We start from the raw sequence: 72,089 nt of genomic DNA on the forward strand, positions 1-72,089 counted from the left end.
GTTGGTTGTAGAGATTCTGTTCTATTTCATTGGTCAACATATCTATTTTTCACAAGTACTAGGCTGTTTTTATAATTGCTCTGTAGTATGTCTTAAAATCTGATATTGTTTTGCCTCAGGCTTTTTAAAAAGATTTATTTATTTGTGTATTTGAGAGGTAGATTACAGGCCAAGAGAGGGAGAGACAAAGAGAAAGGTCTTCTATCCACAGGTTTACTCTACAAATGGCTGCAACAACTGATGCTAGGCTGATCCAAAGCCAGGAGCCAGGAACTTCTTCCAGGGCTCCCAAGCAATTGGCCATCTTCACTGCTTTCCTAGGCCATAGAAAAGAGCTGGACTGTAAAAGGAACAGTCAGAACACAAACAAGTACCCATATGGATTGCTGGCACCACAGGTAGAGGCTTAACCTTCTACAACACAGAGCCAGTTGCCTGGTGGCCTGGTTTTGTGTTTGTTGTTCAGTGTTTCTTATCTATTTGGAGTCTCTTGAGTTTACATATGAATTTTAGCATTTTTTTCTAGATCTGAGAAGAAAGTCTTTGGTTTTTATTGGAATCACATTGAATATGTGAATTGCTTTTGGTAGTTTAGACATTTAGATGACATTAATTCTTCTACTCATAAACATGGAAGACTTTTCCATTTTTTTGTGTGTCATCTTTGATTTCTTTCTTTAATGTTTTATTATTTTCATCCAAGAGATTTTTCACCTCCTAGGTTAAATTTATTCCAAAATACTGAAAATTTTTGCAGCTATTTTATGGGAGACTGATCTTAGAAGTTCTTTTTCAGCCATGGTATTGCTGTGTATGTAAAGGATATTGATTTTTGGGTGTTAATTTATGTCCTGCTACTTTACCAAACTCCCTTATGAATTCCAAAAGTTTCATAGTAGAGCCTTCTGATTCCCCTATGTATATAATCATGTCATCTGCAAACAGGGATAATTTGACATCCTTCTTTCCAATTTGTGTCCCTTTGCTTTCTTCTTCTTGCATAATCTCTCTAAAACTTTCAGAACCATATTAAATAGCAGTGATGGAAGTGGGTATCATTGTCTGGCTTCAGATCTTAGTGGAAATGCTTCCAACTTTTCCCCATTCAATAAGATGCTTTCTGCGGTGTTTCTCCTACACTGCCATGGTTGTGTTGAGGAATGTTCCTTCTATATTTAATTTGCTTAAGGTTTTATCATGAAAGGATAGTGTATTTTTCAAATGTATTATCTTCATCTATTGAGATAATTGTGTGGTTTTGATTATTCACTTGACTCTTTAGTGTTAATGTGATGTATCACATTGATTGATTTGTATAGGTTGTACTATCCCTTCCTAACAGATATATCCCATTTACTCTGGGTGTATGATCTTTCTGATGTGTTGCTGGATTCTACCAGCTAGTATTTTGTTGAGGAATTTTGCATTTATGTTTGTCAGTCATATTGGTCTATAATTCTCTTTTTTTTTTTTTTAGTTTCATAGCAATTGGCAGACTTTAATATTCAAGAATTAAATCCATCATACACATTAGAAATACAGGAAATTTCATGCAGACATGAAGCTTCCAATTCAGCCCTTGTGGCAACTTTTTGAATTAGTTACATATAAATACAGTACACTTTACAGTTCCCAAACTTCATAATTTTTATCCTGTGATTTGTAGGACTTCTCTTTATGTTGTGTATGTGTATATATATATATATGTATATATATATATACCATCTTGTCCACTTGATTAGCGTATTTAAATATGCATCATTTCAGAATAAAGAAAATGTTTTAAAAAAGCAAGCACAATAACCTATCTCCTCCCACTTTATGAAAATTGAAGCTTTTGTGTGTAAAGTTAATTTAAGGAAAAAAAACTTTTAAGGCTCACACACTTTAGTAGCTAGGATTAAACATAAGAAATGAAAATTTAAATAAATCCTCCAGTGACACTTCTAATATTGACTGATTCTACCTTTTCAAGTTTAGAATATATAAACTGAAAAAGCTGTAAGAAAAAGAGATGCAAATTTATGTAGAATATTTTAAAAATATTCATGTGAGAAATGAAAAGCAAATCAATGATTTCAGAATTAACTAAAATATTATATAATTTAGAAGTGTAAGTAACATTGTTAAAAAAATCACCTGAGAGCAAAACAATTTTAATTAATAAAACCAACCCACCAGTGCCAACTTGTTTTTCCTATGTGAGAAAAACAAAGATCATCTGTTTTGATACAGTTGTAAAAAACAAATAGTAGCCAATGAATAAAAAGCACTTCTAAATCACTCAAAAACAGCGTGCAATCCTTTAGATTCAATGGATGTTTTTTTAAAACTTTGTTTCTTTTATGATTTAAGAGAAAAAGATTTTCCCTTAATTTCAAGTTCATTCATACAGGTAATGAGAATTCACACCGAACGAACATCTGCCACGTACTGAGGGACACATAAATGAGAAATAGATTTTAAAATTCCTAGTACGACAAGTCATATGGAACCCTGTTGTGCATGGTAGGAGTGAGGATCATAAGACTTCCCTCACTGTATGCAGACACAGGTCCCCACCCCCACTAGTAAGATGCCACCTCCAATAGTAACTCCCTATCCTAAGTGACAACAAAGCTCTAAAGATTTACAAGTAAGTGTTCTTATTAAAACATGACAATTATGCTACAAGCACATTATTAAGTCCATCTAATCCAAATTGCCACAGAGGTCCTTTAAAGCAATCACAATAATCTGTGAAAATATTCAAGAAAAATTATTCCTTTCCTCCAAGAAAAGGTTAAAACATGAGTCATCTCTACTTTTCAAGCTACTGGAAATGGAATAATGAACATTTAAAAATAATAATAAAAAGGAAAACTCCCTCCAATAAAGATCTGCTAGAGGTAGAAATTTAAAGCAGCATACACTGTTTAAGCTCCATCAATCAGGGAACAAAATGGTGTTAATCTAAAATTACCTAATGTCTGCTGTTTACAATATTGAAGACACAGACCATGGATTGTAATTTATCCCTGAATTTCATATTCAAAATTTCCTTACATTAATACCATTATGATAGTTTTTACTAGTATATAATTGTTTTGACAAAAAAGTGCTAGTTTTCATAATCCAGATAATCTAAAGACATTATTGTAAACATCACACTGACAAACTCTGTATTCATTTAGTTTGAAACTGTATATTTCAAATGGGCAGATTTTATTCTTATTTTCTCAGCTTCCTAACACTACCTTTAAAAAAGCTTCTGTGCCTCATTTATAATATTGAGCTCTCGTACATTTCAAAGTGATCCATGATGAGTATGTGTTCATCAAGTGTTCAGTTTAGTGTGGCTAAAGACTTAATTTCTCAGTTACCTGAATGCAGTTTACTGACTTGTGATGCTATTAAATTTAGCATCTCATGAAAATGAAATTTTTATGCTTCTCTAAGTTCAACTAAGCTAGCAAAAATAATGTGAATGATAAAAGAATCATATCTTTTATGTATAGATTGTTTAGGTCCAAATGAATAGAAGTCCCAATAACAGATGCAGAATGTGACAGAAAGATCTTTAAGACTCTGCCAAAATAACTCCAATGCAAACACACACACACACCAAAGAGAGAGAGAGAGAGAGAGAGAGAGAGAGAGATTATGTAGACTTCAATACGATTAGTCAACAAGATGGCAGACTTGCAATGGATATAGCTTCAAGAAGACACTGGAGATTAGAATTTTTCCACTCAAAGACCTGAGCTTCAAGGAAAGTATACTTGAAGACATTTCCTCCATATTACTTATGTAGTACAAATCTGTATGGCATAGTATATTTCTGAAAAAGCAATAGACATATTAAGAAAATAGACACTATTTCTAGGTCTAGGAATAAGAAGGCACCACTGATTTAAGGTTTTGTCCTGTCATCATTGATAGTTGATTTTGAGTTGTTTATTTCTGCCTTTTCTTATTAGACTTTTTTCTGAGTAATGTAACTTAAGACCATTAGTGCGGCTTACGGACCACAAACAAGACACATTCATAGTAGTATTTCATCATAGATAGATCATTCACAGTATACGTTAACAAGACAGATTCTTTTTCCACCTCTACTTAGAATCCATATTGCAGAACGACATTCTTTATACCCTCATAGCTCAATTCTATGGAAAGTTCATTTGCCAAATTTTCAAAGTGGTACAAAAGAGGCCCTAGATTTATCCAAATTCCACCTGGTTTGAGTATTTTCCATATTGTATCAATATAATCAATTACATTGTGAGCTGTATCTATGAAGAAACAGGTAGCAGTACAGTCCCAGGTATTGCATTCTGAATAAATCTCCTACAGTCATAGAAAAGTTAGAACCAGGAGGAAGACTGTGGGGGTCAACATCAGGGAAAAAGATGGGTCGAATCTGATCAGCTGATCTCTGGTTATTGCTAAACTGATGGATCCAGGGATAAGGATTGTGTTTATTAATTTCAGAGCATCTGTTGAGTACAAAGTTGGAAGAAAAGAGCATAAAAAAACTCCATTCATTTCCTTGACAAGCATAACCTAGCGTAGCTATTTCCCAGGCTAGTCTTCCTAGTCCAGCACCAGGTACCAGAATAGTTACTTTAGACGGATCCCATCTCTCTTTGGGAAAATGTTTTAAAATGTCTTTAATGATTGGCTGGTAGCAGGCATCCCTTTCTGCTTTCCCAGTTTCACTCCAGTCTCTCACAAACTGTTTCAATGTGGATTTTAACTTATCCATGTCAAACGTAGATGCTGGCATAATCTTTCCATTCCCATCTTCTCCATATTCTTTATTTTCAAGCATACGTATGCAATCATTCACAATGGTCAGTAGTATTTCTTGATTATGATCAATGCATTTTCGGATCTTGTCCAAATGTAGAACAAATTGAGGCAGTAGTTTCTGTTGATTAGGTGGAAGAGATCGAAACTGTCTTCCTGTTCGGTGTACTCGCTCATGCATACTGGTGCCGTATTAAAGATCTTCCAGAAGTGCTCGCGCTCGAGCCTCTCCTCCTCTTCCTCCGTGCTGCGCGGCCGTCGACGAAACCGCCGCGGCCGAGCCCAAACGCCCGGAGGAGAACTGCACTTCCACCTCCTCGCTGCCACCGTGGCCGCCGCCGCCGCTTCCCCCGCAGCCTTCGGGCAGGGCAGCTGCGAGGCAGGAGGCAGGGGGGGGGGGGGGGGGGGGGGGGCGCCTCGGTGGCTGCATCGCAGCCCCGGCCCTCGGCCTGCCCGCTTGCGTCTCACCGCGAGTGAAAGCGTGGTGGCGGCTGCTTGGCCTTCCTCTAGAGGGCGCCTGACGCGGACATGCCCCCAGCTCGCGGTGGGCTCCGCCCCCCGCCGCCCTCAGGCCTCCATTCGCACAGGGCTCCGGGAACAAACGCGCGTGCGCGTGCGAGGGTACCACAGCGGGCCGCGGCTGCCAGCGCTCATTTCGGTCTATAATTCTCTTTTTCCTGGAATCTTTTCCAGTTTTGGAATTAAGGTGATGCTGCCTTCATAAAGAGTATGGCCAATAGCATTGATTACCTCTGGCCTGTTGGCTAAGATCAAGTGCATAGTGTTGATTAGCTCTGTTGCTTCTTGATTTTCTTTCTAGGTGATCTATTGATGAAAGTGAGTATTAAAGTACACCATTACTATTTTTTTTTTTTTTGACAGGCAGAGTGGACAGTGAGAGAGAGAGACAGAGAAAGGTCTTCCTTTTCCATTGGTTCACCCTCCAATGGCTGCTGCGGCCGGCTGCTTCGGTCAGTGCACCGCGCTGATCCAATGGCAGGAGCCAGGTGCTTCTCCTGGTCTCCCATGGGGTGCAGGACCCAAGCACTTGGGCCATCCTCCACTACACTCCCAGGCCATAGCAGAGAGCTGGACAGGAAGAGGAGCAACCGGGACAGAATCTGGCGCCCCGACCAGGACTAAAACCGGGGGTGCTGGCACCGCAGGCAGAGGATTAGCCTATTGAGCTGCAGGACCGGTCCCACCATTACTATTGTATTGGAGTCTATGTCTCCCTTTCGATCCTTTAATATTTGTTTTAAATAACCAGGCACCCTGGCGTTGGATGCATGTAAAATTATTATAGTTACATCTTCCTGATGAATTGATCTCTTAATCATTATGTAATGCTCTTCTTTGTCTCTTTTAAAAGTTTCTGTTTTAAAGTCTATTTTGTCTGGTACTTGGATGGCTATCCCTACTTGTTTTTGCTTTCTATTAGCATGGAATATATTTTTTAATCCTTTCTTTTTCAGTCTGCATGTCACTTTGTTGATGAGATATGTTTCTTATAGGCAGCAAATACATGTATCCTTTTTTTTTTTTTTTTGACAGGCAGAGTGGATAGTGAGAGAGAGAGACAGAGAGAAAGGTCTTCCTTTTGCCGTTGGTTCACCCTCCAATGGCTGCTGCGGCCGGCTGCTTCGGTCAGTGCACCGCGCTGATCCAATGGCAGGAGCCAGGTGCTTCTCCTGGTCTCCCATGGGGTGCAGGACCCAAGCACTTGGGCCATCCTCCACTACACTCCCAGGCCATAGCAGAGAGCTGGACAGGAAGAGGAGCAACCGGGACAGAATCTGGCGCCCCGACCAGGACTAAAACCGGGGGTGCTGGCACCGCAGGCAGAGGATTAGCCTATTGAGCTGCAGGACCGGTCCCACCATTACTATTGTATTGGAGTCTATGTCTCCCTTTCGATCCTTTAATATTTGTTTTAAATAACCAGGCACCCTGGCGTTGGATGCATGTAAAATTATTATAGTTACATCTTCCTGATGAATTGATCTCTTAATCATTATGTAATGCTCTTCTTTGTCTCTTTTAAAAGTTTCTGTTTTAAAGTCTATTTTGTCTGGTACTTGGATGGCTATCCCTACTTGTTTTTGCTTTCTATTAGCATGGAATATATTTTTTAATCCTTTCTTTTTCAGTCTGCATGTCACTTTGTTGATGAGATATGTTTCTTATAGGCAGCAAATACATGTATCCTTTTTTTTTTTTTTTGACAGGCAGAGTGGATAGTGAGAGAGAGAGACAGAGAGAAAGGTCTTCCTTTTGCCGTTGGTTCACCCTCCAATGGCCGCCGCGGCCGGCTGCTTCGGTTGGCGCACCGCGCTGATGCGATGGCAGGAGCCAGGTGCTTCTTCTGGTCTCCCATGGGGTGCAGGGCCAAGCACTTGGGCCATGCTCCACTGCACTCCCTGGCCACAGCAGAGAGCTGGCCTGGAAGAGGGGCAACCAGGACAGAATCTGGTGCCCCGACCAGGACTAGAACCTGGTGTGCCTGCGCCGCAAGGCGGAGGAATAGCCTAGTGAGCCGCGGCGCTGGCCAGTGTATCCTATTTTTCAATCCACTCAGCCAGTCTGTGTCTTCTAATTGGAGAATTTAGGCCATTTACAAGGTACTATTGATAAGTAAAGACTTGCTCCTGTCATTGCAAAATATAGGCTACTAATATGTTCCAAAAAGCAGTCCTCAATATGAGCATGGAATCTTCTAAAGTGGCCCACTAAGGCAGACATGGAGCTCTGAGCCTTTAACGCTAGACACGGTGATTACCCAAAGACCCAGCTACACTCTATGCCCTATTGTGTAGTCACAGAATTCCCCCAGTCACAATGTGCAAGGTTCCCATTGTCATGGGGTCCTAGAGGATCCAGTATCATCCCTGTGAGCCTTCCCCATGCAGGGAGAGAGTAGAGATGATCTCAGAGCTACCTGCCTGTTGGTGCTCTGCCTTGGGGGTTTGAACCTTGGAGCCTATGTTCAGTTGAGAAGAAGGGAGCAACTCACAATCCTAAGTGGGTACCAGCCCTCTGTCAACCCTCCCAACCACATCAAAGTCAGTGAGAAATACAGATTTTTCTCTGTGGTAAAATCCCCTGGTCACATGCAAGAAAGCCACAGCAGCCTCTACTTTTTTCAAGATGCCACCTTCTTGCTGCCAGTTGCCGGGTGCCCACACTGGGGGAAATGGACAAAGAAAGGTGCTTTTCCTTCACCCGCTTAGGTATGTACGCTGGCCCCTGCTAGGGCTCTAGGCTGGACTCAAAAGTCAGTGTGGTCCACAAGGTTCTCCCTCATTCAGTATCACCAGTGCCACGGCTGCCGGAGTCTGCTCTCGCCTCGCTCTCAGAAGCTGGCAGGTCCTCCAGCTTCTGGCCGCAGGAGTCATGTGTGGCGTCCCTGCTTGTTTCTGCCCAGTTGCTCTTTCCACGCAGCTCCACAGAATTCCTCTTCTTTCTGTAAAATTTCTACCTTAAAATTATTTCAACTCCCCCCTGAATTACACCACCTCTGTTTTTCTTCTGCTATCTTCCCCTGGTCAAAATCAGCACATCAGTCATCATGGACTCCCCCATAATTATATTTTTCTACTTGTACTAAGTGTTATTTCAAAACATAGAAGTTTTAGCACTTGAAATTTTCAGAATAAATATTGACAATTTTATTATCCCCTGCAATGTTTTATTAGAGTTAAATACAGATAAGTATTCCATTATGATGTACAAAGTTTTCTATTATTCTAGATAAACATTTAAAATTTTGTAATTTCTGAATTCACAAAAAATATACATTTGAACACATATAAATTATTTATTCACTACATATTCATTTGTCATGTATATGAAAATTACTTCTTTTTAAATTTATTTATATATTTATATAAAGGGAACAGATTTCATATATTTTATATATACAGTTTTAAGAACTTAATGATACTTGACAGGCTTCCTTCCTTCATTCTTCTACCTTCCTTCCTACTCTTTTCTTATTTTTGTTTTAATTTCTGTGATGACAAACTTTCAATTTACTTTATATCACAAGCTTAATCCTCCACTAAAGAATTCAAGCAGTAATTAGAAAGACCACTGTTAGAAGCATAGGCAAGGGCTATAAATAACAATCAAATTTCAAGATGTTAATTTCACTCATATACATACATTTTTGTACTCCACTGAATTTTATTAAATCTTATTTTAAAGTCTGTATATTCTTGTACAGATGAGATAGGTTCATGAAATGTTGGTATGTAAAAAAAAAATTTCATTAGGGATTACATTTAAATTTTGTTTGTTTTTGTTTTTATCATTAAAGATGTATTTATTTATTTGAAAGTCAGTTATACAGAGACAGAGAGGCAGAAAGAGAGAGAGAGAGAGACAGAGAGAGAGATCTTCCATCCACTGGTTCACTCCCCAGTTGGCCTCAACAACCCTAGCTGAGCTGATCCAAAGCCAGGAGCTTCTTCTGGGTCTTCCACGTGGGTGCAGGGACCTAAGGACTTGGACCATCTTCTTCTGCTTTCTCGGGCCATAGCAGAGAGCTGGATAAGAAGTGGAGCAGCCAGAACTCTTAACTGGCACCCATATGGGATGCCGGCACTGCAGGTGGCGGCTTTACCTGCTACACCACAGCGCCAGCCCCAACATTTAAATTTTTAATATGCTGGTGTAAAGATAGGTAGAATATCCAACAGCTGAGGACTGTCTCATGCAAATAAAAGGAAGAAATAACAGGAAATTATTAGTAAGATTATCTTCAATATTTCAGTTACTATTTCAATATTCTTTAGAAATTTGGATCCATATTGAATAAAACATGAAAAATCAGGAAAAAATTGACAAGTGATTCAGCAGTCACTAAATGTATTACTGCCTCAGCTAGAGGTAGGTATAAAGAGAGATCCAGGATGTAACAGTCAAATGATTTTTTTCAATAACCAAATTCTTCTAACAGGGTTATATAAATTTAGATGTTATTCTTTCTATTTGTTTATGAATAAATTGTATGAATATGTGTACATTACCTATTTTGATGATAAAGAAGCAATAAGCCAGAGGTCACCAATACACCATTATTTCTTTATAATTGACTTGTGAAGTACAAATACAAATTAAAAGTAATATACTTTATTCTCCCTATTGAAAATAAGGGAAGAGAGTCTCCTCTCTCCTTTTTTCTTAGGGCACTTGCTTTAGAAAATCTGCAGTTGTATGTTCCTATTCCTTTCTTTGAAATGTGTGTAAATCCTTTTAAAAACTACATAGACATTTTATCATCTTTATGGTGGTTCCAAACACCTGGGAACCATTTGCTTGAAATAGAAAAATCAAGAAGAGAGCACCTTTGTATCTGTGTTTAAGAGTACAGAATCCTAAATTCAGTGAGCACTCTGCTCCCTGTTGCTAACTACTTCCTGTCATAAGTATATGAGAAGTTTGTCTTTCCTCTGGAATAAGACGATGAGGTAAAACAGATGGTCATTCCATTTACTATGTGAATCTAGGATAAAATATGTGTAACAAATAATACTGTCAAGTCTTCTCACTTGCACACTAATTTTTGTTTTTCTTGGGAACATGTATGTGATGAGTTTTATCTGTCAAGCTGCACAAAAGGATGAGATTTCCTTTTGTATTTTCAGCATCCTGTACTTTGTAATGATCACTACATCCTTGTCTAACACTTATTCAGTAATGAAATATTCCATTATTCATATCTTTGTGGAGAGGCTCCCATTTGAGAAAGTATTTTGTTTTGAATTTTTCTTTTCCAACAACTTCCTGTAAGATTTACATTAGTAAATGCACATCTAAGTTTCTTAAATTAATACCCTAATTAAAGCTCCTATGTTTCAAATATATGGCACCTTTGATAAACTGTCATGGCATAAATCAGTGATCATTTTATCTTATCATGTTGTATAAATAATGCAAAAGCAAACATCTCTTCCCCTGGCATGAATTGTCAGCCAGACACCATTGTATGTTTCACAAACACCTGAAATGCAACATGTCCAAATGCAAACACAGTTTCCCATAAATCCTAACCTGCTTCTGGTGTCATATAATACAGTCATCCATGGCCCAACTATTCAAGAAACACCATACTTAATCATTTTGTTTCAACCTATTCTCCAATGAGTCATGGAGGAATGTGAATCTGTACCTTCTAAACAGCTGCAAAATTAATCAGATTTTCTCCATTGCTTCAGTCATAAGGTTAATCCAACATATCATCGTGTCACACTGGGTTATCAGAATAGCTATGTAAGTGATCTTCCTAAATCCATTCTTGCCCTTGTTCATTTTCTGCATTTTGGCCTAATTGGCTTTTCTTCCCCTCAAATAAAGATCTGGCTTTGTCAGCCTCCTATGTAAAACAATTCTTTTTTTTTTTTTTTTTTAATTTTTTGACAGGCAGAGTGAACAGTGAGAGAGAGAGAGAGAAAGGTCTTCCTTTCCCATTAGTTCAACCTCCAATGGCCGCTGCTGCTGGCGCACAGCGCTGATCCGAAACTGGGAGCCAGGTGCTTCTCCTGGCCTCCCATGGGGTGCAGGGCCCAAGCACTTGGGCCATCCTCCACTGCACTCCCGGGCCACAGTAGAGAGCTGGACTGGAAGAGGGGCAACCGGGACAGAATCCAGTGCCCCGACCAGGACTAGAACCCGGTGTGCCAGCGCCACAAGGTGGAGGATTAGCCTATTGAGCCGTGGCGCGGGCATAAAACAATTCTTAATATGTGTTGCATGAAAATACAAAAAATTTAAACCAATTTTTAAAAATTATTTCTTGTTCTGCTTATATATGCAGCCATAACTTTCTTCCATCCCAACCCTAAAATTCAGCAATTTGGTTCTATTGAATTGCTTTCCATATCTTACATTTTGTGTTCTCTTCACTTTTTCATGGCATAGCATCATAACTCTTTAATTCTTAGATAAAAAGACAGTTTTACTCTCCGTGGTTGTTATCTACCCCACTGGCTGTCATTACCTCTGCTTCCACTCTAAATGCACTGATTGACTGTGTTTTAGGAGTTCACCGTCTACATAAGAATGACCCATTTGTCTCTAAATTTCATAACTGAAAGACTCTATTCAGTCTATTTTTTATTGGGCAAGAAACTCCTTCAGCCCCAATGATAGATGGGTCAAAAGGCTCAAAATGTTCTTAATCCCACAGAATCCATATGCTATTAGAAAAAAATGCATAAAAAATTTAAAAAATTAAAATTTCTAATAATGAGTTCTTTTTTTTTTTGAAAGATTTATTTTATTTGAGAGTTAGAGTTACAGACAGTGAGAGGGAGAAACAGAGAGAGAAGTCTTCCTTCCGCTGGTTCACTCCCCAGATGGCCACAACGGCCAGAGCTGCGCCAATCCAAAGCCAGGAGCCAGGAGCTTCCTCTGGGTCTCCCATGTGGGTGCAGGGGCCCAGGGATTTGGGCCATCCTCTACTGCTTTCCCAGGCCATAGCAGAGAACGGGATTGGAAGAAGAGCACCCTGGACCAGTGCCCATGATTAACCTGCTGCTCCACGGCACCGGCCCCTAATGGTAAGTTCTAAGAAGGCAATATCATCTTTACTGTATATGTTTTTGAAGGAAAAAATATCTACTTTATTATGATCAGAGAAAAACCTCTCCTATTTGTCCACTGTCACACAATTCATGGTACCCAGCATACAAGCAACATATCTTTCCTAGATATTTCAGTGCATAAATAATAGAAAATACTTTCCACTCAAACCATTTATGAGGCGATAAATGAATACTAAATTAATATAAATGACCAGGCATGAAACTTGTAGCCAGAATTTAACTAACAATAATTAATATACAGAACTTCCAGATTAAGTATTTACTCCAAGTCAATAATAGAGTAAATTACAAGTGTCTCATTCACTTCTCTGGACTTACTGTAATTAACTTTTGTGCAGATGTATAAGAGTTGTATCCTGTGTGGAAAAACAACAACAACAAAAAAATGAAAACAAAAAACACATGAGATTAGAATCATGCATGCGATTTGAAGAAATTCAGTGAAGCAGAGGCTAATTTCCTAGATCTGTTTATCCTTTGTGGTTACAAAACAGTCATACTCGGGTCAAAATTTTCAAGAGCCACCAATCAGAGCTCTCTGTTAAGCTTCCTGTTTGTTAAGTGAAAGGTGAGGTATCAGTAGTGGTAGCTTCTTGATTCTCATTTTTCATCCCTTGAATTTAATCTTCAGGTGCTGTATACTGAGAATCATGGCTATGATTCTAAATGGTACTGAAAGAGTGCTGTATTGTCAGGTAGTTATTCCTTATTAATTAAGAACCTGCTCCTTTAATAATTACAATTTGTGAAAGCATTTGTTTCAAACTACCTGTGTAGAGTGATTTTTGTTTCCTATACTTGAGTTGGCTGATAACAGTAGACGCATAGAACAGATTTTCAAATATGGGAACCTATATATTGTTACCTGATACGTTTGATTTTAAGTTACATCTGCAGTATGATAATTTTATAGTCAGTTAAAAGCAGTGGCAAAAACACTCTAAGGAAGCCTTTGCATCATTGAATAGAGTATCTGCTACATTTTACTGTGAGGGTGAAGATGTGAAATACAAAACACTTGATGGTAGACTGACTGTTTCTGAAAATACCAGAAAGCTCAAACAAGAAAGCAATTTCAAGCACCAGACTTTCGATTCATATTTCAAGGCAGCTTTTCTTTAATGTAGTAAAGTCAGAGCTAATAAAGCCAGTAATCAGATGCATTTTTATCTAGTGGGTTATTGAATTAAAGTGTAATTCAATTCATAAATATGTTGGTATCCTGCCTAGACAAGATCATTGATTGGAAATGAGTGGGGCTTGAGAACTGGACTGGGGTCATTTAGATGGATTTATCTGGATAGGAGTTCTCTGTATCCCAAATCCCCAAGTGTCCCATGATACTTATTCATGCCTTGGTGGAGATGTTTTAATCATTTGCCTGAGATAATTGCTTAAGAAGGGAATGCCAGTTTTCCTTACTGCCTTGCTCCTACAGCCTTATAGCCTCTAGGCAAACAGATTCTGATAATAGTTTGTCCTACAGGACAAGTAGAAATAAGATCAAAATAAAATATAGATACCAAATATTACCTTATTTTCACTATTATATTGCCAAAAAAACCTTAGCAATTTATATGACAATGTGTTGTAGATATGTTAGAAAATGGAAGAATTAAGATTCTGGGCAATTTAGTCAATGTGGCAATATGCAGTTAAAATGCTTAATCTAATGTACTGCCCAGAATAACCAGAAGTGGTTCTTAGAAGTTGGTTCATTTTTTTTTTTTTAACTAAAATCCAGTCTTAGCATTAAGTGTGGTCCACACTAAGTGAGGTGATACATTAGACGTTTCTCAGTGTAAGTTGAAGGTGTAACTGGTTACTTTTATGAGCTCATGGCTTTTCTTTGAGCATCCATAATGCCACTGTTTTTCTACCAGAGGTAGAACTTATAGTCAAGTCAAGTGCTAAGAGTTTTTATGTCACAGAGTGGTTTCAGTGGTTATCAGGATCCAAGAAATAGCCCTTGGAAAGTGACCTTCCTTAGGAAAAGATAAAAAAAACAAATAAACAAACAAACAAAAACAAAACACTGCGTTCCTGGGGAAAATGGGGAGACTTAGGGTAGTTATTCCTATCACAACTGCTTTTGATATATCATTTGGCCTGTGCAGATGAAGCATGCCAGGAATAGGAAACAAATCACATCAAATCTGATGAGGACTTCAATTGCTGTTCCAGATGCAGTCTCTTTATAGGAGCAATTAGCATCACCCGGACACCTATCATGCAGCTATCAAACTGCCAAAAGATTTTACCCTCTACAAATAAGCAGAAAAGACCAGCAGCAGTTGGCTTTCAATGTGTAATAACAGTACTAAACATCCATTTTCTCTTTTCCCTCTACAATTGTTTCTCATGATTTAATTTTCAGGATTCTGGACTAGCTCAATACTGAAAAGGTGTTATGCCAGTCCAGGACACGGATGTATACCTGCTGATAGGACAATCAGAAGCAGACATAGTTGATCCTCTTTAACATTTGATTAAGAGTGCTTACTCAAGGGAAATAAAACCTATCAAATTTCAGAAGTTTTCCACTTCAGTCATGATTATTGAATTTTCTGCTTTGGATTCCTACGATGATTTAGTGTTTAAAGTAATAAAGAGGTAAAGTTGATTCCCATTGTTCTCTCCCTGTGTAAGAAAGAGGCATTCAGCTTATTTGGCTTTTCTTGTTCTTTTGCTAATGAACATTTAAGGCTATAAGATTTCGAACTAGGGACCCAGACCTCATTGGCCCAACCTGGTGTGAATATAGCTCTGCCAATGCAGAGCCAATGACATTCAGAATTCCTGTAGCATGTTAGGATTCACATAGCAGCCGTTGCAAGTCCTCAAAGAAAATTATAACAGGAGTCCTTAGGTTTGAGAAAATCCCTTCTGGGTTCTAGGGATGACTCAGAACATTGGTCTGCAAGTGAGCATGCAAATTGAGTTATGGAATGAAAGACTATTATGCATTACATTATTATTATTATTATTATTATTATTATTATTTCAGAGGTGAGAGCAAGAGACTATTTTCTGTTGGTTTACTCCCCCAAATGCTCACAGTAAGACTCTTCCCCCGTGTGGGTGAAGAGGCAGAGACCCAACTACTTGAGCCATCAGTAATGCTTCCTGAACTGCATAAATGGGAAGCTATAGTTGGGAGCAGAGCTGGGACTCAAACCCAAGCACTTTGATATGGGATGCAGGTATCCAAAGAGGTGTCTTAAATGCTAAGCCAAATGCCAGTCCCTAAATGAATATCATCTAATTATCTAATCCACTGAGGCATGAATGTGTAAGTAGCACTCATATACCATCAATTAGAACTACAAAAGAGCAATTTGGTCTTAATTCTGTCCTGGAAGCACAAGTAAATTGCCCAAGGTAGTTGATCACGCTTCCAGAGCACCTGTTTTGGCTCTATTGCCCTTCACTCACAGCCTCCAACCAAGGACTTATAGTGAGTTCAGTTATCTGAAGGAGACAATATTTTAGTTTCTTTTAAAGATGGTCTGACACCACCAAATAGAAACTGAAAAGTACAATGTTATTATCTGATTTATGAGAATAAAGTTCTTAATAATGAAATTGGACAAACAATGGGCTGATGATTTTGTATTTCACTGTTTTTACACTTTGTCCCAGCCACTAGTAGTATCTGGACTTCTCCAATGCTAGAATGACCTTTTGAAGAATGCAAACATTAACCCAGTCTTTTTTCACATCTGTAATTCACCCTTAAACCATTTTTATTTTTTTCTACAGAACATGGTTTTTTTATGGTCTAATAGTTTACGTTCTCTGGTGTTATGGACTGATTTGTGATTTGCTCTCATCCCAAAATTTATATGAGGGTACTTCAAAAAGTTTATGGGAAAACAGAATTAAAAGATACACTTATTCTGGTTCAAAAATTTTTTAAATCCATGCATAACTTTTTTATAATATGCATTTTTCATGAACTTTTTGAAGGCCATCCTTTACAAATACATGTATTTTGAATTTTTGTAGCAAAATAAATTAAATTTTTTATTTTATTTTCCAAGAATCTTTTAAAGTAGCCCCATATGTTGAATTCCAATGTATGGTTTTGGAGATAGGGGCCTATGGAAGTTAATTTGGTGCAGTCAGAAAACTTCATGATGGCATTAGTGTCCTACCAAGTAGAGACACCAGAACACTTCCTTGCTCTCTTTCCCCACCATATGGGGATACAGAGATGGCAACCAACCACAAGTTAGAAAGAGACCTCCCTGGAACCTGATAACTCAGTCTTAGACTGTAAGTCCCCATAAGCATGAGAAAATAACTTTCTGTGGTTTGGGTTACCCACTTTCCAGTACTTTGTTCTGTCTTTCTGAGAAGGCTAAGACACTATCCATTTTTTTCTCTCTTTCTGACACAATCTCTCTGTCTCTCTAGTACATGAATAATAAATTATAGAATTATTCTATATCATAAATGTATGATATATAAAGTATAGACTAGGTTATATATAAATCTTTTTACCTCCTCTTTTATATATATCAGTGGTAGTGTATATGAACATTCGAACACTGAGGTTCTTGGATAAAAGAAATAAAATTTGTACTAGAATGTGACACACATAGAAGATAAATGAACACCAAGCTACTGATAAAAATTTATATCCTCTTTCAGTGCATACCACTTTGGCAGCAGATAGGGCTTCCTCATTGCAACATTCTGTTTCTTTTCCCAAATGTGTGAAGCTGAGCACTGATGGCTCAGAAGTAGTCTGTCTCCTCATGGGTCAGTTTTCTGTTGCTTGGAGCAACATTCTTGAGATACCAGTCTATGATTTGTTTTTTCTGGTGCTGGAAAACCTTATGTGCTCAGGCAGTAATATATCATTTGTTTCTTGAAACTAGAATTTCTGCTTTTGGACTATGAGTAAAAAATTAAATACGTTCATTTTTCAGAATTTAAAAAATAAGCAAATAATTCACTCCAAGTCTTACTATCAAGAACCATCAAGAGATGATCAAATATTCTTACAAATATTTTTCATAAAGTCCAAATGATTTATGTTTACTAAAATATTTTCAATGAAAAATGCAAGTCTACTTCAAATGCTGGAAATTACCACTGTACTTCAAAAAGATTGGCTTTCCATGGATTCTCAGTTTCAGCTTTTAGGATAAGAACCCTGTAGAAAATATGGCATTTATAACATTTAAAACTTAAAGGTAATTATAAAAGTGTAACATGAAAAATTATCTTGATATTTTTTCTATTTTACCTCTTTATTCACTATTTACTAGTCAACAATTTAAATTTTTTTTCTGTCTCCCTCCTTTTGTTATAATACCAATATTGTTAACTTTCGTTTTTTCTTATTTTTATCAGTATAGAATTTTTAAGTGTTCATGTCTATATCTTTCTTTTTCACTGAGGTGATGTAGTTTATTTCTTTTCTCATAGATTTCAGTTTCTATGGAGTCATAAGAAACAGAGAAAGCTTCAGATCTTCAATACACAAATAGAATATTTAATGCTTTTTCTTGTAAATATGGCAATGTCAGAATTTTTATAGAACATCTTAAAATAATGTATTTAAATTTACCAATATTAAAGGAGTTCAAGACAATGAATAGAAAAAGCAAGGTATTCTGCCTTCTTCTCAGAATTTTATTTTGCATTAGTATTGAAAATCTACAATAGTAACATTAAATACACTATGGAATTAAGGAAACATGAATTATTTAAAATTTTTAAACAGTGTTTATAATATCTGCTGTCTCACCCATGTTCCAAATTTTGTCACAGTATTGATTTGGAATTTGATTGTGATAAGATAGATACAAAAAAACTTCTAGTTTCTTGAGGAAAGGATTTATTTGCAGTAAGTGGAATTATGCCAAGAAAATAATTCCATTCCAATTAAAAATATTTTAGGATTTAAGAAACTGGTATACATGTATTTCTCATATATAAGTAGAAACTTCAGATGCCTTATTTGTTATTTTCTTATGTAATTGTAACCATTTGTTTTCAAAACTTTTGTTCTTTTTAAAATATATTAAATATATAAAATTTTATCTTTCTTGATATATAAGCAATTTAGATTTATTTAGATATTAAATATATTAAAGATATACCAACTTATGCGAATGTTGATTTGTATCAACATTTTTGTCTATATGCATTCATAATTGTAGGCAAGCAAACTTTATCATAAACTGCTGCTTTGTTGTCTGAAATGAAAATAGCTGTTTATAGGAATAATGTGATTTAGGAGGTCATCTGGTACAGTTAGGTTTCACAAATTTAGTAATTTTATCACTAAAAAATAATGTCTTTCAACATAGTTTTATGTAGTATCATTTGTATTTCTGGAATCTATCAAAGTAGTTTTTCCAAAATAATACTTATAGAATATCATTATGACAGAGATCCTACATGAGGAGTAAGTGCACAGTGACTCCTGTTGTTGATTTTACCAATTGACACTCCTGTCTATGGCATCAGTAGTCTCCCTATGCTCCAGTCATGAGTTTCCAAGGCTATGGAAGCCCTCTGAGTTCTGAGATTTAATGCTATAACGAGTACTCAAACAATATATTTCACTTTGTGTTTCTATGGGGGTGCAAACTGTTGAAATCTTTACTTAATGCATACTAAACTGATCCTCTGTTAAAAAAAAAAAAAAAAAAAAGAAATTATCAACTCCCAACTTGACTCTCACTGGGATTAAACATGACAATAAGTCTGATCTGATTTCATCATCATTTAAAAAAAATCATCTATTATTTTTCACTTTATATTTCTGTGTGGGAGCAAACTGTTGAAATCCTTACTTAATGTATACTAAGCTGATCTTCTGTATATTAAGATAATCGAAAATGAATCTTGATGTGAATGGAAGGGGAGAGGGAGTGGGAAAGGGGAGGGTAGTGGGTGGGAGGGACGGTATGGGGGGGGAAGCCATTGTAATCCATAAGTCGTACTTTGGAAATTTATATTCATTAAATAAAAGTTAAAAAAAAAAGAATATCATTATGAATGAATGACTGTGTTAGAACTTAGACAACACAGTGCACATTAAGGTCTCCAGCAGAAATTTTGGCAGGACATTTAAAATTAGAGTAACAAAAACCAGATTAATTAAAATAATTTGTTTTCCTGATATCGTACTTAGTCCTGAAATCTTTACTTGGTAGGCAGATAACTTCACGGAAGGCCAGAATAAAGAATGGTTTATATTATGTTATTCCTAATAAAATATAAGACATACTATATCATGTCACTATATTAAACTCTTTAGTGGTCTTCCATTATTCTCTTATTAATGGAAATTAAATAAATTTTCATATGCCACCGTAATAATTACTTCTTGTTGAGTCTTTAGTACTAGACATTGTTCAAATTATTTTACACATTAAATCCTATTTAATCATCAAAATGTTTTCTGTGAGGTTGGCACAATTGTTGTCATTCTTTGATAAGAAAAAAAAAAAAAAAAGCAAAGAACAGAAGGGTGTTAGCCTTCAGGTCACACAAAAAAACGAACTGGGCATTGAGTCTAGAGTCCATACTATTAAACACTATGCTTTACTACAAGAAGCCTGTAGGCTATTGAGAACAGGAATTGTGTCCATCAATGGTTCCCTAAGTTTAGAAACCAAAGGGGATCTTAACTAACTACTTCTGACCTACATATTACGTGAGTCTGGAAATACACTTGCCCTCCTCCTAGAAGATAATCAAACCAGGCTATCTGAAAACACTACTGCTACACATCAAATCAGGGTTTTAGATTATTCTTGACATAAAAGTGCACTTCCAAACTATTCATATTATTATTGTCTTGAGAAATTTACTTACAGTGTCTTTTATCATTACTTTAAATATCAGGTTTTTTTCTCTTAAAAAAGAAACTATTACTTGTGTAACTTACCTAAACTCCTTCTTAAGATTGCAATTTCTGATCCAGTAATACATTCTTTTTTTTTTTTTTTAATTTTTTTTGACAGGCAGAGTTAGACAGTGAGAGAGAGACACAGTGAGAAAGGTCTTCCTTCCATTGGTTCAGCCCCCAAATGGCCGCATTGGCCGGTGCACTGATACGATCCGAAGCCAGGAGCCAGGTGTTTCCTCTTGGTCTCCCATGCGGGTGCAGGGTCCAAGCACTTGGGCCATCCTCGACTGCCTTCTCAGGCCACAGCAGAGAGCTGGACAGGAAGAGATGCAACCAGGACAGAATCCAGCGCCCCGACCGGGACTAGAACCCGGTGTGCCAGCGCTGCAAGGTGGAGGATTAGCCAAGAGAGCCGTGGCACTGGCCCCAGTAATACATTCTTCTTTATATTAAATATTTTACAGTATTGGTATCCAAATACAGGTTTTTATGCTGTCTATTGATATTAGAAAATATGTCTGTCTGGCAGAAGCTAAATATTTTTGTTTGTTTAGTTTCATTTAGTGAATTGTGGTGGAATGAGAAGGCCAGGCCAAGATGGCCGCTGGCAAGGGAGTGTCAGTTACTCAGGAATGGCTTCAGAATCCACCCGGCAAAGGAGCCTGCTTGGCAACAGGCAGTGATTGGTTAGGGCGTAAACCGCAAATGGCCGGATTGGCTACCTCAGCTATTTAAGCTGTTTTATCAACTGAAATAAAGGAGTCTGTGGGCTGCTCACCTCTGGCCCGCTTTCACCGACCCTGGTGTCTGTGTGGTGACTCTATGCCTCTTACTCCCACAGTACTCCTCCTCTCAGAATGAATCCACAGCAACAGTGAATCAGTTATTTATCCCTTCAATATTTTAAGGTATTTTAAAATACAATAACATCTTAGTTGAGGCCAACAGTCTTCTTGTTTGCTTCTTAATTTAGATATCTTAGACTTTTCTAAAATATGCTGAATTTTAAATATATGTTAATTGCTTTCGTACAGATTCAGAAGTTAGCTCTCTAATTAATCAATGAATATAATAAATAAGTAAAACTAAGTTTTCTTGGAAATCAGGGATTAGTTTGGGGCATAAGGAGAAACCAAAAATAAGTTCAGTAATAAAAGAGCACCTGGTTCCTAGCCGTTTCCAATTTGGGTACTTAATGTTTGTTTGTCAATTTCCTCTTCAAAACTATGTGGTTTTTAAACTAATCTGTAAAAGAATTTCTGCAAGGCCTAAGACATTAAAAATAAGTTTCAGAAAGGTCATGAGTAAAGATATTTGTACAATTGGATAAAATGATTTTATCTTCTTATGAAATATTTGGCCAAAACAGTTTAGAAATAAAATTCAGGGCACGCCAGGTTATAACAAAAACTCTTAAAATAACCAACATAAGAAAATTGGAGCACTTATTGGCAAGTGAGAACTTTAATGAAATTGACTCCCTAAAATATGGAAAATTAAAATGTAGAAATTAATTATAGTAAATAACAGGCAGATAAAACACAAGAAAATAAAACATCACATTATATTGAAATAATGTACACCTGCTGGGCACATACAGTTTTTAAGGTACCAAATAAAGAAGAAAGCAAACGTATTCTACTTTGAGTAATAAAATAACATGTAGAAGAAAATCCATAGCAAATGCTATGTTGTACTTAACCATGTGACAGACAAGATTATCTGTTTAACTATAAAATCCATACTTAATGTATACTAAGCTGATCTTCTGTATATTAAGATAATCGAAAATGAATCTTGATGTGAATGGAAGGGGAGAGGGAGTGGGAAAGGGGAGGGTTGTGGGTGGGAAGGACGGTATGGGGGGGAAGCCATTGTAATCCATAAGTCATACTTTGGAAATTTATATTCATTAAATAAAAGTTTTAAAAAAAAACATATCTAATCCTCACAACAGAATTTGATTGCCATACCCATTTTACACAGAATTAAACCAAACATAAAACAATAATTTGTCTAAGATCACACGTATCGTTAACGTGTAGATCCTGTTTTCTCTCTCTGTAGTCCTTGCTCTCCAGTGTTCTGTGATGCTGTCTATGTAATTTGAGAACGTGATGATTAATTATCTTTAACATTACTGGGGAGATGAAAGTTATTCAGACTTTCTCTGTATGATGCAGTATGAATAAAGGTAACTAATTTGCTTCTTTCTTTCATGCATATTATTTAATGTGACAAGGTATATGCTAGGTGCTCATGCTTGAAAGCTAGTAAGAAAAGGTTAAGTCTTTACTAGTGGAGCTTAATCCCTAAGTAGGAATACATGATCATATATAATGGAAAAATTAAGTTGTAAGATCTGAAAATAGTTACAATAAAATTGACAGTAATTATATAAATAGTAAAGTCCTGAAAATAATAACAATTTATTTAAATAATTTCTTCAAGACACTTTATTGGAATACAAAGCAAATCCATTTGACGAACTAAAAAGGGAAGTACATGTCAAAGACAAAAGAAAGAAAAATTCTTTAATGTTTAATAATCAAAGTTAAATTGTCACATATTGGGAAGTATATCTAAATATTTGAAGAGCAACCAATCAATAAATGGGAGGTAGACATGGAAACAATTAAGGGTCCTTAATATTTCAAGGAATATCATTTAAGAGGCTTCAAAGCAATTAATTGGTTTGGTACTTATACTGTAATAACTCCAATTTTCATAAATAGAGAAATTCTTGACAATTCAGTCGGTGAATGATATAGAGCAAGAGCAATAAGAGATGACGACTTCATAAATTGAAGCAAAAGTCATACAGATGTTTGACTAACAAAATCAGTGTTAACAGTTTAAAAAAATTGAGGAACAGCTTTTAACAAGTCCCTACTTCCTCAAAACATGCTCAATCAACATATTGACTTTTCCTCATTTTCTTCACATATAGACTGTGCAGTTTTGTGTTTCATTACCATTTCACTTTTAAATTTTATAGAAGTATTATTGACATAAAAATTCTCCTTTAGATTTTGTGTAAAATTTTGTTAAACTCCAATTTATCTAGCTGTACAGCTAATTCCGCATACCTATCACTGATTCGTAGTTTTCTTAATTTTAAAGATCTTAAAGCTCAAGATTCTAGTATTATAGTACCAATATCTTTATTTAGCTACAAATTTATAAAATAGAATATGATTCATCATATAATTTAAAAATTCTAAATACTTATTCATAGTTTATTTCTAAAAAGTAATTACAAAAATGCAATAAAATAAGAATAATTAAAACCAATGCACAGCTGTTTTCATTAGTAACTTTTTACTTATCAAGAGATTAAAATTTATTGAAATTATTTCTAGAGGAACTAATTATTCTGCAAAATCAATATCACTCTACAGGGTTTACATAATTTGTGCTGCTCCTATTGTTTTGAAAATGAAAAACTTTTCAACAAATGGGCAGAACAACAGTACAGAATATTTCTGAGGACCAAAAGGCCTGTTTCAGGATTATTCTGAGAATGTCAACTGTCTCCTTGGATTTAAAATGTTCAGTGTCATCCTAGCCTAGTTTGGTTTGGCACTAGGATCTTTCTCAAGGCTTGCTTATTTAAATCGACAGATTAATCTCCCCAAGGATTACAAGTCTTATTATCTGTAAATACATGTGATTTTTCCCATCCTGTGCTCATTCACATCAATACAGTATAATTCCAAAAGCTATTTTATTCCTGAGAGAACAGAAAACAACAAAAGGGCTATTTATTCCTGTGAAGAACCCGTTTCACCTTAATATGCGTGGTGACAGTATGAATCTGGAGATTTTTATAGCCTGAAATGGTTTACTAGTAATGCAATTATATTTTAATAACTAATTTAAACATAACCAGGTTTTATCCTCTTAGATATTAGAGCTACTATTATAAAGTTGACATTAAAATATTCTTCTTGAGCAGCTATAAACTTTGTCCTGAAACAGGGTATATAAAATATGATGAGAAATTTAGAATACAAGCCAGAGGCAAAGCTTATTAGAACAGAAGAAAATGGGAATAAATAACATTTTTTCTTTCAGTAAAACTTAAACAGCAAAGGCAAAAAATGAATCTGATCATGTCAGATGGAAGGAAACACTCTCACCTTTTACCGAACATTTTGAAATCAGACTGCATAACATATAAATCTATGTAGAATTAAGAAATGACAAAAAGGGCTATTTTAAGCCAGTAACTGAAATATAAAGTAGTTTTGATCCTATAATTTGAAGAAATTTTAAATAAGAATAGAGGATATATTAGCAATTTCTGAGGTCTATAAACAGAGTTTTGAGTCCTGTTAATCTCTTTTTTTCTTTATTACTGACGTTCATCCTTATTTCCATTTCCATTTCCAATTACTTCTGGCCTCATTTCATATGTTTTATACCTGCTTCATCGTTTGAAATGCTAGCCTTTGTTCTTCCCTCAACTCCCACTATTTTTGAATGTACTGACTTCCTTCTGATAAAAGTTTCCAGGTATCTGTTACACTTCACATGTAAACAAGAAAAAAATTAAATGTTTATTATTCTTGATTCATCCAAGTTTTCAGTTAATTTAAAGCTAAATTTAGTGACACTCCTATAATTGTACACTAAAGTAGTTAAAATTAATAAAAAAGTAATATATTCATTCATTTATTTGTATTAAAAATAAAATACCCTTTACAAACAACTGTAAATAGTGAAGAGAAATGGTGTTCTATAGATGTTTCTAATATAACAAAGATAAAGTAGTTAACATGCTATGGTACTTGAACCGTGGCAGCCATATAGAGTAATGAAGTACAACAGAATCCAAAAGTAAACTCTTGTGTGTATTGTAAGCTGATCTTCACCAAGAGTGCCAAAAATGCCTTTGGAGAGAAAATAGTCTCTTCAAGGAATGATGCTGCCAAAACTGGATATCCACATGCAAAATAGTGATTTTGCATCCCAATCTTTTCTACCACACACAAAAATCAACTCAAAATAGATCAAAGTCTAGAAACTGTAAAATGCCTAGAAGAAAACTAAAGGGAATCAGAAGGAGAAAACTTCTTGATGTTGGTCTTTACAATGATATTTTGGATATCACATCAAATCAGAGGTAACAAAAGAGAGTATGTATAAAGTAGGACTACATCAACCTATAAAGCTTCTGTGCGGAAAAGAAAAATGATCAACATAGCGAAATGGTGATCTATGGGATGGGATAATATATTTGAAAACATCTCAAACAGGAGTTAATTTCCAAAATATATAAGGAACTCCTTCGATTTAACTGCAAAATAATAAAAAAAGAAACTGATAAAAATGTGCATATTACTTTAATAGACTTTTCTCCAAAGAAAAAACACAAATGACCACCAGGTATATGAAAAAGTACAATATCACAAATTGTAACAAAAATGCAAATCAAAGCCTCAGTTATTTCCATTTTAATGCCTAATTTTGTATGCATATAATTTCTATTAAATGGCGAGCATAGGTATCATAATGAGTTGAAAATAATGCTCTGGGTGATGGTATCCCTTTCCTGATAAAACCTGTATTACTTATAGCAGTCAGTTTTTCCACAGGCAGAACTGAGTCAAAGCTGAGCTTCATTCTTTTTGAAAACTGTGTATTTTCCTTTCCTCCCATACTTCTAGGTATAGCATTTTCTGTCGTAAGTAGAGCCTCAGCTGTTTTTCAGAATCCTCATTCATGACATCCTGTGAACTTCATTGTTTCCCTCCAGCTGTTGTAAGCCCACTTGCCTGCAAGATTTGATAACAATACCTCTGCTTTAGAATTTATGATTGCTTCAAGGAGAACAGCAAATCCAGCTATTGAGATCAGCTCTCTTGCTTCATGTCATTCTAGCAAAGCTCCCTGCCTTCATGGCTCCCCAGTGCCATCAAACCAATGTGTGTGCTTTTCTCCCCTCGGGTTTTCTAGTTGTTCTCAGCAGAAGTAGCTTCGAACAACATATTCAGTCATTGTCTGAAGAAGAATCAACAATTATTTTTGATAACAAAAGCAGCAATGCAAGTTTATTGCAGACACTTTAAAAATTAGAGGTAAGTTTAAAAAATGGCACATAAAATTAATTACACAGATATAATCACTGTGGAAATATACCACCTTTGTATGAGGTAAAATTCATTTCAATGACATTTTTTCTTTATGTTCCCATTCAGTAATTCACATTAGGGACTGGCAATGTAATGCAAAGGGTTAAGCCACCACTACAATGGCCAGCATTTTATATGGATTTAAATCCATGCTGCTCCACGTCTAATTCATTTCCCTGCTAATATTCCTGAGAAAGCGTCAAAAGATGGCCCAGTATTTGGGCCCCTGCAACCCATGTGGGAAACCCGGATAAAGTTCCAATCTCCTGGCTTCAGCCTGGCCCAACCCTGGCCTTTGCAGTCATTTGGGGAATAAGCCAGCAGATGGAAGATTCTTTCTCTCTCTCCTCTCTCTCTCTCTCCCTCTCTTTCTCTCTCATCTCAGTGTGTGTGCCTTTGAAATACATATGTAAATCTTTTTAAAAAGCAGCTCATATTAATGATCAAATTAATAAAATATCCAGCATCACTAATTTGACTTTCCTCTTCCCTATTGTAAAAGTCTGACTTAATTAGTCTATCAGTTGATTGTCCTACTTCCAAAATCAAGCAAAGGAGAACTAAGTGTTTCATAATTCACATGTAAAAAAAACAATGACAAAAAAGAAATGAGGGCCGGCGCCGCAGCTCACTAGGCTAATCCTCTGCCTTGTGGCGCTGGCACACTGGGTTCTAGTTCTGGTCGGGGCGCCGGATTCTGTCCCGGTTGCCTCTCTTCCAGGCCAGATCTCTGCTATGGCCAGGGAGTGCAGTGGAGGATGGCCCAAGTGCTTGGGCCCTGCACCCCATGGGAGACCAGGAGAAGCACCTGGCTCCTGCCATCGGATCAGCGCAGTGCGCCGGCCGCAGCGCACAGGCCGCGGCAGCCATTGGAGGGTGAACCAACGGCAAAGGAAGACCTTTCTCTCTGTCTCTCTCTCTCACTGTCCACTCTGCCTGTCAAGAAAGAAAGAAAGAAAGAAAGAAAGAAAGAAAGAAAGGAAGGAAGGAAGGAAGGAAGGAAGGAAGGAAGGAAGGAAGGAAGGAAGGAAGGAAGGAAGGAACCAAAAGAACCCATGTGATTCAGGAAGTGTTCCACACAGTATTATGTTGAAATCATATTCTCAATCAGATTTTTTTTTCTCTTCTACAATGATTCTTCTGACCTACACTTTGTTTCTGAAGGCCTCAATTGCACCACAGTAGTGGACAGATGACTGACCGTCTTGACCATTCCTTCAGTCTAGAAAGGTTGCCTCATTTATTTTCCTGCTATACTTAAGCCATTTTTTTTCATTTGTTGTCTAGATCCTATTATTGGTCTTGTGTTAATAATACAGATTTTGCCTTTCCACAGACTCAGTGTCTAAGATCTTTTAGCAATAGAGCTCACTTACTAAAAAGACAGATTATCTTCTCTTACTAGGGGATTATTGCTTTAGTTTTCCATTTCTTTATAGTAGGTGCATTCAAATTTTTGCCAGTTTTCCAGTCTCTTTCCCAGTCATCATCCCTGTCTACCAAGTAAATCTATCAGAGATAATCTAAAATCACCTCACCTATACATATTATATTATATTTCCTTTATACAAATAACCAGTGTGATCTTTTCAAACTGCATATCCAAACATGTTCCCAGATCAGAGATTAGCATCATTTGTTGTCTTTCAATAATCTTTAACATAAAGCCAAGCCAATGACTGAGTAATAAGCCTTTACTTTAGTGTCTCATATCATTTCATAACAGGCCTCTTCCCAAGTTCTGCCCAAGGCCCTCAAGTATCTCTTACTTACCTGGCTTCCTTCACCAGCTTTGCATAAGTTTTCTTTTGTTTCTCTCTATTCTCCATCACTATTATCATCCTTCTTAACTGAAGGGTTTTTTGTTTGTTTGTTTGTTTTTTAGCAAAGGAATCTCCAGATTTCCCATCCTCAGATTCTATTTTTAGGTTAAGTTATTTCATTATTGGCTTCAACATATCAAGTATCTTCTACAAATACCATATCCATTGCTGTTCTCTTTCCTAGCAGGATGTACTTCTCCTGAGTGTGAAAATAATGTCTTTTTATTCAGTATTTTATTCAGGCACTTGAACAGTTTCTTGAACAAAATAAAGCTTAATAAAAATCTGTTGAATTGGAGTTTTTGAAACCATCTTGATGACATTTCCAAAATCCATTTATAAAGGGAAACCCTATCTTGAAGTTAAAACCACTAGAAAAAGAATCAGTATTTTCTTCTAATTTATTTATGGTTTCTCCATTATTTTAATTCTTTTTGCATTATGAATCTGAAAATAGGGTATGTGGGTGAGGGGACACAGCTATGAACAAGAGGTAACTTACCATACGCTCCTCCACAATGCTTACTTCTGTTCTCATAATGTTTCTATAAATGAAGTCAAGGAAATTAGATAGTGTTGTGTGGGGAGCAACTCGGACTATACTGTTACTGGAATTAAGACTTATTCTATGCATCTGCTCTCCCACAATGTGGCGCTGGGAGAGGAGCGAACAGCTTCTACCCAGCTGCCTCTCACCAACTTGACAAGCTGCAGGAGCCGCTCCTGATTGGAGGAGAGTGGCGCGCTCGGTGTGTGGGTAGCAGAGCACGGATTGGTGGAAGAGGACTATAAAGGAGGAGAGAGACAACATGCACCAGGAACATCTAAGGGGAACATCTATCTGAAGGAACACCTGTGCAGCCCCCGAGAGAGCCGGCCGGCGGTGTGCCGCTCCCCCGCGGAAGTAGGGAAAGCAGCAGGGGGAACCGCCCTTCCACGGAGGTGGAAGGGTCGGTAGCCAACCTGGGAAGAACCAGCAGCAAACCCGGGGAGGGCCGAGCAGACAAAAGAACAGCACAGGGTCCTGTGTCGTTCCTCCACGAAGAGGGGGAGCGACAGTGTTGGTGTTCAAAACAAGCAGTAGACTGCATAAAAGTTCAGTGGTAGAGAAAGAGCAACACAGTGAAGAGATTGAAGGGGCTGGCAATTGTCCTGTGATGATGCCCATATTCCACACTGGAGTTCATGGATTCAGCACCATCTCCTGGCTCCTGACTTCAGCTTCCTGCTAATATACAGCCTAGTAGTCAGCAGTGATGACCCAGGTGGTTCAGCCCCTGAACCACCCTTGAGGAAGACCCATATTACATTCCTGGCTCCCAGCTTCAGCTTGGCCAAGTCTTGGTCATTGTGGACATTTGGGGAGTGAAGCAGCCGATGAGAGCTTTGTCTTTCTGTCAAATTTAAAAGAAAAATAAAATATGAAAGAAAGATTGAAAAAGGGAGTAAGATGTGCCTGGAGAGGGAAGCAGAGGTAAATTATGAGGAGACTGCAATTCAGTATTAAAGTATTTGGGGAATGCTTTGAAGGGAATTGAAAAGCAGTGAAAATTTTTTTTGTGTGTAAAAGTTTTTAACTGTCTATGTAGAAAGTGGCATTTTGTTAACAAATAAAAGTGTGCATTTCTTACCTTAGAGAATAGCAGTTGCAATGATGTGAAATTTAGCCTAATTGAGGTAAGAGTTCCTTATATTGTGATAATGGCATTTAAGATTTAATGAGATTTAAAGAAGTAGAATCCTCTTTAAATAAATAAATAGGTGGCATTGGACAATACAATAAAGATCTTTTCTAATATTATGAATAAAGGGGGATGGTAGCAAGTTTGATATGATTTTCTGACTTTAGCAAGTGGGAGGATATTATTCCCAGTTACTGAGATAAAACAAAACAAAATTAAAAATCAAGCATGATTACTAGAGCATAGGATGAGGTGCCTGTGAGACAGCCAAAGGTTTTAAATAGGCATTTATTTAGTGTACAAAGCCTATGCTTTAGGAGATATGATTATATGGAAGGAATAGAAATGCAAATTTATTTTCATCTGCATTTCTCTGATTAAAACTACGATTGAAATATGTTAAAGTCCATTTCCTTTTCCAGTTCAGCAGCAGTTGTCTTGCCATATTCATGTCTACTATTTAATTCTGTTGTTCATTGTGATCTTATTGACTAATACACATTATTTACCTCATCTGAATAATAATCTTGGGTAATTGAACAATAAATTTGAAATAATGAATTGAAAAAGAGGGAATTTTTTTCATTCTCCAGCACTTCTATCTCTACTACCCTTTCAAATCGTCCACATGAGACTTCAGACAAATCTAAGGTAAATCCCAATGCCTATTTATACAACTCATGCCAGAAAATAAGGAAATGAATAATAAATTCGTTGGTCATTTTCTTCCCCTGATAGTCTTAGGCCATTTATTAATATATGTAGTTAGTTCCATTAAATATTTACAAAAATCTCTAATTTATTTAAAGATTTGATCCCCTCTAGCTTGGACTTGATCCAGGCCGTGCTTTTGCTTTTGTGCAGTATTTCTTGGACTAGCACTTTTATTCCTCTTCTCCACCTCTAGTCTGCTTCCAACCCTTAATGTGAAAATAAGGGATAGGCCAGCGCTGTGGCTCACTAGGCTAATCCTCCGCCTTGCGGCACCGGCATGCAGGGTTCTAGTCCTGGTCGGGGCGCCGGATTCTGTCCCAGTTGCCCCTCTTCCAGGCCAGCTCTCTGCTGTGGCCTGGGAGTGCAGTGCAGGATGGCCCAAGTCCTTGGTCCCTGCACCCCATGGGAGACCAGGAGAAGCACCTGGCTCCTGGCTTCGGATCAGCGCAGTGCAACGGCCGCAGCACACAGGCCGCGGCGGCCATTGGAGGGTGAACCAACTGCAAAGGAAGGCCTTTCTCTCTGTCTCTCTGTCTCACTGTTCCCAGTTTTATTTTCCCGCAACTGTTAGCCAAACTTCAAGTCTATTGTGTGCCTCAAACTACAGGAGCAAATTCTTAAAATCTTCACAGAATTCCCCATAGGCTCTGTATCCTAGTAGTCTACCTCTTCTCCTCTTCTGTGAGGGTTAGATTTCATAGAAAAAAAAAAATTGAAATAATGTCTGATTCTTCATATAATCAACAGTAAAGTGAGTCACAGTCCAGAGGTAATTTTATGTATGAAACCTGCAACTTCCTTTCTTCTAGTTTTTCATACAATCCCTACCTCATTATTATGACCTATAGTTATCCCACTGGGATATGGAACACTAAAATTTGGTATTTCTATCTATCTGTGGTTTTGTACCTATATCCTCTATCTACCCTTCTCCACCCTTTTGGTAATCACAAGAACTTAAATTTTACTGCAAATATCAGGCTGTCATTCATTTATATGGCTGAAAAATATTCTAGTATGTATATATGTACTTGGTCTGTCTTTATTTGTCCATCTTGGGCACCTATTAATTATTGTGAATATCTCTATAATAACATAGAATTGCATATATTTCTTTCATACCTTGAATTCATTCCTTCAACTATATTTCCAGAGGGTCATATGATAGATCAATTTTAAATTTTTAAATATTTCCATACTGTTTCCTATAATGGCTATAGTAATTTGCACTAATACCAAAACAGATAAGAATTTCCTTTTTCCACATATATGTTGGATTTGTTATTTTTTATGTTTTTGGTAATATTAATTCTCATTTGAGTAAGATGATTACTTGTGATTTGATTAGCACTTTCCTGATGTCTAGTGATGACTTTTTTTTCATAAATTTGTTGTCCATTTGTTTTTCTTCTTTGGAGAAATGTCTTTTCAGATCCTTTGCCCATTTCTTAATTTGACTGTGCATTGTATTGTTTTTGAATTGAATTTTTAGAGTTCCTAAACATCCTGGATATTAAATCTTTGAAATATTGTTTAATGAATCAATTATGATAAATAAAATGGAATTACCAAAATTATTCTTTTAGATTTCAATTTAAGTATAGTTAACTTTTGTATATGATATGAAATAAATATCTAATTCTGTTATTTTCAACACTGAATTATAATCATTCTTAGTTTTCTGTATTTTGTTTTTGAAATTAGAAAATAATGTCATTTCTGCGGTATAAAAATATACATATCCCTATTTTTCCTGTTTTTTTATACTATTTTTTACAAAGTTTTTATTACTATTTTTTTACCTTAAAAGTGCTGTGGTAATTATTCCTCCTTGTTCTTCTTTGTAAAATACTGCTTAGATGTTCTTGGATTTGTATAATGTTATATCAGTCTGGAATGATTTTTTTCAGAGTATACACAAAATTAATGTTTGATAACAATTTTTATTAATATTTTTTATTTTAAAATGTGTAAGTAGAGAATCCCCCTCTTCATGATAAGTTTTGATGTCTACTAACGCGATACATTATTCCAATTATATAAATCGGTTAGGTAATGCTTTTTCCCAAAACTATTTAATGAAACATTTTTTAAGTTGGTCTCTATATACTTTAGAATTTTTGTTATTAAGTATTATATTTTCTTTGAAAATCTTTATTTGTTTGAAAGAGAGAGACAAAGAGAAAGAGAGAGAAACATAGCCTGGGAGAGGAGAGCTCCTTCATCTGCTGGTTCATTCCCCAAATGCTCACAATAGCCAGGAGCAGGAAACCCATACAAGGCTCCCAGGTAGGTGACGGGGTGCAAGTGGATGAGCCAAAATCAAAATATACTGCCTCCCAGGGTGTGAGTGAGGCTTTCCTTCAGCAAAATTATGTTACATACTCTCCATATTTCCTCGTATCCAGAAGCAGTTGATGTGGAGTGGGTCACACTCCATGGACCATTGTTTATTCCCTTGTTTTGTGTTTTCAAGCCTGCTATAGTGACATATTAGAAGGACTCAATTCACATGTTAATGGGTATTAAGAAATGAGGCAACTCAGCAGTGGCATGGTCATAGCTTTGTTCACATTAAATCCAGGACAGGTTAGAGAGGGGGCAGCAACCATGCCAGTTTGTGGAGAGATTTCTGGATTCTTAACCTAGAAACCATTCCTCCAGCCATTCAACACATGGGTAAGCATGCACTTTCATTGATGAATAAACTGTATTTTGTTATAAAACTCATATTGTTTTATTTCTTCTACACTAATTCATAACTTTTTTGGCATTTGGTACTAGAAGTAGCTTCAGAATATATCAGTGTTGAGAATCTGAGTTAAATTTTCTAGTCCATGGGATAGGAAAGTTCATATAATCAGGTGGGCAAAAGAAAAAATGACAGCAAAATAATTGTGCCATCTGACAATATGGTTACATAACACACATTAATATTCTCCTGAGATGAGGTGCCAGAAAAGGCAAGAATAGCAGTATCACTAGTTCCTCAACTATTATAGAGGAATGAGGAAAGCAAGGGATGTTATCGTAGCTTGGCTAATTCTGGCTGTTCCTAAAGAGTATAAAGGAATTTTTTAAAGTCCCTGATATTTTATGGGAAGGGTAAAATAGATTTCAACAGGTAAAATAAAAAGTTTATTTATATGACAATGTTATTAAAAAAGAATTTTTGATATATCTTAATTTGAGCTAAGACATGAAAGGTGAGAAAAACAAGTGAAGGTTTGAAATGATCCAGAAAATATTATCAATTTTATATTTTCATACCTAGGCAAAAGTATTACCTTTCATTTATGTACTTATATTTTATTCACAGATAATAATCAAACCTATATAGAGGCCGGCACCGCGGCTCAATAGGCTAATCCTCCACCTGCGGCGCCGGCACCCAGGGTTCTAGTTCCAGTCACGTCACCGGATTCTGTCCCGGTTGCTCCTCTTCCAGTCCAGCTCTCTGCTGTGGCCCGGGAGTGCAGTGGAGGATGGCCCAGGTCCTTGGGCCCTGCACCCCATGGGAGACCAGGAGGAAACACCTGCCTCCTGGCTTCGGATCAGCACAGCGCACTGGCCACAAGGTGCTGTCCATAGCGGCCACTTGGGAGGTGAACCAATGGAAAAAGGAAGACCTTTCTCTCTGTCTCTCTCTCTCTCACTATCTAACTCTGCCTGTCAATAAATAAATAAATAAAATACCTATATAGAAATTACAGAAATATAGAAAAAATTTAAATAGTTTTGATGATTTATAATGTCATTTAATCAAAATATTTTCTAAACCATTAAATTATCCTGTGCTGATTGATTTATTTTTCTGGGCTTTGGTACTGAAAATATTTAAAATAAAATTTATGGGAAACAGAATATAGAGAGTTAAACACTAATATATCCATATTTATGTATTCTTTTGATAAGGAATAGAATGTAAACTGCCTAATTCACATTCTGTAACTCTTCAGCATCACATCATCTTTCCCTTTGAAACTGACTTAATTTCAAACAGTTTATCCCTTAGAAAAAGTGAACAGATGGTAATTTATTACTTTAAGAATGTATTTAATTTAGTTTAGTATGACTTACAGGTTAGATGTTTTTCAATAAATTGTCTTCCCAATTCTCATTACATAATCAGCCTAATGTAGAAGAAATGATGGTCAATTTGATCTCAGTCCAGTGGAAAATAATAACAGGATTTGTATACATTTTGAATAACTTTTTTCTAGAAGAAAATATGATTGCTTTTCTAAGGAAATCTGCTTATGACATGAAAATCTGTTATTTCAATGAATGTTTTTAAATAAAATTAATTAACTTGAAATAATTGTTGAGTGCTTACAGCCTAGAAGGCAATCACTATTCAATCTAGTAGGAATTCAGCAATATAGAAGATACAATTCATCCTCTTATTTTAAGGGATTCTCTTTCATAGGGAAAACATCAATGAATGATTAAATTCATTATTAATGAAGAATTAATAAGGTGGGAAGAATGAGAAGATAATGATCAAAAGGTACACAGCCTCAATTAGATAGGAAGAAAATTTTGATCTTTCTGGGATTTTATGCAGTGTGGTGAATATCAGTGACAGTTGAGTGCTGTACATTTTAGGGAGGGTGGATCTCAAAAGTTCTTATCACAGAATGTCAAATGTTTGATTTGATGAATGCAATGGTTGGCATGCACTGTTAATGTATACAGGTATGATTGTCAATGTATAACAGAATACATTATTGAAAATATGATTTGCTATATCTTAAACCATGATCATCTTATAGTTGTCTCTCAAATTATGTAATTACATATGTTATGTATGTGGATGTATATGAGGGAGATTTCCCTCTCCTGCTTCAGTCCCCAAATATTCAAAGAGCTGGGGCAAGGCTGATCAAATGCTAAGAGTGAAGGAGTCAATCAAGGTCTACAAAGAAGGTTGCAGAGTCTCAATTACCTGAGCTAACATTACTGCCTTCTAGTGTCTGCATTAGGAGGAAGCTGGAGTCAGCAGTTGGAGTCAAAGTCATGTAAAGAATCGGGGAGTGAGGGGTAGGCAGCACAGTGATGTAGAAGCTTAAGCCTTCCCCTGTAGTGCCAGTATCCCCTGTAGACTCCATTTTGAGTCCCAGCTGCTCTATTCCAATCTAGCTCCCTCTAATGTGCCTGGGAAGGCAAGAGAAGATGGCCCAAGTACTTGGGTCCCTGCACCTGTGTGGGACACCAGGAAGAAGCTTCTGCTCCTGGGTTCTCCCTGTCTCACTCCCTCCATCCCCTTCCCTCTTTGTATCTCTGCCTTTCAAATAAATAAATAAATCTTAAAAAAAAAAAAGAGAGAATCTGGATACTCTGATATGGGGTCCAGATGTCAAGCTCTGTTTTAACCTCTATAGTAAATACTTGCCCCTAGATTTATTCTATAAAATGGTCTAAAATTCATAGAAAATAGAATTAAAAGATTGGATGCAAAAATATCTGACACTAGGCATGGTTTTATTATAATATGCATTTTCCATAAACTTTTTAAAATACCCTCATATACAAAGAGATAATATTTCAGGCGCTGACAAGAATAGAGTCCTGAGTGCTGGCAGAAGACATGAAAGGCAACAAAGTGTTAAATATCGTAATTTATTTGAATGGACAAAGAAGAGAGGAAGAGTCAAATATAGCTTACAGGTCATTGATTTGAACAACCAGATGCTGGTGTGCTTCAAGGAGATTTCTGAAAGAAGAATGTGTTTGATAAATTGGAGTTAATGACAAGCTGTGGACATTCTAAGTAGTAGGAGGGATCTTTGAAAAATTCTTAGAAAATATGTCTTATCAAAAAATACATAGATTCCAATAATTTTTTGCTCCAAAATAAACACCTGTTAATTCCATTTTCCATTAATTGTTTAAGTACCTTCATATATGCTTGAAATATACCAGATATAGATATTATGCAAGCAATTGGGCAACAGAGAGCTCCCATAAAAAGGGATAAAATGAGGGATTTGATTGTGCATGGTGGAAGAAGTCATTAAACTGGTTGAGGTACCAGAGTAAGAATGGAAACTGAAAAGTTGAGAAATCCAAAATAAAGATCAGTGTATATCAACTGAGTCTACTTATGAGAAAAGGAAACACAAGGTAGTAAAACACCAGCCAGAGGGTTAGAGAGGGAAAATAGATTGGTCTATCCTAACTTTACTGGTTAGCAGAATAAATAATCAATTATTAATTTAAATTGTGAAGTCAAACAATGAAAAAAATTCTCATTGATAACTTTGGAGGGAAAATTATTTTATGTATGATAAAAGTGGATATCAAATTGTGGTGTAAGGAGAACTCAAATTGAAGTAATATAAAAGAGAATATAAACAATCTTATAGAAATTAAACTATGAAGGGGAGGAAAGAAAAAGGGAGCAAAGTAAGGCATATTCAATAAAATGGGAAACAGACCATTATTTTTTTTGCTTTTATTTAATAAATGTAAACTTCCAAAGCACAAATTTTGGATTATAGCGGCTTTTTCCCCCCATAACCACCTCCCACCCGCAATCATCCTATCTCTCACTCCCTTTCCCATTCCATTCTTCATCAAGATTCATTTTCATTTATCTTTATATGCAGAAGATCAGTTGTAAGTAAAGATTTCAACAGTTTGTACCCACACAGAAACATAAAGTATAAAGTACTGTTTGAGTACTAGTTATACTGTTAATTCACATAGTACAACACATGAAGGACAGAGATCCTACATGGGGAGTAAGTGCACAGTGACTCCTGTTGTTAATGTAACAATTGACACTCTTATTTATGACATCAGTAATCACCTGAGGCTCTTGTCATGGGCTGCCAAAGCTATGGAAGCCTCTTGAGTTCACCAACTCTGATCTTATTTAGACAAGGCCATAGTGAAAATGGAAGTTCTCTTCTCCCTTCAGATAAAGGTACCTCCTTCTTTGATGGCCCATTCGTTCTGCTTGGATCTCACTCACAGAAATCTTTCATTTAGGTTTTTTTGTTTGCTTGTTTGTTTGTTTGTTTTTGCCAGAGTGTCTTGGCTTTCCATGCCTGAGAAACTCTCATGGGTTTTTTAGCTGGATCTGAATGCCTTAAGGGCTGATTCTGAGGCCAGGGTGCTGAGACAGACCATTATTATTGGATTAGATTCTTGATCCTGTACTGAAGTAAGTCTAATATTTATATCATTCTCCATTGAATGTAATATTACTTTATTTTTGTTAATCTGATGTTTGTAAATATTGACAAGAAGAGTAAATACTTAGAATGACATTTTTTAGAAATAAATATGCTAGGAGACAGTAGTATCTTCTACTGAAAATAAGGGTAGGCCTTGGACTGAAAAAAAAATAAGCAGACAGAAAAATGTGACATCAGGCAGGTCTGACAGTGAAGCCCTGACACAAGAGAAAGTTATATATTTTTAAATGCTAAACAAATGTATTTAAATATTTATGTTATTTGAAAGACAGGTACAGACAGAGAGAGAGAGAGACAAAGATTTTTCCATTAGCTAGCTCACTCCCCAGATGCTTTGGCTGGACCATGTCAGATCCAGGAGTCTGAAAGTTAATCTGGGCTTCTCATGAGATTGTCATGGACTTAAGTGTTTGGGTCATCACTGCTGCTTCTCAGGGTATGCATTTTCTGGTCTCAGGAGCAGAGCAGAACTTGAACCTGGCCAATCAGACATGGGCGTAAGTACCCCCAGGGGTGTCTGAACTGCTGCACCAAATGCTCATGGTCATGTAATTTATGTAAGACAAAAACAAGATACCAAATGGAAATGTAGAAGTGTTGGTTCAGCGGTCATGAATTACATAAGTTTTATTAAGCATTTATTTGTAAACAAAATGGCTATAGAAATCAGAAATGAGAATTCAAAAAATAGTATTACTGTCCATAAAAATAGCTTTCTTGAGAGGACAGATGGAAGATCTCTCTCTCTCTGTCTTTAACTCTTTCAAATAAATAAAATAAATCTTTAGAAAAAATGAAGGCAAATCTACATGTCATATAATATCTAGAATAAACATATCTCTTCTGCTAATGCTGTCTTATTGAAAGAATTTTCTCCCTTTCAAAAGCATTTACTTAACAAATATTACAATATATTGATACAAGTTGAATAAGGCTTTTTTTAATCTTGATTGGCCCAGATAACCAATATTATAAATTGAAATGGGTTTGTATTCCTAGTACAAGATAAGGAATTCAATATAATCATTCATTAGTTACTTAGGAACGTAACTAAAATACATGTGAAATGAGACTCATAAATACAACTTTCATTTATTCATTCAGCATCTTATGTTAGTTATGGAGTCATGCTATCATAAAAGTGTATTTCATCTACATACAAATTAATCTCTACTTTTTAAAGTGTGTAACTCAAATCAAATTCATAATGTGAAACTAAACTTCTTTCCTAGCTAATTATATTTACAAGTTATGTCAGTATTCAGGATTTTTCAGAGAAATAAATCGAAACCAACATAAAGTATATATGTGCTTGTACATATATATTCATGTGTATAATTATATATGATTATATGTCAAAAAACTCATGGAATATACAGTATAAAAAGAATAATGCATAGATTCCAGAAATTTTTCCAAAGTAGCATAACACTTGTCTTTAACTCCATTTTTCCACAATCTTTTGAGATACCATCATACATAGATATATATAAATAGAAAGATTATATATTTGCATATTCTTATATACATATATAGTATCCTATTTTGTCTCTCTTAAAATACATATTTAGATATAAAAGATGTATATTTTTATGGTTACCTCTAACTCTGTCTGTATTTAACTATGTATCTAAATATGTTGAGAGGAGACTAGGAGAGAGAAAGATTTTAAGAAATGTACTGGCACAACTGCAGAGCAACACATACAAAATCTGCAGCATAGGACAGCAGGTTGGAGGCCCACAGAAAAGTATAAAAGCAGTCTGCAAGCAGAATTCGTTGGTCCTCATGGAAAGTCATACTTTATTCCATTAAGGCCTTCAACCAATGGGATAACCCTCATTATAGAGGCTAATCTGCTTTAGCCAAAACTCATCCATTTAAATGTTAATCTCATCTTAAAAACACCTTCACAGAAATAGTCAGAATCATGTTTGACCACATATTTGGGCATTGTAATCTAGCCAGGTTGACACAAAATTAATAACCATAATTTATTATGTAAATTAAAATTAATTTTGTTTCAATCTATTAGGCAACACTGATTTAAAAGTTAGAATAGGCTGGGAAAAAAGGAATCTCAGTAGCTACCTAATTTAATTGATATCATCCCTTTTGCTACCATTAAAATTCTTTCAGTGACATTCCTGAATTTGCTCATATGAGGCCTCTTGTTCAAAATTAACTAACTAATTAACTAATTAATTAAGTAGTGGGTAGAATTCAGTTTCCTGCTTGACCAATTGTGGTATTGATATATAGTAGAAAGCACTTGAGTAATGTAATTTATCTATGATAAGTGAATGAAAAATCATCTGTAATACAAGTTTGAGGTGATATAACCATTGAAAAATTAATAGCTTATTTACAGATTTTTATATAATTTTAGCATTTACAGAAACATCCATAAGAATTAATGTTATAACTTTAGTGAAAAATTAGAATAACAATTTAGTTTTATGTATGTTCTTAAAAAGTGAAATAGCGAGTAAAACTGTAGAATTTCTCACTTATGTTTCAACAGTAGTTATATAGGGGAGAAGATTATGGGCACTTTCTGGTTTATTCTTATGTACTCTAACTTTTTAAAGTGAAGATAGGGGCCAGTGCTGTGGCACAGTGGGTAAAAACCCAGGACTGCAGCACTGGCATCCCATATGGGCGCTGGTGTTTGTCCCAGGTGCTCCACTTCTGATCCCTACAAATGCACCTGGGAGAGCAGAGGAAAATAGCCTAAGTCCTTGGGCCCCCTGCAACACGTTGGAGACTAGGAAGTGGTTCCTTGCTCCTGGCTCCTGGCTCCTGGATTTGGATTGGCCCAGCTCCAGATGTTTTGGCCATTTGGGGAGTGAACCAGCAGAGAGAAGACCTCTCTCTCTCTCTCTGTACCGTTCTCTGTAACTCTTTCAAATAAATAAAATAAATCTTTAGAAAAAATGAAGATAAATCTACAATGCCATATAATATCTAGAATAAACAGATCTCTTCTGCTTATGCTATCTTATGGAAAGAATTTTCTCCCTTTCAAAAGTATTTACTTAACAAATATTACAATATATCAATACAGTTGAATAAGGCTTTTTTTAAATATTGCTTAGCCCAGATAAACAATATTATAAATTAAAATGGGTTTGTATTCTTAGTACAAGATAAGGAATTCAATATAATCATTAATTAGTTACTTAGGAAAGTAACTAAAATATTTGTGAAATGAGACTCATAAATACAAATAGTGTGAATATCTTATAACAACTGTCAATTAAGCTTTCAGTATTGATTAGGACTTTTATGGTATGAGGTAAATACCTTTTTTGAGGCTAGTTTGAAACTGTTTACTGTCATCCTCACATTTCTGGTCAAGAAGTACAGCTATGATGCAATGTTTCTTCTTAGCTTCAGCAAAATAAAGTGAAATAACTCAGTAAGCATGCAGAATCACTGTCAGTAGCATATTCCCAGTTACATCTGTGCCATGTTGGATTTGACTCTATGTCTGAGATTCAAGATTGCATTTCTCTGTATTATAGAATGAGGAGTTAATAAGGATATAAAATCAGTGCATTAATCAGTAAGCATGTTTTAAAACCAGAAGTTCCAATAAAGTGAAGTGTAGACTAAAATATGAAATGTTTGTAATAGAAACATAGAAATGTGCCTATTAATTTATTTTAGTGGTACTTCCTTTATGATAATAACAGTATGAATAATTACTGCATTATAACTTCTATCATGTACTATTTGAAAGTGAATGCAATCTATTTTTCAAACTGCCTTGGTAGTCTTTAGAAAAATTCAGAAAATAAAATATGATATATAACATGGTAAATGGCTTAGTGCTCATGGTGCTTTAAAAGAGATTAAGAATCAGTTAAAGTCTATAACAGTAAACATTTGAGATGAGGTGGAAAATAGTAATAGTTGTGTAAAAGATATTCAAATTCAAAGCTGTGATCTATGGTAACACAAATATTTCATAGAAATAATGTCATATATACCTCAAGTCTCAGAAGTTATAAATCTGTTTTGCAGCATACTCTATTAGGAAATGAGAAATGTCATGTCTGAACTCTATCAATCTGATTAACCGTACTCACGCCACAAAACCAAAACTCATTGATCATACTCAACTGGCAGTTTTTGTTATGTAGAGATTACCTGCTGCCTTTTGTCCTATGAAAATTGATACGTGTTGCTATAGTTTAAATGTATTCCCAAAATTCATGTATTGGAACCTTAATCTCCAGTGCAGCCATGTTAGAGGTATTGCCTAATGGGGAGTGTGTACGTCATGATGGCTCCCCATCATGAATAAATAAATGCTGTTTTGTTTTGTTTTGTTTTTACTGGAGTGGATTCTCTGGGCTTCTGCTTTCTGCCAATAACAAGGCACCGTCCTGAAACCCGACACCAAAGCTGGCTGTTCCTTGATCTTAAGTTTTCCAGACTCAAGAACTGTGAGAAATAAAATTATTCCATCTCAGGCATTCTATTATAGAAGCACAAAACAGACTAAGACATCTATCCATTGATCTGTTTTTTTTTTAACTTTTATTTAGTAAATATAAATTTCCAAAGTATAGTTTATGGATTACAATGGCTTTCCTCCACTGTAACTTCCCTCCCACTCGCACCCCTCCCATCTCCCACTCCCTCTCCCATTCCATTCACATCGATTCATTTTCAATTATCTTTATATACAGAAGATCAATTCAGTATATATTTTTTTTTAACTTTTATTTAATGAATATACGTTTCCAAAGTACGAATAGTGGATTACTATGGCTTCCCCCCCATACCGTCCCTCCCACCCACAACCCTCCCCTTTCCCACTCCCTCTCCCCTTCCATTCACATCAAGATTCATTTTCGATTATCTTAATATACAGAAGATCAGCTTAGTATACATTAAGTAAGGATTTCAACAGTTTGCTCCCACACAGAAACATAAAGTGAAAAATAATAGATGATTTTTTTTAATGATGATGAAATCAGATCAGACTTATTGTCATGTTTAATCCCAGTGAGAGTCAAGTTGGGAGTTGATAGTTTCTTTTCTTTTCTTTTCTTTTTTTTTTTTTTTTTTACAGAGGATCAGTTTAGTATGCATTAAGTAAAGATTTCAACAGTTTGCACCCCCATAGAAACACAAAGTGAAATATATTATTTGAGTACTCGTTATAGCATTAAATCTCAATGCACAGCACATTAAGGACAGAGATCCTACATGAGGAGTAAGTGCACAGTGACTCCTGTTGTTGACTTTACCAATTGACACTCCTGTCTATGGCATCAGTAATCTCCCTATGCTCCAGTCATGAGTTTCCAAGGCTATGGAAGCCCCTTGAGTTCTCCGACTCTTATCTTGTTTAGACAAGGTCATAGTCAAAGTGGAGGTTCTCTCCTCCCTTCAGAGAAAGGTACCTCCTTCTTTGAAGACCTGTTCTTTCCACTGAGATCTCACTCACAGAGATCTTTTGCCAGAGTGTCTTGGCTTTCCATGCCTGAAATACTCTCATGGGCTTTTCAGCCAGATCCGAATGCCTTTAGGGCTGATTCTGAGGCCAGAGTGCTATTTAGGGCATCTGCCATTCTATGAGTCTGCTGAGTATCTCACTTCCCATGTTGGATCACTCTCCCCTTTATTTATTCTATCGGTTAGTGTTAGCAGGTACTAGACTTGCTTATGTGCTCCCTTTGACTCTTAGTCCTTTCATTATGATCAATTGCGAACTGAAATTGATCACTTGGACTAGTGAGATGGCATTGGTACATGCCACCTTGATGGGATTAAATTGGAGTCCCCTGGTATGTTTCTAACTCTACCATTTGGGGCAAGTCAGCTTGAGCATGTCCCAAATTATATATCTCTTCCCTCTCTTATTCCTACTCTTATGTTTAACAGGGATCCCAATTCAGTATATATTAAGTAAAGATGTAATCAGTTTGCACCCACACAAAACATAAAGTGTAAAATACTGTTTCAGTACTAGTTATAACATTACTTCACATTCGACAACACATTAAGGACAGATCCCACATGAGGAGTAAGTACACAGTGACTCCTGTTGTTGACTTAATAATTTGACACTCTTGTTTATGGCATCAGTAATGTCCCTAGGCTCTAGTCATGAGTTGCCAAGGCTATGGAAGCCTTTTGAGTTTGCCGACTTTGATCTAATTCCGACAGGGTCATAGTCAAAGTGGAAGTTCTCTCCTCCCTTCAGAGAAGGGTACCTCCTTCTTTGATGGCCCGTTCTTTCCACTGGGATCTCACTCACAGAGATCTTTCATTTAGGTGTTTGTTTGTTTGTTTGTTTGTTTTTTGAGAGAGTGTCTTGGCTTTCCATGCCTAAAATACTTTCATGGGCTCTTCAGCCAGATCTGAATGCCTTAAGGGCTGATTCTGAGGCCAGAGTGCTGTTTAGGACATTTGCCATTCTATGAGTCTGCTGTGTATCCTGTTTCCCATGTTGGATCGTTCTCTCCCTTTTATATTCTATCAGTTAGTATTAGCAGACATTAGTCTTGTTTGTGTGATCCCTTTGACTCTTAGACCTATCAGTGTGATCAATTGTGAACTGAAATTGATCACTTGGACTAGTGAGATGGCATTGGTACATGCAACCTTGATAGGATTGTATTGGAATCCCCTGGCACATTTCTAACTCCACCATTTGGGGAAAGTCCAATTGAGCATGTCCCAAATTGTACATCTCCTGCCTCTCTTATTCTCACTCTTATATTTAACAGGGATCACTTTTCAGTTAAATTTAAACACCTAAGAATAATTGTGTGTTAATTACAGAATTCAACCAATTGGCCGGTGCCGTGGCTCACTAGGCAATCCTCTTCCTAGCGGAGGTTCTAATCCCGGTCGGGGCACTGGATTCTGTCCCGGTAGCCCCTCTTCCAGGCCAGCTCTCTGCTATGGCTCGGGAGTGCAGTGGAGGATGGCCTAAGTGCTTGGGCCCTGCACCCCATGGGAGACCAGGAGAAGCAACTGGCTCCTGCCTTTGGATCAGCGCGGTATGCTAGCCACAGCGTGCCGGCCGTGGCGGCCATTGGAGGGTGAACCAACGGCAAAAGGAAGACCTTTCTCTCTGTCTCTCTCTCTCACTATCCACTCTGCCTGTCAAAAAAAAATTCAACCAATAGTACTAGAACAAAAAAAATACTAAAATGGATAAAATATTACATTGTACACCAACAGTCAGGACAAGGGCTGATCAAGTCACTGTTTCTCATAGTGTCCAATTGATCTGTTTTCTATTAACAGCAAGCAGAATTATAAATCTTGGATGTCATAGCTCATTCTCTTTTTACCTGAATTCCTGGTTAAAATCTCAATGATTGAAAACATGTGACATACTTTGAAAACACCAAGAATATGCTCAATTTCTGGAATTTAATTTCATGAAACACTTTTTAGCCAACATATGCACATATAGGAGTTAGGGAAGGTAGAGTACCTTAATAATAGTGTTGACGATATCCATAGGCCTGGAATGTGGGCTCCCATGACATATACACAGATTAATGGTGTGATTAAGAAAATGTTCTGCAAATCTCTACATACCTGGGACCAAGGATGGGTGACAGTTTGCAGATTTCTCATAGAGAAACTAAACCAGATGACATTTTTAATAAATGTGACTTAGTAAATTAACCCAATTGGAAGTTTTAGTTTTTTAATATTATTTCCTATGTAGGCATAAGTTCTTGCATTGGGGAATGAAGGCACCAATGACAGTAGAGGACTAGCTTCAGGGTTCTCTGTTTTTTAAAATGATCTCTCATAGGCCCTTCTTTTCTTATAAAAATATATTTATTTGACTGACAGAGGAAAACTACAAAGAGAAATGGAGAGAGACAGAGAAATTGCATGCACTGATTCACTTCCCAAAATACTTCAATAGCTTGTGGCTATGGACCTGCCGTGTGGATGGCTGGAATCCATTACTTGAACCATCACCACTCCTGCCCAGTGTGCACATTAGTAAGAAGCTGGAGTCAGGAGCTGGTACCAAGAATCAAATCATGGTACTGTGATGTGGGACACAAGGCTAAACACATCCTCCAGTGTTTTTAAAAGAATAGTCACTGCCTGTAGTTCTAGCTTTTATTTTATGGAAATCTGCACAGATAAATATACATAAATATACTGAGGTCATTATAGGTTAATTATTTTAGGATGAATCTTTCTAAAAATATGGTGTATAATTTAAATGGAAAATTATAGTTCTCTTTAATGAAGGTTTTCCATTTCAAATAATGAAAATAACTGGTTTAGAATTATGTTAGTAGATTGTTCCATGTCACAGGATATTTCATTATCCTTAACAAAAAGAAATATTACAAAAACATGTGTTAGTGCTATGCAAATATGCAGTACAAATGTCCTTATTTATCTAATAAGATTAAATAGCTCTCATGTCAACAGACTTGATCTTTTGAGGTTTTCATTTATTACTGGAAACCAGGGACAATCATACATTGATAAGAAGGTTTCAGTTCAATAAGGAAACTGTAAGTTTCTTTTTCTGATACATGTGTGTGTTGCATAGATAGATAGATAGATAACATATCTTATAGCCATATATATTTAATAATGTGTAGATTTCATGGTAAAAAGCCTTTGTGTTTGTGTGTATACCACCATAGGATCTGAGATTACTTTTCAGTGATCTTATGAATTTTTCTTTCTTCAAAGAAAGTTATTCAAAGTATTTAATATATTAATACTAAGATAAAGACACTCTAGTTTCCTTGCAACTTAATGGAATTTTTGCTATTCTCACCCTGTTAATCTTGCAGACCAATGTTTGAATTAATATCTATTTTATTATAGCAAAAGCTTTATTACTAGAAATCAGTATATAGTCTTATTAAGATCTGTGGGAGCTTGTGTTTCTTCTTGTGTGAGAAATCCAACTCTATCTGTATCTACCTTACTTAAACCTTCTGTGCTAAGCTTTCTCATTTTCAAAATGATTACAGTTAGGGCTGGCACTGTGGTGTAGCAGGTAAAGCCGCCTCCTATAGTGTTGGCATCCTATACGGGTGCCGGTTTGAGTCTTGGCTGCTCCACTTGCAATCCAGCTCTCTCCTATGGCCAGGGAAAGCAGTGGAAGATGGCCCAAGTGGTTGGGCCCCTGCACCCATGTGGGAGACCTGGAAGAAGCTTTTGGCTCCTGGCTCGGGAATGGTGCAGCTCCAGCCATTGTGACCATTTGGGGAGTGAACCAGTGGATGGAAGGCCTCTCTCTCTCTCTCTCTCTCCCCTCCTCCCTCCCTCCCTCCCTCTCTCTCTCTCTCTCTCTCTCTCTCTGCCTCCCTCTCTCTCTCTGCCTCTCTGTAACTCTGCCTTTCAAATAAAATGATTACAGTGTCACCAGTTGTAGGGTTGTTGTAAGAGTCAAGGAAATACAGTCAAAATGTACTACATTTAAGACTTAATAAACATCAGCTATTTTATTATTTTCTAATGTTTATGCATCTTTATTTATTTATTTATTTGAGAAGCAGAGAGAAGGGAGAGAAAGAATTCTCATCTACAACAGTCAGGACTGGGCCATGCAGAAGCCAGGAACTGGGAACACAATCCAAATCTCCCAGGTTCCTAACAGAAGTGCAACTACTTGAAGCATCCCTGCTGTCTCCCAGGGTTTGTATCAGTAGGAAGCTGGTTTCAGGTGCCAGAGACAGGTATTGAATCCAGGTTCTCTGATAGGGGATGCAGGATCTTAAATGGCATCTTATCTTCTAGCTTAAATATTTGCCCTTTGTTATTACTGGCAATGAAAATACGATGTGAGCACCTAGTAAGCACCCCCAAAATAGAAGTGGTGAGGGTGGACATTCTTCATTTATCCTACTCTGGAAAACAGTGTTTCACCGTTAAAAATAATGTCATTTTTTTTAATACATGTATCCTTCCTCAGAATGAGGAATTTAGCTTCTACTTACTCTTATTTGCTTATAATCTCTATCATAAAAATGTTTTATTTTCTAACTTTTTTCTTCAGTGATTGATATAATCATGTTTTCTCTGCCTCTGAGGACTATTTTATTTTGTAGAATATGTTTCAATTAGTCTTGTAAATTCCTCTTTGACTTTCAGATTATTAAGTCATCTTCCAGATGATATCATTAGTTATTGCTATTCTATTTTTAAGAAAATCATACTTTCTCATTTTCCATCTTTATGAACTTGTTTGGTTGCTTTATTATTTAGCATATGGCCCAATCATACATATTTTTACACCTTTGAAAATAATAGATATTCTTTCAGAAATTCAGTATTTTATAAATATCAAGTTTTTGATAATATTGTTTATGTTTTGTGTCACTAACTTATTGTTTATCAAATCTTTATAACAGAAAGTTAACACTTCTAAACTATAGTTGCAGATTTTTAAAAATACTGATTTACTTATTTTAATATTTGGAAAGAGGAACAGAAAGAGGCAGAGACAGAGAGCAATCTCTCATCTGCTGGTTTATACCCTCAATGCCTGCAACAGCTGAAGCTGGGCCAGGTCAAAGCCAAGAACGAAGATCTCAATCCACATTTCCCACATGGATGGCAGTGACTCAACCACCTGAGTCATTATCTGATGCTCTCAAGGTGTACATGAGTCAGAAGGTGAAATCAGGATCAAAGATGGGATTTGAATGCAAGCTCTCTAAAGTGTGGCGTAGGTGGTCTAACTGCTTTCCCAAATGTCTTTCTCATTTTGTTTGTTTATTTTAGCCTATTATTTTTTGCCTCATTCATGTTAAAGTTCTTTTACTGCTACACTTTTTGCTAACTCTATTGTAAAGGAAAATGGTTTTTTTTTTTTTTTTTGCATGATAAGTTTCATTGTTTAGGAGTCTATCTTGATATTACATGACACATCCAAGGCTTTCATGTTATTTTAAGAATCTTCAGAATACATATGTATTTTCCATTAATTTACTCTTTACTTATACATGTACATATATTTTAATAGGTTTATTGTAAATAGTAAAAACTAAGTTCTTTTTAAAAAATCTAGTATGATAAGTTCTGCCTTTTTATAGAGTTTAATCAATTTAATATAATTGTTGGTGTTATTTTTGGTATATTATTTTCCTGTCCTTTTTCTGTTTTTTATTTGTTATTTGTCCTCAGTTTTTGCCTCTTTTACATTATTTCTTAATCATGCCATGCCATCATATACATCTGCATATGAATATGTACATTCATATGTGTTATATATGTGAGCATATGTTATCTTATAAATTATACATTTCTATTTAAACTTCAAAAAATTTCTGAAAATTCTCTACGTCTTTTGTAAGAGAAGTTAATCAATGTTATTCAGTTATTCTTTGTTTAACCTCTAACTGTGAATATTTTGTTTTGCATTTACTAAAATGTTTTTAAAAAGATATTTTAAATGGAAATGTTAAATCTATTTTCTCCTGAAATAGATCTTTCACATAACAAATACAGAAGCTTAAGAGGAGATAACTCCTTATACACTTATTTTTTAATTTTTAAAGATTTATTTATTTATTTGAAATGCAGATTAACAGAGAGACAGAGGCAGAGAGAGAGAAAGAGAGAGAGAGAGAGAGAGAGAAGTATTCCATCCACTGGTTCACTCCCCAAGTGGCCACAATGGCCAGAGCTGGGCTGATCTGAAGCCAGGAGAAAGGAGCTTCTTCCATGTCTCCCATGTGGGTGCGGGGGCCCAAGGGCTTGGGCCATCTTCTACTGCTTTCACAGGACATAGCAGAGAACTGGATCAGAAGCGGAGCAGCCGAGGCTAGAACTGGCGCCCATATGGGATGTTGGCACAGCAGGCAGCAGCTACGCCACACCGCTGGCCCCATTATACACTTATTACAAAATGACATTCGTTTTGAGATAAAATACAAGCAGCATGAAAAAGTTAGAAATTTTTAAATGTGATTTATGAATGCAAAATTGACTACATACTTTTCTCTATTTTCTACTTTAAATATTCTCAAAAAATGAGTCAATTAAACTCAGAAACTTAAGTGAGGTGGAAATTCCTAAAGGAAATAACTGTTTTGCTCCAAGGAAAATTATATGCACTTTTTTTACATGGGGGAATAGTGTAAGTACCTATTCTGTACTTAGTCAATGGGCTGCATTCCAAGTTCTTTCCTTAGTCAATCACCATATGTACCTCTAGATTGAACTGCCAGCTTAATACTGAAATAATAAGGTAAGCAGGAGGTAAAATTAGAGTAGCTATATACAAATTAGTTGTATATATTTAATATGAGTACATCCTAAGTTTTGTCATAACATATTCATATATAATATATATTATTAAAATAATCTTAAGTCTAGGAAAATATATGTCAGTCATCTACATAGGACTACAAAATGTGTTGTGCAAATTCCTAAACATCACATTATTCCCAAATGGGTAGCTGACTATTTCATAGAAAGGAATAATGATAAAAAACATAATCCAAAAATGCAAACATTAGCATCGTTAGCATTTATTCTGAGCTGTGCTCTTAGAACAGCAACATCCAGTCATTCTTCAAATGGCATTGTGTTCTGTGTCTTCACTGTCCAAGGCAGTAATCTTAAGCCACAAATAGATATTGAGTACTTGAAGTTATCATTTATGTCACTGAGGAATTGAATTTTCAATTTTACTGAACTTCAATTAATTAAAATGTAAATTTCCACATTTGGTTAGTGGCTACCCTATTTGACAATGCATTTGGGTCCCTTTAAAAAAGTTTCTGTTTGTTTATTTTAGCTTTTTTATTTCACCAAGACTTTTGGTAAATAAAAACTATTGTAAGCTTTTACATATGCATGTATAACTCTAGGTCTAGGTATATATATAAAGATATAAATGTAAATCTCTATATACTTTTGAAAGTTTAATTAGGGGACGCACGCTGTGGTACAGCAGGTTTCAGCCCTGACTCACAGAACTAGCATCTCATAGGTGCACTGGTTTGTGTCTAGGCTGTTCCACTTCCAATCCAGCTCCCTGCTAGTATGCCTTGGAAAGAAGCACGGGATGATCCAAGTCTTTGGGCCCCTGAACCCATGTGGGAGACTTGAAGAAGTTCCTGGCTCTTTGCTCCATATAGGCTCAGCTCCGGCTGTTGCGGCCATTTGGCGAGTGAACCAACGGATGGAACACCTCTCTCTTGCTCTCTACCTCTCTGTAACTTTGTCTTTCAAATAAATAAAATAAAAATCTTTTTTAAAAAACATTTAAATTGAGCAATTCATTTACATGCGTAATATGAATTCTTTTTCCTGTTCTATTTTATTCAACTTCCTTCTGCTCCACAGTCATACTAATAGTTATCCTGTTTGAAATGTTGACATGTACTATTTTCTCTATTACAAATGCTTAAATCTATCACTACATGACTGTTCTTCTCAGCATGCAGGAAAACTCTTATGTCCTTCCTCTGAGAAGACTTGTCTGAGTACCCTTGCTAAAGTCTCTGTCTTTCCCTCTCCCCTCTACCACACACACGTCACCCTGGACCATGACTCTTTAGTTTCTTTTACGCTGTTTTTATTTTTGTTTTAACAGTTGGAAGTACCTAAAAATACCTTATTTGGCTTTTTATGTGTTTATATTTTTATTACCAAATAAGCATTAAAAATAAATGTTTATTTATTTTCCAAATGCATAAGTGAATTAATAATTGAAGTACATGTTACTCAATTTTGTGAACTATATTAGTAAATATCTTGATAGTTTTTTACAGATAACAAATAGCCAAGAAATTTGGCAGAAAGGTGATGAATTTTTTTAATATTTATTTACTTAAAAGGCAGAGCTACAGAGAGAGAGAGACAGAAAGAGAGATTCCATCTGCTGGTTCACTCTCAAAATGGCCACAAAGTTCAGAGCTGGGCTTATCTGAAACCAGGAGAAAGGAGCTTCCTCTGGGTCTCCCATATGGGTACAGGGGCCCAAGTACTTGGGCCATCTTAGGCTGCTCTTCCAGGCCATCATCAGGGGGCTGGATCAGAAGTGGAGTATCCAGGACTCCAACTGGTGCTCATATGGGATGGCAGCACAGTAGACAGTGGTTTTACCAACTATGCCACAGCACCGGCCCTGGTAATGAATGTTTAAGTAGAACCACATATTCAACTACTCTGCACCCTATATAGAATAGGAGGTATAATAACTAATCAAAACAAGAACCTTTGTTGGTTTTTAAAGTATTTAAAGTGTCAAAAATGTATCTTGTGATTTCTACCTTAAACGTCAATTGATATTTTTTTTTATTATTTTTTGCCAGGCAGAGTTAGACAGTGAGAGAGAGAGACAGAGAGTTATAGACAGTGAGAGAGAGACAGAGAGAAAGGTCTTCCTTCTGTTGGTTCACTCCCTTAATGGCCGCTATGGCTGGCACTGTGCTGATCCGAAGCCAGGAGCCGGGAACTTCCTCCCAGTCTCCCATGCGGGTGCAGGGACCCAAGCACTTGGGCCATCCTCCTCTACCCTCCCAGGCCACAGCAGAGAGCTGGACTGGAAGAGGAGCAACCGGGACTAGTACCTGGCACCCCAACCGGGACTATAATCCGGGGTGCCGCACCGCAGGCAGAGGATTAGCCAAGTGAGCCACAGCACTGGCTGATATTATCGTTAATATTAGAACACATTGAATTGACTGAGGTATATTCCTTCAACACATAATTTCCAGATATTTACAAACACCTATGGATGTACCTTGTATTTTCCTGGATCTGTATTATCTATTCTAAAAGCAAAATTTCAAAGGAAATATGCAAGTGTTAGGCTAGTGGCAGCTTCAGAAATACCTGCATCACATCAGAAACCTATGAAGTGGCTCTAGGACATTGTCCATGTAATAGCTTCCATTTTAAAAAATATACTTCTTACACTCTGTCTTGCTGCTAACCATTACATTGGTTTCTTGCCAGTGCTGTGTCCAATAAATAAAAGTACTCAAGAGAATATATTTTTGAAATTTCAATGCATATTCCCTTATGGAAAATAAATATTAAACATAAAATATTTTCAGTCAGAATATTGGATTTGGTATATCTATATTGCTTGGTTGGATAATGGGAAAAAAAGACCTCAAAAGTTGTTTAAGTATCATACATACACTCACAATTCTTCTATGTTTCCTGCTGTAAACTTTCAGTAGACTCCTGAGGCAGAAATACTATGGATATAATAGTGATTTAAACTTATTATGATATATTGACCTCTGTATGACCACATTCATCTGAATGGTTGTTAAAGCTGAGAACCACTTCTGGAACCTAACTGTCAAAGTGTTTGCCTATTTACAGCAAGGCAATTCCACTAAATCATATAAATAAAATCATACAGTTTGAATGGAAGGTGAAATTCATATAAAATTTGAACTGTCACACTTATTCACTACCCTTCCTTACCTTAAGTATAATTCCTTCTGGCAAGCCATGTGCAGCACAGAGTAAGGACACTTATTTAAAGCAGTCCTTATATATTTACCTTCTTCACATTTCTATTTACAGTGAATTGAAGATTTAAGAGGAATAAAAAAGTGAAGCAAAGGTTATTTTACAAACTCTCTTACTAAAATGAAATACAGCTTATAAAAGAAACTCCAAGAGTAGTTGTTTGAACTATTTGCACAGATGTGGGTTAAGACATTTGTGTCCCATATTAATGTGCCTGGGTTTGATTGTTGGCCCTGGCTTCTGATTCCTGCTTTCTGACAATGCAGACCCTAGAGGCAGCAGTTGATGGCTCAAATAGTTCAGTTTGGTCCCAACCAACCCACAGGGAATATTTGCATAAAATTCCTGGCTCCTGACTACCCCAGACCCAGCCCTAGATTTTGTGGTCATTTGGAGAGGGAACTCATGAATGAAGCTGTCTGTCTCTATCTGTTTCTGTCTGTGTCCCTCTGCCCCTCAAATCAATAAAAAACAGAGATAATGATCCTTTAAAAATACTGCTTCATAAAATATGTTAAAAAAGAGAAAATGATGAAACAGTATGTGATATGATGGAAATTTGCTGGAATAAAGTTAAAAAACTTGATGCCTGTGGTTATAGTTCTGTACCAAATTACTGACACTTTAAGATAGAAACACTCTAAAGCCTCTGATATGTTTATGAGTAAGTTACTAGCACAAACAGTATCACACATGTTTTTAAATCAACAGATTGTAATTCTCATAAAATAATAATATTCGTTAGTAATATTATATAGACAGAAACTTTAAAGAAGGAAGATTTTTAAAATGTTGTAATAATTATTTTGATTATTCAAATAAATAAGCCACTACAAAGCTTGAAGTAGCCTAAGAGAGAAAACCATAATCTTGTTCTGCCAAAAGACATAAGGGAATACAAAATGACACAGAATAAAACAAATAATAACAACTCACATTGATTAAGTACTACGTGTACTTTAATCATTGTGCTAAGGATGACAAATAGTTGATAGATAGACAAATTATTTCTGTTACTGTTACAAATTCTGCTATGCCAATAATCAGTTATCAAACCGTGTTTGAAAATCTGAAATATTATATTTAAGAGTACTCAAAAAAATTTGACATTATAATTACATGAAATCTTTGCTTTAGATCACTATGTAACATTAGGTCTTATCTGTGTAGTTCATGCAAATAATTCATGCAAATAATTATCACTATGACTTTCTTTTTTTCCTAAAATTCCAATTGGGATATGAATTCTTCATTAACACTTTGAAGTAAAATTAATTATTTGATTCTGGCACTTTACCTGTGAAAGTGAATTCAGTTTTTTAAGTGATGATTACTTTCAATTATCCCTAAAATTTTATGATGAAGTCTGTTATGAGCCAAAGAAAAGTCAAACATAACAGGCTAAAAGTCTATTTTGATTTATAATATTCAATATAAATGGTCAGATTAATATCTCTGAGCCAGAACTTTTCCTAGGACCTAGTTTCTCACAGCTCCATCATTCCAATGCCATGGTTCCAAATGATGTTAGCCAAGATTTTGTTCACATGGTTCCAAATGATGTTAGCCAAGATTTTGTTCACATGGTTCCAAATGATGTTAGCCAAGATTTTGTTCACATGGTTCCAAATGATTTTAGCCAAGATTTTGTTCACAGGTAACAATATTAGCATGAAGGGAGCTGAAATAAGTTACTTTGGCTTACATAGTTTATTATATGTTGTATCTTATATGTATCATATAAATTTTATGCTCTCATGTTACCTGAAAATTCACCTAGCTTATCATGGACTAAAATTAACATTTCTTATTATGGGAAGTATTTTACAAGCTGAATGATATATGTGTTTCTCATTTTTCTATTAATTTAATACCTACTAATTTCCTTGAAATGACAAAAACTATCACTATATAGTAGCAAAAGTATGAATTTCTATACCACTTCACACTAACTATTGATAAATAAGTAGATAAGTGTTAAAACCATTTGTTAGGAATTTTGTGATAACACCATAGATGTCTAAGGAAATAATGCACTCTCTTGTTTGAGATTATATGTCATTGTCATTTACTTACTCTGACCTTCCTTTCATAATGGTTTTTCAGCTTACCCATCAACAGTATCCTTCTTCCACTATAAAATACTCAAACGTATCATCTTCAATACTGTACACTCCATCTACTCAATGTTCTTCACACCATGTGGTGTTGGTTATCTTGATACCAGATATGTTTTCTTTGCATTTTTTAGATCATACTGTAAATATATTATAGAAAATTCTTACTTTATTATTATAGCAGTAAGAGAAATGTTTGACATTATTTTTAAAATATCAAAATAAATGTTTTTCTTTTATTATTATTATTATTGTTTATTTTTTTGACAGGCAGAGTTAGACAGTAAGAGAGAGAGACAGAGAGAAAGGTCTTCCTTTTTCCATTGGTTCATCCCCCAAGTGGCCGCTAAGGCCGGCACATTGCGGCCTGCACACTGCACTGATCCGAAGCCAGGAGCCAGGTGCTTCTTCCTGGTCTCCCATGAGGGTGCAGGGCCCAGGCACTTGGGCCATCCTCCAATGCCTTCCTGGGCCACAGCAGAGAGCTGGACTGGAAGAGGAGCAACTGGGACAGAATCTGGTGCCCTGACCGGGACTAGAACCTGAGGTACCTGCGCCACAGGTGGAAGTTTAGCCTATTGAGCCATGGTGCCAGCCAAAATAAATGTTTTCCTTGCATGGTTTCAGTATTTGAACACCCAGTTAAAAGAATTGTCTGAAATTTCATCTTGTTAACAAGTCTAAAATTAAGATATCAACTCTGTGGAAGTCTCTCCAGAATCTCATAGTAAACTTCCTTCTTTATTTCTTCATCTTTTTGAAAAACAATAAGCCCAAATGTGATACACATGAAACAACATGTTTGTGTCAGTTGTAGGGAAAACAAGTATGCTAATAATCCATGATAAATTTTCCTTTCTTTTTTAATTGAAAGCTATGTGAAGTTGAGACTAATATTCCAATGTAATGGTTAAAAACCAAGCTTCAGAAAAGAAACTCTGAATTAAAATTCTACTTCTGCTTCCTTATTTGTATTTAAAGTATTTTCCCTTGATGCCTTTGTTTCTTTAACCTACAAAAGTGGGTACTCTTAGTATCAAAGATTTTCAAGAAGAGTAAATAAGTTTGTATATATTTTTGTGCACATATATGTGTTCTCATACATTCCTGAAACGGGTGACACACTATTTTACAGTGTTATTGATAGAGTTAAATGTTAAACTTAGTGATATTTTAAAATATCATTATAATCATTATTTGACTTTTTAAGCTTACTTTGTCACAATGTCTCCTCATATTCTGAGTATTCTCATATTCTGTTTAAGATCTTCATTATTCCACTCCACTATACTGCAGTGTAGTATCTCCCAGTGCATTTTCCTTCTGTATCAATTTGAAGCCTATGAATTTAGATTCTTGAAAGAAGTTGGTAATGCAAATTTCTTCTGGGAGAATAATTCCTATGAAAGATAAAGGCAGGTCAGGGAAGCAGGACTGAATAGATTAGTTCTTAATTCTTCACTACAGGCTGCCCCCTGAGAAAGGGATGATGAAAAAAATAGAAATGAAGCCGAGCGTTCTGACAGCTGTGCAGATCTGACAATGATCTTGACCAATGTAATGGGGAAATTTGCAACAAAGATTGTACCAGGAGGAATCTAACATATGCAGAAATGGCTAGTTCTTAGTGAACCATGCCCTCAGCCATGACCCAAAGGTTGCCCAGAAAGAACAGCATTGTGGATTGAATGCTATGGCATCTTCACAAAACAATGCAGCTGGAAACTGGCATCAGATTCGACTCCCCAACAATGCATTCACTGGAAAAAAAAAAAAAAAACTGAACAGCATTTACCTATGTGTACCAAATCTTTCTAATGTCCTGTGAGCCTTAATGCTTCCCTCACACAACTACTGGTAAACTAAAAGGTAGATTATAACATTCCAAAATCAATTAAAACAACTGGAAGCTAAAATCAAAATTCTAAGCGTATTAGAAAAGATCTCTGTATACGTCTTTGTCCCTATTCACTAATTTGCTTTAACTGTTAGTTTGATATTAAAAGAAAAGCTCTAAAATCAATGTGGCTTCTGATACATAACACTGTTTCAAGCCTAGTTGCATTTGGATTTCCTCTTACTGTGCCCATTTCTGTGAGTTCTTCATTGATTAATATTCATCTCATAAGTAATTTCCTCCAATAATCTTATCTATACGACACCAGATTGTATTAGCCACCCTCCTCTGACTTCCTATAGTGCCACATAGATATTAGTAGACAGAGGTAAAGTGACTCTATTAGATGTTATTTCATGTTATGTGAAAATATCATGATTTTTCTGAAACAAAGGTCATTATTGTTGAACAGGAGATGCTAAGACGTGATGTCAGAGTAAGAAATGAAACAGAAAAGCATAAGAAGAACAATTATACAACAATAGCAGACCTTTCAAAAGTACAATAGTGGGATGATAATCCATTCTTTGGATGTGTGCAGTTCTGTTAAGATAAGTAATTTACAGAGTTTTTTAAAGACTTTTATCTGCATATCAACAAGAATTTGGGAGATGATTAAAATTGTATGTCATTATCACTGATTTTATCATTGTGGCATTGTAAGAAAAATAACATTGGGAAATTCATGGTGTTGCTGTTATTGTTTTCTTTCAGTACAGTTCCTCTCCCAAATAATAATGTGTGCAGATTGAAAACTCAATTTTGTCACAGTGTATTTGGTGGGACAAAAAGGATTAGTAGAGAATATGAGAATTTTTGAGTAATGAACCATGCTAGCCTAACTCAGAATAAAGAGAATTCTCCAATGATAAATTCCAAGAGGATAGGCATGATTTTTTTAACATAACACACCATCTCTAGGAATTAATATTGTGCTTGTGCACAGTAGTATTGAATGAACTGATACATGAATGAAATGGCAAAGGAATCATATTCTTAGATTTGTGTTGAGCTTCAGAAATTCTGTAGTGACATTGGTTTCAAATGTGCTAGACACAACTTAAAATAGTGATGCAGAAACTCAAAATAGGAAAATGATGTATAACATAGCAACCAATAAATTCACTTTGTGAATCCAAGTAAATACTCTTTGTGACTTCAAGGAGGGAATTATGAGCTACATCTATCCAAAAAGTGAAACAACTTTGAAAAAAATTGAAAAAGGAAATGTATTATTTTATATCTAGAGAGTCAGTTTTATCATTTTTATTGTCATTTATATATAGGCATGGAGATTAAACTATAATGGCCCATGGGAAAATGGATTTCAGTTGAATAATTCAGTATGAACCCATTTATGCAGAAGTAAGGGAGTTTTTTTAAAGCAAGAGATGAAAAAAAGCCACATGAATTCATCTAAGATGTATGAATTTGTGGCAGACACTTCTTAATTTTCCACTGAAAAATTGGCTTTATGATTTAAAATAATTTAATTCCAAGAAGAAATCCCACATTTTATCTTATTCAGGGAGAGGGCTGACCCATAAATGAACTGTTTACTCAGAGGGGAAAAAATGTCATGGGGTTTTCTCTCCTACTAGCAGATAGAACATGCAGGCTTATTTCACTCCTCCACTTTACCAGTTTATCACAGAGTGGAATCAGCCTCTTTGAGTACCTGCTTCAGCAGACTTTGTTAGCAACTTCTTTTTGTTTGTTTGTTTGTTTAAGATTCATTTATTTGAAAGGCAGAGTTACAGAGAGGCAGAGGCAGAGAGAGAGAGAGAGAGAGAAGAGTCTTCCATCTGCTGGTTCACTCCCTGAATGGCCACAACAGCCAGAGGTGAGTGAATGAATCCGAAGCCAGGATCCTGGAGCTTCTTCAGGGTCTCCCATGCGAGTGCAGGGGCCCAAGGACATGGGTCATCTTCCACTGGTTTCCCAAGCCATAGCAGAGAGCTGGACTGGAAGTGGAGCAGTGGAGACTCCAACTGGGGCCCACATGGGATGTCACCACTGCAGGTTGTGGCTTTACTTGGCAGTGCCACAGCACCAGCCCCCATATTAGCAACTTCTTAACGATCATCTATCTTAGTGCTTGATCAGCCAGAAAGTAGTTTAGCAAATTTCACCTCACTTCCATGACTGTATTACTGTAGTGGCATTCTAGATTTTTATGATCTCATACATTGTATCAAGTATAATCATTTTATTTAAATTTGATCTAGAAGTAAGTTAATAGTTTAAGATAATGTAATAGATGATATATGGAGAATGGGAGCCAATTGATGCTATAAAAGTATCCTGAGAAGATCATTTTAAAATTGGCATTTGAGTTTATAAAAAGGTAATTAAATAACAAATTTATTCAGCTATAATGAATATTTGATTGGCTTTCAGAGATAATTGCCCTCTATCAGGGTCATAGCATTAACATGAAAATTAGTCATTATCTTCTCAGTGAGAATCAGAAAGAAATCTCCATTAAACTTTTTGAAGGGAGTTTTCAATGAAGTAACTATGCATATTGTTGACATTACATAATGATTGCAAAATGTCTCCTCAAATACACTTTATATTTTCATCCTAAAATCACATTTTATTTTCATAGAAAATGGCTTAAATTACATAAAAAACATATATGTGTATTTATTCCTATAATTATACTAACAGATGAAATTACAAAAAAATCAATAACTGTTATATTGATATGTTCATTGTGTATTATTAGTTGTTCCTGTTTAGCAGTTCTTATCTTTTTGATGTCTATTGATGAAATATTTGGGAGAAGTAATTTAAAAACTAAATCTTATACATTAAAAGGTAATTTCTTAAAAATATAAATAATATAGCTAAATAGACGTAGATGACCATAAGAAATTAAGTATTGATCTTGAACCTGATCTAGGGTTATGAAAACTGAGTGAAATATTGATCTCGCCAGTAAAACTAATATGCTAGAATTATATGTCAAACTGTAGCAGAAAATCATCAACTGAGGCATGGAAGATGGAGGGAAATTCCATATGATGACACATTTTCTGTAATACTTCTTAGGTAAATTAACTGTATAACTTAGAAATAGAGCAACAGAACACCTTAAAGCAATTACAACATGCAGGTAAAATGACACTTCTACATGAAGTTTTATAGAGAAATACTTCAACAACAACACATATCTGAAATACAGCCTTTGAAATCTAGCAGCTAATGATAATTACAAACTTACAACACAGATAAGAAAGATTCAGATAGGAAATTAACACTTAGAATAAGTTAGAACTATTAAAATAATGACAGACATGAGAAGTAGCACTTAATGAAATTGAATGCAGGAGTGCAAATCATGATTATAATAATATACTTCATTCCCATGTCAAGGTAGTGCTATAGCATTTAGGTATAGAAGAGTAAGTGATACTATTTTTTTTAAATGTACTACCATAAAACTCTCTATATCGTCTTAGTAGTCTATCTGAAATATTATTCATCTTTTATGACATAGCTTAAATAGCTCTAACTGGTTGCACCAAGCAAGATCAGCCTTAGTTACTTCTGATCTCAATTTGTCTTGTGTCTACAGCTTGATAAAGCAGTATTTTACAAGTCTGCTAGTATCATATTTCAAAAACTCTGCTTATTTTACACTAAATAATAACACTAACTTCTGGTTATATTAAAATCAAGTGATAATGTAGTACTGGATCACTGAATTGAAAGTATATTACTCTTATTGATATGTAAAGTGATAGTATCATAGTCTTTGGAGATTTAGATTTTCTGAAATTCGATAATAAATGTACACATCTGTATTCATCACCAGACAATAGCCCCCAGGTGTCAGATCTACATCTTTTTTCTTTTTAAGATTTATTTATGTATTTGAAAGAGTTACAGGGGGAGGAGGGAGAAACAGAGAGAGAGAGATGGCTTCCATCTGCTGGTTCACTAACCAGATGACTGCAAAGCGGGCTGCACCAGGCTGAAGACAGGAGCCAGGAGTTTCATCCAAGTCTCCCACATATTATGGGTGGCAGGGTCCCAACACTTGAGATATCTTCTGCTCATTTCCACAGGACATTAGCAGGGAGCTGGATCATAAGTGGAGAATTGAAACATGAACCAATGCCCGTATGGGCTGTTGGCAACACAAGCATTGATTAGAGCTCAAGAATTTTTCCATATCATAGATGAACAACATATGGTTGGGTGGTGGTTCCTTACCATTATCAGTTTAAAATTAATAAGATCAAATCTTAATAACTAGCATCTATAGCAGTAAGATAAAGACAATAATATGTGTCCCTGATCCAGGTTATTAAAACATATTTGAGTAAGCGTCATTATTCAAAACATTAATAAGCAAAAAAGAACAGGTTCATGTATCAGGGGAAATAATATATGTTCTCTCAATATATGCTATTTATATTATGTATCACTTATATATATTTATATAGCCAATATAAGTCAACAGATGACAAAATATAGAATAATTTTTAAAATTTGGAGAGATGTTTCTTCAACTCAATGAAGCCCAGTCACTTATTAATCAGTCAATTTAACAATTTAATATTTTGGTGGCTTCATCCACTGCACCATAATGCCAGCCCCTCTTTTCCTCTTTGAATTCCCTTTTTCAAATATTTTCACTGTCAACAGCCAAACACTCCACCTCTTTGCCTCCTCCCTCCTTTCTGAGAGGTCCTTCTTTTACCTCACAGTGAAAATACACAGTAACTCGTATCTTTTAGCTTTCCAGCATAAAAATGCACCTGTTTTCCTCCTAACACCTGTACTTTGGTTATTATTTTCTTAAAACTTTATTTTAAAAAATCTTTATTCTGTCTTACATATTAAATATTTCATCCTTTAATGGATCTTTCTCATCAGCTTTTAAAAATAGTGAGTCTAGGGCTGGCGCCGTGGCTTACTTGGTTAATCCTCCACCTGAGTCGCCCACATGCCATGTGGGCGCTAGGTTCTAGTCCCAGTTGTTCCTCTTCGAGTCCAGCTCTCTGCTGTGGCCTGGGAAAGCAGTGGAGTATGGCCCAGGTGTTTGGGCCCCTGCAACCACGTGGGAGACTGGGAGGAAGCGCCTGGCTCCTGGCTTCCGATCAGCATAGCTGTGGCCGTGGTGGCCATTTGGAGGGTGAACCAATGGAAGGAAGACCTTTCTCTCTCTCTCTCTCTCTCTCACTGTCTAACTCTGTCAAATTAAAAAAAAAATAGTGAGTCTATTAAATATATCTCCCATATTAAAAAAAAGTAACCTCCTCATTGATCTGGCATCTAACTGTCCTTTCTCGCACTTCACCACTGTCAAATTTTTCAAGAAATTTCTTTCCATTTCTTATCTCTGAGCCCTCATCAGTGACTCATTCATTCATTTGCTGCTTCTGGGGTCTACCTCCATTATTCCACTGAAATCCCTTTTAGAATCCCCTTGTAGAATTCTCTTATAGAAAATCCCGTGTAGAATTCCCAATGGCTTTTATGTCAATAAATGGAATGGGCATTGCTCAGTCTCCTATTTACTCAAACTTCAAGTAGTACCTGACAAGGGATCATCACTTCCTTGAAACAATATCTACTATAATCCTTCAAAAGAAACTCAAAGGCATTAAATGTAGCAATCTGAACTTTTTCAGGGATTCTCCTGCAAACCTTATCCTTTCTAGAAACTTAGACATTATACTTGTCACCTAACTTTCATCTCCCATTTCCAACCTACCACCATAAGTCTCAATGTCATGTTTAACTCTTCATGTTCAATATTGCATTTGTAGTCCAATCCATCACTATCCTTTGCTGGGACTATAGCAGCAGCTAACTGCTTTTCCCAAATCCACTCTGGACTCTCTACAAATCTATCCTTCACCTTACCCACAGAACATATTTTTCAAAGTAAAATTGATCATTTTATTTTCTTACTTAAAACCCTGTAGCGACTTATTATTGGTTTTAAAACAAAAGCCAAATCTTAATTGACCCTGTAACTCTTATTTCTACCTATTACACTATATTTGCATGTTGCATTTTTATGCAGAAAATCATGTTTGTTAATAAAGTGAGAACTTTAAAAAGAAAATCACACTAAGTTGCTGATTCAAATAAAGTCTGCTAATTGTAGATAATAAGACAATTTTTCTCCAGCAACCTATATTTTTGTAATACTCCTCTCTTTTGTTCTCTTGGTGACTAAAATTTTAAAAATTTATTTGGGAACTATCAAGGAATACATTGATTGAAAATTGCAACCACCTATATCGTATACATGCTAAAAATGTTGAGAACAAAACATGTTCATTCCTAAATACTAGTGAGGAGTCAAATGGGTTACTGGGTGGAAATGTTCCCCCCAAAGGTTATCCTTTTTAAGGTCAGAAATGCCTGCCTGCCTGCCCACTCCGTGGGAGCTTCCAGTTTTATCACAAGAATAGCAAAGGAATTGAGACTCCTTCCTTCTAAGCTCCCAGTTTGTTAAAACGAATTAGGTATCCCACCCTTGTGATGGCTCTTTTGTTTTATCATGCACAACTTTGTAATTGAATGTCAATCAAAATTATGCTTAAAAACTCCACTGCCAGGGACCACTTTGGGTTTTTTCCTTGCTTGGAAGCCCTCTTCCATGCCTCTGTGGCTTGAGGTCTTTGTCTCTCATAAATCTTGCTTTCAAATCTGTCTGCTTGGAAATTCTTCTTCTATGTAAGACAAAGAACTGAGGTAATAATATATTCTCTGCTGCCATTTCCTGTTGCACTAATATTATATCAAGTGTGAAAAATAAAGAGAAAGGGAAGGCATTCGGCCTAGCAGTTAAGACGCCAGTTGGAACTCCTGCATCTCATATCAGAGTACCTGGGTTTCATACCCAGCCCCTGCTCTTGACCCCAGCTTCCTGCCCTGAGAGTCTTCAGTGATGGATTAGGTCATTGGGTTCCTGCCACCCACATCAGAGACCTGGATTGAGTTCCAGCTTCTGGCTTCAGCCCCAAACCAGCCCCAGCTCTTGAAGTTGTTTGGGGAGCAAACCAGCACTTGTAAGCTCTGTCTCTCAAATAAATTAATATAAAAAAGGAAAAGACAGAACTATGTAATGTATTTATCAAACTGGTTATTTTTAAAACTAAAATGGAGATTTAGTCGTATTTTAGTTTGAAAACATCATAAAAATCTTTTTGGACTTAAGGTTTATGTATGTGTTATATTACCCAAAAGAAATGATTTTGATGCATGCAATATTTTTAATTAAGTACTTATTAAATTATTCATGAGGTAATTTTAAATAGTTTCAGTCATGTCCTATCAACTTAATTATCATATAGTTACTGTTAGTAAAATGGTACCATCTTCCTAGCCCAGCCTGGATTACTAGAAGTCAGGTGACCAAATGGCCCGATCACAAGTGTCTGTGCCACCCCCACCCTAACGGGATTTGCTGTTCCCACTTCCTTACCTCTGCAAAGCTATATAAAGACCTGTTCTCCCAGTATAGGCTATTGTTCTCTTGTGCACAGGGAGGCAGCCTGTCAGGTTTCCCCCACCTGACAATAAATCTTTTTCCTTACTCAGGTGTTTGGTGTGTTTTGTGGTGATGAAGTGGGTAGGCACATAGGTTAAAATCAATTTGGTTTGTGAGCTGGAAGACCACGCCTTCACCATGCCCCTGTGTGACCTCATCCCCCTACCTGGCCAGACCTGCGTGCCAACCAGCCAATCAGGTTAATTAACCACTCCCCTTTGGAAGCGGGTTAAAAGCCTGGGGCACAGTGTGTCCAGCCCCCGGCTCTTCTTCCCTGGCCTCTTGTCAGGAGGGGGCTTGCTGTAGCCCCGCACCTCCTGGGCACATGGCCATGTGCTCTAGGCTTCCTGGCCTAGATGCTCTTCCACGTGGCTGGGTCCTGGTGCTTGGTATGAACCCCTATTTACCTCTCTCTAAAATAAAGCTTTCACTCTTCTATGCATCTTTTTCACTAAATAAAAGCTTAAAACGTACCATGCTGCCTTGTTTATCCGTGCCGGTATTTAGAATTCTTCTCTAAATATTAGGCAATAACCCTCTTGGGCTTATTAATATTGGGGATTTAGTAATAAGCTTGTGGTGAAATCGTATGGTACCCCAAATTCTGGTAGCACCTGTGGCACCTCGGATAGCATTTCTAGGGAACTTTAAGGGCCACATTTTAGTGTAAATTTTAGGGGGTCTTTTCTGATTTCAGTGACCTCTCATTGGTGCAGGAACTTGAGACCAGGTTCTACCATTGACCTTGCTCTCCCCTTGGAGGGGGGGTGTAAGTTGCTTCAGGAACCTGGACTTTTGCCAACCACAAAACTCACCCTGGACCACCTCCTTCACCACCAAACCCTTTGAAATCTCCATCCACACACTGGCTCTTCAAAATTCCTGAGGAAAGACAGGGCAGGTAGAGAATCCTCTCATTGGAACTCTCTGTGTGACTTCTCCCCGAAGTCCTGGTACCAGGCACCACAACTCATATGATCTCATGCCTCTATGGACTCTGTCCCAGCAACAGTGGGTGTGGGTGACAACTCAATCCCTTGTTTCCCTTCTGTGGGCTATGCCCTGGGCTCCAGTGGGTGAATGGTTGATGACCCCACCATCTGTTCCCATATCCTTCCATTGGATGGCCGTGATCTTGGGGACGCCTGATATCCACCAGTCTGACTCTATAGGTCACCATGGCAGCTTGGTTCTGCATTCTATCTGCTCCTACTCTCGGTTGTCTCCTACCTTGCCAACCCATCCAAATGGCTACTTAACAACATGCTTAAACCCAACATTATTGGGATCTCTACCACTTCTATGAGCATTTGGAAAAATATAAGGAGATCTATGTCTAAGCTTTCAATCCCTGCTCAGACTCTTAATTTCTAAAGCTCTCAGTAAAAGGCCAAAACTCCAGTTCTCACTGTCTCGTTCACTGTACCTCCCCTCCCAGCTGGGAATTCTAAGCTCCTGCTCACCCTTATCTCAGAACCAGCCCTTGTCCATGTCTACTCCCCCTGCCTTATCTATTATCCTCTCCAGCACCCTCCTCCCTGAGAAGCAAAGGCAAGCTTGGAAACAGGCCGGGCCACCTCCATGCCATCTCCCTCCAGCCCTGGTCCTCCAACTGGTCTCTGCCCTCACCATCCTGATCCAATTTTACCATAAGAATAGCAAGGGAGTGGCGATTCCATCCTTTTTAACTCATTTTACTGTACACAAGTCACCTGCCCCACCCTTCGATGGCTCTCTGTTCTATCATGAGCAGGCCAGATAGGATAAAGGATTGCAAATCAAGCCTTGTGATGGGTTTTGTCCCCACCTTGCAACTGAATATCAAGCTGACTTTGGCAGGTCTCCTCCATTCCTACAAACTCGATTTCTTTGTCCCATTAGCAAGCATTTACTAGATATTTCATCGGTTGGCTCTGGGTTATAGTCTAATTACCCCATTTGCAAACAGGCAGTTTTTCGATCCAGACTCCCATTAGACACATACAGTCCGTATGTAGCCTGAACTTATGTAGACAATTTTCAGCATGTCTCAGGTATCCCCTCTCTTCTTAAGTTCCCTCTTTTGGGCCACTTCTGTCTGGTCCTCCCTATGTAGTATATACTGCAGAGGAGGTTTATTGGGAGAATTTTATTCCCCCACTATGCTTTATTGTAACTTCACCTGCCTAGTCACCAACCTACATTGGAACCAGAGCTGGCACTCTCTAGCTTAAAAACACCTTTGCTAAGGCTCTTACCCTGAAGGCTCATTGTTGAAATCAGGCTTATTAGATAAGACTCAAGGTTAAGGTTAAAAATAGAACAATTTTTTTCTTCAAGTAGGGGAACAAACTGACAGTATATATTTGACCAGGCAGAGGCCCAGTCTAGCACACTACTGGCAAAGGGAACTGATCACTCCCTGGACGTGCTATTCTGACAAAATATACCCAAGGTTACAGGCATGGAAAGCTGAGTGAACGTGGGTAATATGTGCTGATCCCACGCTCACATTCCTCTCTGTGGGCTTCAGTGCATGTCTGGACACCACAGACAGTAAGAAAGTTTTGAGAGACATATTGACCCCTGAACTTAAAGAAAAATGCTTCATCTTTTATACACCATTATCTGGCCTGGTTGATGTGTCATTCGTTAGCTCTGTGTTAATAGCCAAAACTGTCTCTCTCTTCCTAAACCTTCATCCTCCATTCTTCCAATCCCTCTTTTTTAACCTAGCCACTTTGGCAACTCTTCTGCCCTGCATCAAGAGGGCCATGAATCCCTGAGAGAAATTTCAGAAATTCTATACACATATATCTCTCTCAGTCTATGTGAGATAATGATCAAGACTACTGGTCCTTCAAACCAGCAGGCTCACTGGGTTAATTACTATTTCCAGACAAATCTCCTTGTCCATAATTGCCCCTTATTCTATCACCTATCAGATTCTCCTTAGGAGTCTCCGGAGGGGTGCCCATCTGCTCTGATGGATGCCCTCTCCCATTAAACCTAACATAATGGTAAACAATAACTTGCCAAACTTATTTTGCAATTTGTTTTAACATGTTTCCGATGATTTAGCAATGGGTAATCAGTACTTGATGAAACAGCAGTGGGTAATCAGTACTCATTATAGCCCCTATGGTGAATTTTGCAGTCTCTGGTTTAATGTCACTGATTTATAGTTAAGAGTTTCATAAAAGGAGTAGAATCCCATATGAATGCAATTTTGACCTTAATTCAGATAATACCCATCCAGGTGTTATTGCTAAATGTAACTTGGGTAAAGGCAGATGAGATAAATGTGTCTGAATACAAACATTGATATTCTTAGCATCTTATATTCTATAAAAAGACTATTTGGGTTTACCACCATGTTTTCATAAATTGTCCATATGAAAATAGTTCAACACCACTTGAAAGTAACTAAGGCTGATATTCAATGTGTTCTGTTATTTAGAAAATGTTGTCTTAATTTGGAGATTTCTAAAGGGTTATTTCAAAATGTAAATCAAAGAAATCAGCAGGTGGAAAGCAAAAGCTATTATTTGACATAGAACTAGAATCTGATCCTCTGTTAAAGCAATGAGGTTTTTACAATATTTTGAAATCGTCTTAAAAATCTGTTTAAAACCTGTAGTTTCTTGTTTTAATAGTCTTATTTAATTGGTGACTCAGTTTTCTAGCCAACTTCAGTAAGCTATTTTTGTCTTCCCTAGTTTTGAGTCTGGTAAAATTGTTCCAAGTTATGGGATATGATTCCATGCACTATCTCCTAAATTTAAGGTCTTATTTCTGATTTTTGAAATGGCCAAAGAGACAGAGATTTTGTTTTCTATTAAAGTAATCTATTATGTTCTCTTAATGTCTCTGTTAAGTTCTGATTGTTTAAAACAGCTGAGTTTTTAATTAAGAGTTATGGATTGTTTGAATTTATGCTTATTTTATAACATTTGAGAAATCACCTGTAACAATGATCAAATCTGGTCTATATTATGTCATGCTATTAAGGGATCCTATTTCTGCCGGATATTTTAAACCTCCTTGGCATCCTTGACAGGCATTCAGAAAAAAAATCAAAATCCCAAATTCTTTGGACTTTGATATTTTCAATTGGGCCACTGGAATATAAAAAGGATATGTGTCTCTCATCTTGTAGAGACACTGACTAATCAGGCTATTTGGATTATATTACAAGTACTGTCAAAATGTAAAGTGGTGCTAAATTTTAAGTTATGATAATGTAAAATGCTACTGATAAAAATGTCCAAAAGTTAAAAAGTCGAATGATCTTGTGGTACCAGACATGATGATTATCTTAAAGAGAAAGGCCCAAAGGCCTAAAAGTGATAAATGGTTTTTAAAATCCTAGATAGACTTTTAGTTTAGACCATCAAAGATTAGAGATGGGACTTGAGCAACCCGTTAACTTGCATCTTCTTAAGTTTCCTCTGGTCTCTTTTAACAATACCAGGAGGAAAAGAAAGGTAGGTAGCAGAAGCAATGTAAAGATAGGGGGCAGGCCAATTGATGGGTGCTCGACACAGTGATCTGCCATCAAGGAGACCCAACAGGCCAATCCACTGCATTGGTTTATGTAGAAAGCCAGGGCTTCAGAAGTCAGCTCGTGAAGAGCCCTGGCAGCTCTGCCAGCCAAGAGTTAGACCACTGAAAACATAACTATCCTGGAGTCAAAGGACACCCAGGTCAGAGCTGTAGACCTTGTTGGCTCTAAGCTGAAAAACTCTTCATTCTGCCCAACCTCCAAAGTAACCACCACTACTGAGGAGATGGCCAAGTAGGGTCAGCAACATTGCAAGCTGAACTGTAAATTTCCTGTTAGAGATGCCACCTGCCTTTACCAGGCCAGGTCTCCTCCCAGGCCAGCTAGGTGATGGAAGTCAACAGGGTGCCTTCCTCAAGGAGGTTAACACCTCCCTTGTGATGTACTCCATGTACAGAGATAAATAGGCCTAGGCTTCATGACTGGAAAGGCCTTAAAACCCACCTGATAATTATCAAGCATCTTCTGTCAATGTCTATTTGCCTCTCAATGGGAGAGCTCACTCACGGTTTAGACAGCACCTTCCCTAGGTCCTCTAATTATGACTCTGTCCTTTGTTCTAGACCCTCTCTATCCCACTTGGGGCCTCATTCCTTTGTAATCACACCCTATACTCTTAATTTTTTTTTTTTTTTTGACAGGAAGAGTGGACAGTGAGAGAGAGAGAGACAGAGAGAAAGGTCTTCCTTTGCCATTGGTTCATCCTCCAATGGCCGCTGAGGCCGGCGCACTGCAGCCAGCATACCACGCTGATCCGAAGCCAGGAGCCAGGTGCTTTTCCTGGTCTCCCATGAGAGTGCAGGACCCAAGGACTTGGGCCATCCTCCACTGCACTCCCGAGCCATAGCAGAGAGCTGGCCTGGAAGAGGGGCAACCGGGACTAGAACCTGGTGTGCCGGTGCTGCAGGCGGAGGATTAGCCTGTTGAGCCGCGGCACCGGCACACCCTATACTCTTGCATCAATGGCTCTACTCTGGACCTCTGTGTATTGATAGTCTTCCCTCTTCCCCCTTAACATTATATGATTATTCAGAACTGTCCTTTTTTATCTAATTATTTTATTTATTTGAAAGGCAAAGTTACACAGAGGTAGAGAGAGAGAGAGAGAGAGAGAGAGAGAGAGTCTTCCATCTGCTGATTCCTCCCCAAATGGCCACAACGGCTGCAGCTGGGCTGATCCGATCCGAAGCCAGGAGTCTACTCTGGGTCTTCCATGTGGGTGCAGGGGCCCAAGGACTTGGACCATCTTCCTCTGCTTTCTCAGGACATAGCAGAGAGCTGGATCAGAAGTGGAGCAGCCAGGACTCTAACTGGTGCCTATATGGGATGCCGGCACTGCAGGAGGTGGCTTTACCTGCTATGCCACAGCATCGGCCCCTCAGAACTTTTTCTACAAACTCCTCCTCTCTCCCTCCCTATGGAGCCCCTTCATCACTTGGTTAATGGCACTTCTAGGACCACTGGCTGCTATTCTCACCCTGGATTTTATACTACATTGTCTGTTTAAGTGTTTACAGAAAGTGATAATGGAGTGAACCAAACCCTTCACCAACAAGGCAGTCAAGCAGGAATATACTGGGCTCCCCACCTAGGACATCACAACTTTAAATATAGCACCATTCCAGTAGAGAGTAACTCATCAACCCCTGTCAGCAGGAAGCAGCTCTAGAAGATAGATCATCTTCCCTCCACTCCTCCTGGACCTTTGGGGCTGATGTAATCCCATACTATAAAAAACAAAAAGCTTCCTATTTACGCAGACGCTGGGAGGCCAATTGCTAGATGGCTCAAGTAATAGGGTTCCTGCCACCCATGTGCGAGACCTGGCTTGGCTTTTGCCTGGTTCAGCCCTGTCAATTGAAGGCAGTTGAGCAGTGAACCAGCAGATTAGAGTATTTTCTTTCTCTCTCTCTGCCTTTTTGAAAATTATTTATTTATATAAAGGGAACAAATTTCTGTGTTTCATATGTACAGCTTTAAGAGCATAATGATACTTCCTACCCTACGCTTACTCACTAACTCCCACTCTCCATCCTTATTCTTTATTATTTTTCTTTTAATTTTTACAGTGACATACTTTTAATTTACTTTATAATCACAAGCTTAACTTTCCACTGAATAAATAATTCAACAAATAGTAAGTAAAAGAACCACTGTTACTTGAGAGTATAGACAAGGGCTATAAAGAATTATCAAATCTCAAAATGTCAATTTTACTCCTATACATTCCTTTTTTGTACTCTGTATATTAGTTATATATTAGTTAAGGAAAACATCATATTTGTCATTTGGGGACTGGCTTATTTCACTAAGCAAGGTGGTCTCCAGTTGTATCAATTTTGTTGCAAAAAAAGACAGGATTTCATTCTTTTTTATGGCTGAGTAGTATTCCATCATGTATATGTACAACAATCTCTTTATCCACTCATCAGTTGATGGACACATCTTATATCATCTGCTATAAACATGGGGGTGCAGATAACTCTTTCATATGCTGATTTCATCTTAATCAGATGTATAATTTGCAAATATTTCCTCTCACATTGTCAGTTGTGTCTTTACTTGAGTGCTTCCTCAAATAATTAAAAATTTTAAACATGGACAGGAGATCTAAACAGAAATTTCTCAAAGGTGAACATACATATTTGCAACGTATACATGAAAAAATGCTGAATATCACTAATCATCAGGGAGATACAAATCT

General features: G+C 36.7%; 1 pseudogene; it reads right to left on the reverse strand.

Moving 5' to 3' along the window:
* Positions 1–3,875: 3,875 nt before the first annotated feature.
* LOC100350935 (protein-L-histidine N-pros-methyltransferase CARNMT1 pseudogene) lies at positions 3,876–35,741 on the reverse strand (annotated as a pseudogene).
* Positions 35,742–72,089: the final 36,348 nt, after the last annotated feature.

The sequence above is a fragment of the Oryctolagus cuniculus genome, chromosome 12 (assembly GCF_051225735.1).
Source record: "Oryctolagus cuniculus isolate XC-2025 breed Fujian yellow rabbit chromosome 12, ASM5122573v1, whole genome shotgun sequence".
NCBI lineage: Eukaryota > Metazoa > Chordata > Mammalia > Lagomorpha > Leporidae > Oryctolagus > Oryctolagus cuniculus.